The 72,089-nt window shown below is 39.6% G+C and overlaps 2 long non-coding RNA genes across 2 annotated transcripts; one reads left to right on the plus strand and one right to left on the minus strand.

Annotated features, from left to right (window-relative positions):
- The first annotated feature begins 3,356 nt into the window (after positions 1-3,356).
- LOC116048926 lies at positions 3,357-24,002 on the plus strand. The gene is made up of 3 exons (XR_004104778.2): positions 3,357-3,418; positions 18,251-18,257; positions 23,991-24,002. It is a non-coding gene; the product is annotated as an uncharacterized LOC116048926 (long non-coding RNA).
- Positions 24,003-41,642: 17,640 nt separating this feature from the next.
- Positions 41,643-52,478, minus strand: LOC116048924. Its single transcript, XR_004104776.1, has 3 exons — positions 52,469-52,478; positions 50,158-50,164; positions 41,643-41,844 (listed from the first exon to the last, which is right to left on the minus strand). It is a non-coding gene; the product is annotated as an uncharacterized LOC116048924 (long non-coding RNA).
- Between the last annotated feature and the right edge of the window lie 19,611 nt (positions 52,479-72,089).

Below are 72,089 nucleotides of genomic sequence, written 5' to 3' on the forward strand. Positions count from 1 at the left end.
TAATTAGTACATGAAATAGTGGTATCATCTCACTGCTTTCTTCTTCCAAAAAAGGACTAATGCAACAATTTATTTCTTTTGTGTTGCATAATATTAAAATCCACCAGGTAATGAGGGAAAATATGACTAACAATCACTAAGAGCTAACATGCCCCTGTAGCATATTAACCATTTAATGGACTGAATGATGGTTGATGCAGCAGTAAATTAAATTGTCTGAATATAAATGTAAACTGAATGACTGTTGCTTGTTTTAAATTCACCATTGTCTTTTTCTTGGTAAGAACAGACACACATGCACAAATACACACACACACACACACACACACACACACACACACACACACACACACACACACACACACACACGTCCATTTCGTATTCAGATCCATTACAGCATTTCATCACTGGTACAGAGGAGAAAGACATAAAAAAAATATGTCTTCTGCTCAGCAGCATAAAGTTATACTGTTTTAGTGCTAAAGGCTTAAAACTTCTCAACTTTACCGCCCCTAGTCTCAGTTAGACTTGTTGTATAGCCACAGTATTATGATAATTGTAGCATCTGAATATTGTAACTCACAGCGTGGCTGCTGGCAGAAAGAAAGAAGCTCCAGTCATTAAGTTTTACATTAACAGAAGGTTAAAACGTCAATTTACTGATCTCAGTCTACTGTGCACATTTTACCTGAAGTGCTTCACGATCTTCAGACTATTTCCCAGCTCATTTTCTTTGGTAAGTATCATTATAGGAAAACCCAATGCCCAGTGTGGACGGGGACTGAATTGAGATTGTTGGCTGCCATTGTAACACACATTTTAATATTTATTGTAGCATTTTTTGCCAAGTTGGCTGCAGACCTCTTGCACTGCTGAGGTTAAAACTCAAAAGATCTACCATTGCATACTGCCATGTAGTATCACTGAGGAGTTTTGTGAATGTTTTTGTGTGGCTAAGAGGCATGCAATTTGAACGTGGAGACAGTGTTTGATAAATGTCAATATGCGTAATGGATAATGCAGGATAATATCAAAACAACTCTTATCTCTTTGCTTTTGTCTTTTATATTATTGTGTGTTTAAGCTAATCATGAATACATGAAAACACGTGGAATATGAATTCAGCCTCTGAATAGGGATGATTAAACAACTTGTCCTAGTAAAGTTAAATAGGCACAAAGATACCTTATTGTATGTGCTCTGAACTTTAATAATGGGCGCATGATTAAGGTGGAAAGTTACTACTATCAAAATACATTCCCATCACCTCCATAAATACAGAAAAGACACTCTCTAGGCTCTCATACTGTAGTGTTTGTATCACCAATCCCTAACTATTTACTCTGTGCAAGGAAAAACATACGGTACGCAAAAGCAATATATATCATTACATTACCATAGGTAAGACTCAACATGGCATGGCATCTCTATATATTACTTTAAATCCCCTAATTATGTTGGAAATCATGTTTGACCAATCAGATCATTTGGCAGAGTGACTCAAAAATTGGCATCTGTCTACATTCCCGTCCATATGCTCTCCATTTTATAAAAACAGAACAGAACAAACTTTAGTAAACCCTATTTGGCCTGCCAGTGTGCATGAGCTGTACTGTAAATTATGTTTTCAATAACATTATTAAGTTTGGAGGACTTGTCAATATCACTCTGGAGAGTAAAATCAATGACGGTAATGGATGAGTTGTAATTAATCAATGTTACACTGTGTATGTGCGTGTGTCACTGCCCCCAATGCATCTCCTACCACTTCCACATCTCTCTCTTCTTCCTCCACTCAAAGTTTGTCTCGCCCAATTCTTCTGTCACAGACTCACAGACTTTGATGTACAGTTTAAGTAAGTCCACAGCACCTTGGGGCTGCCCCACCATAAAATCTATAGTGAAGCGCATTAGGGCTCTCCCACAGGCTTTGTCAAGCCTTTATTCACACTTTCTGTGAGTAGGCTTTGCTTGAGAACATGATGCATAATTCATATGGTTGTGTCTTTTAAAATGGGGATGGCAGAAGAAGCCCAGAAGTGTCCAAAAACAAATAAACACAAAGAAAACAGATAGTCGGTTCAGGTCATTCAACAGTGCTTATGTTGTTTGTCAAGACTGTCCTCCCCCCAAAAACTGTCCTTCCCCAAAAAACTGTCCTCTCCAGAAAAACGACCCCATAGGTCGTTTGTACAAGCAGCAATTACAACCCATATTTACGTATTATTGTTAGGCGGCGCCCTCTAGTGGCCGTAGTAGTTATGATGGGAGCAAAGCAGGAAGTCATTTTACATGGTTTAAAGGCCCAGAAAGTCTATTAAGGGTGGACGGGAGCGGTGATGGATGGGTCAAACAAACACAGGACTTTTACTCAGGAGATGGGTGTTCGTGTCCCGTTGAAAATAAAATAAACCAGTCAATTTGACTTCAAGTAGTAAATGGAACTCCCTCACATCCGTCGTCATGTATGTACACACTGAAGTGAAGTAACGTGACAATGTACTGATTTTAAGCCAAACCACAATCTTTTTCTAAACTTATCCAAGTAGTTTTTGTGCCTAAACCTAAGCAAACTGAAACTGTTTCACAACGTTAACGAAAACATTAACGAAAGCGTTAAAGAAAACGCTTCTGTGGGTTGTATTTCCTTCCACTGCTAGGGGCGCTAATTTGTAAAGTGCTCCTATGGGTCGTATTAGAAAGTTGGAACAATCAACCTCTGTGAGTATGGTTTGGAAGACTTATATTTGTCCTATGTGATGACATTTTTAGCCACTTGGGATGGCAATGTTCGGTCAGTCTGTCAGTCCAACACTTTGGTCCAGACTGAAATATCTCAACAACTATTAGATGGATTGTAGAAGTGATTGTGGCGACTGTGCTTACAGTGACATCATGTGTATACCCTCTAAACTGATCCCTGCTCAACAGCACTTCACTATAAGTTACACCAGCAGCTGTGGAAGGCGCTCCTTTTTAAGGGGGAGGGTATAAATAGGCAACCTGTGGGACATTCTTGCCTTGGTAAAGCTTTTGCCTCCATGGAAAAAACACACCATGCAAGTTCATGTGCATGGCCAAAATGATAGCTGACAAGTTGTTGACATTTATATGATGTTTCCCCTTTCTCCTGCATGTCATCTTTAATTTCGTAAGTCAAGACCAATACACTCTCAATGTCTGAGGGTTTAATGCTAATAATAATAATAATAATAATACTAATAATAATATATTTTATTTGTAGAGCACTTTTCATTGAAAAAGCAATCCCAAAGTGCTACAGGAGTTTAAGAACAGGGTAAAAACAGAAGTTTTTTAGACAAATTAAGGATTAATGCAAAAGCTTCCTTAAAATAAAGGTTTTTAGGCCCTTCTTGAATGAGTCAGTGGTTTGTGGAGCCCTCAGGTGGTCTGGGAGGTTTAATAGCTTTCTTCCAATCTCTACTGGTTGCCATGAGGCCCATGAGGCTTTTTCATGCTTTTGAGTATCTGTATCTCAGTAGTGAAGCAAATTTACTGAAGTAAAGTTTTGATGTATACTGCTATTTAGCTAGAATATGTTTTTTGTGACAATTTATATTTTTTACCACACCTACTAATTTATAACTCATAACTCATTTTAAGTCCCCTTTCTCCAGTCAAAGTAATTAAAAATATCAGTTTTGGCTGTGACCATGTGTTCACTGTCATCTGTCACTTGCTATGAGATCAGCCAGGATGTCAAAGGAAGTTGACACAACAATGGGACACAACAAAGCTCAGTATGATATCACTTTAGTCTTTCTTAACCACCATCTTTCCTCCTTTGTATACACTTACTGCATCTCTATAATTTATTTATTAATTGAATAAAAAAAAAAAAACAACATAATGAAATAAATAATCATAAGAATATATTGTGTACAAAATAACAATGAAGTTTATATTGGACACTTTAGGCTTCCATACATTTGCAATCTTCCTGTTTGAGAATAGCAGTTATTTTTCTACTGGGAGGATTGTTTTCAAAAAAGATTTGAGAATGACAGTAGATTTGACTATATTCAAAAGTAGATTTAAATGCTAAGTGATACTTTAACAGTCATGTCATTTCATTCTAATCTAATTTTGACTGTGTTGTTAATAAAACATATTTGATAAAACAATGTTAATAAGCCATACTTCACTGTTGAAATGGAAGTTAAAGCTGATTCTGAGGACTTTGTATCCTGTTGGACAGTTCTGTTCTGCTCAGGGATTTGATAGGATGAATAATGAGGTGTGGCAGAGTAAAGGCAGGGGAAGAAAAGCTGGGCCTGGACAGTTTCTATCACTTGGTGTGCTCACTCTGGTTATGAGAAAGATAGTTTGGCTTTGCCAAAGCGCGCTGAAGGAGGGTCTGGCTACTCCACATAGCATTCGGTGATGGGAGGAAAACGTGCTGTGGTTTATTTGTCATTTCTTTAAACCAATCAGAATCGTCATGGGTGGCGCTAAGCTCCGCACAGAGCCGCTGTAAAATAGTCGTGAGTGAGAAAACTCAGATTGGACAGATAGTCTAGCTAGCTGTCTCAATTTACCATGCAGAGATCTGAGGAGCAGTCAACCATAGTCCTCATAAATCCACTGAATTTAAAATTCCAACACAAAGAAAGCGGATGGAAGGAAACGGAAAATACATGCATCCGGCGGAATTTCCTGCGGCACTGGAGCATTTGTCGTGAGAGTGAGGAATGGTGGACCCAAACGCAGACAGAGGGAGGCAGGCAGGAGCAGCGTTGAAACTCAAAGATTTATTGGACAACAAAGAGGGGAGCAAACAACAAAGGAAGTCCTGAAGGCAACAGGCAAAAAGGTCCAAAGTACAAAAAAAACAAGAACAGGGAATCCAGGGAGCCGAGACAGACACAGGAACACACAAACTGACCGGGAGGAGATACAAACAGACGGCACCAGGACACAAAACGATCTGACAAAAGACAAAGGGAACACAGAGGTTAAATACAAGAGGTAATGAACAAATGAGGGACAGGTGACACGACAGGTGAAACACATCAGGGCGGGGCAGGACAATCAACAAAGGCAAAAAGTAAAACTAGACATGACAGGACAGAAAACAGACTATCAAAATAAAACAGGAAACAGGAACACTAACAAAAACCTGAAATCACAACTAAACACAGAAACTTGACAACACAGAACACAGGAATAATACACAATAAAACAAATAAAGGCAACAGAAATGAACAAACAGGTAACAGAAATAACCTAAAACCATAACAGCATTCCCGGAAGTGTAACGTCAAGGATATAGACTATTAGCCTGACAAGCCAGACCCACATCAAGATGTTGGGTCTGAGAACTCACCATTGACAGGGCTCAATCCGAGGGGCGGGATAAATGGTTGTCTTTCAAATTCCCTCTGCACGCAATAGGATAGTGCTACAACCAAGCAGAGCAACGAAGAAGGTAGCAGAGCTAGTTGATAGATTAAACTTTTGCCATATCGTAAAACTCCGAACACATCTTCCTTTTTTAAGAATGACTTCACTGCCGTTCTTTTCTCAAAGAAAAGCTTAACTCCAAGTCTTACAGAGTCGTGTCCAAAGCCGATTCGAAAGACTGCTGTTCCCAGCAGCAGCAGCCATAAGCCCGCCCACCGACTCTATACACAATGTGATTGGCCCGGCCAGAGTTTGGTTCTTCCAGCTCGCAAGCCAACGGAGAGTTGCTAGACCCCCTGGCTGCAAATTACATTTGCTGCCGTTAGGGTGCGTCTAGATTTCTAGGCTAATAGACGATGAGAAAGATAACAACAAGGGTCTGGAGGTATCATTCATTAAACAAAATTCACATTCTCTTCAATTTCACTAAGATGTGCTCAAAACCTGTTATGTAACTCTTGTTGTCAGCAGTCATAAAATTCAGACATTAAAAAGCAGACAATACATAAAAACGATTTATCTATCTGTCTGTCTGTATTTGTGTCATATGTGGGGAAACGTGTAGACAGTAACACTAATTTCCCATCACCCCCCACCCACCGCCACCACCGTCTCTTTTCCACATTTAAAGCTAAACTCATCAATCATACGTTAGCCAGATATCATTGTGTGTTGGACCCTGTGAGATCTTCAACTCCAAATGTGTTGATATGGATTTATGAGTGACCTAAAAATCATGTGGTATAGCTCGACAAAACAGAAGTTTACAATAACGAGCGGGTTGTTCCCTCAATCATCCTTCCTTTAATTAATGACCAAATTAATCCAATTAGGGCTCCAAAGTGGATTTATAGCGTCATCATGAATAATTTATTACAGGTTACATTTGATGTGAAAGAACAGAGGAGGTTTCAGTTGTACAACTGTGATAGTCATGATTAATTTATGGTTCCCTCTGCTTGATTTCATACAAGATGCAAGACACTGCTCAGTGTTTGCTGCTGAGATGTTCTGCATATGTGAAACGCATATTGATCTCGGCAGGTTCGGCATTTGTGATTAGTGACAATAGTGTGATTAGACTCTTGATTAAATCTGGAAAAGCCCAGCTGCAGCACAGCATAATGAAATCTGATACCCTGGCTGAGAAAGGGCTGCATGCAGACAAGCAACATTACTGCTGTTACAAAAGATGAATGTCCGGAGAATCCTAGATATTGGATAGTGAAATGAGAGAGGCCAAGAGGTTGTCCACGCAATAGATATGCACCTTTCTTTGGTCCTTGTTAATCAGACTGGAGAGTAATCCCGATGGTTCTTCCTGCCCAGAGGCTCTGTGAGAGTTGTGTCCTAGATTGGAAGTGGTTCTCTGAAACTGTGCCTGGGGCTCCCATACCCAGAGGTAATCTTTTTCTCCTCAGCCTCCATGTCCTTCCAGCTGCACACAATGGCAGTAAACACTAGTTGATATATTTCTACAAGTGGATATTCGTGTTTTGGGTCATGACATGGCTCTGATTTGTAATTTTTTTAATATAAACGAAGTGCTACTCTTTACTACCAATGCATACGTTTAGCATTGCTTTCCTCTCTGCCTATAAAGTATGTGTGGGCGTATAGGGTGGTATAATTGGCTTCATTTCTCCAATGTTAATAAGTATCAACACAGGAAGGGCTAGTTAATATCGCCTGCTCTCCTGCAGTTCAATGGTGCTGTGACCCTGACAGATAATAAAGAGCTGCACCATAGGGGATGTAGCCAAGTAATGCATCATGAAAGCAATGTTATAGTCATTCTGCTGCCCTCTGTTGTTCTGTGTCCTGCTGAAACAGGGTATTCACCATTATAGGTTTGTTTTGAAATGAGCACAGCTCAGAAAAATGTACAAGTGGGAAGATAAGGTGCTGATTATGCACCAGACTCTCTTCAGTAATTAATAAAAACTGGTTGTGTTGCCAATGTTATTTTCAAAATGTGATTTTCAGTGTGATTTTTGTATTATCCATTTTTGTTTCAATTAGTTGTTAATATGCAAAATCACGCATTATTAATTTCCAGATTTGATAAATGAAACCACAATTTAATGAGCCCAGATATAAGCTAGTCTATAAAAGGCAGTCGTTGAAAATACAGAGCTGTTAATGCTGCTAAACATGCAAAGAATATTGCAGCCTCACGGACTGCAACTGTTTAATTTATTTCATGTGAATGAGGAATTTGTCGTTAACTTAAAAACATGCACATCTCGTATCGAAAGACTTTTTTTCTAAGTACAGTTTCATTAAGTAGAAAGCATCTTTCGCATGAAAACTAAAGCATTGTAATTGTAGATAATTATTATTACATAGAGATTTTTAAACAGGCCTAGCTGTTCTTGAAAAACACTTCTAATTGTTAATCATGGTAGTTTGATGTATGGGTTATTTACACCAAAGTCACAGACAGAATAAGACCATGGAGGCATGTAAACGAGGTTTGATAGAACCAAGTAAATGGAAAAAAACTTTATGATCATCCAACTATCAAAATTACAGCTTCCTGTGAGCCCTTTGAAACAGTCAGAGCCCCGGGTGTGCAGTGGCGTATTGATCTGCCAAGTAATGACATAATCTTTCACAATATGTTTCCTTCCTGAACTATTTCATCAATCCCTTAACGGAGTGTAACATGTAAAGCAATATTCAACAACTATGGAAACACATCTTTTTAATTTAACATCTCAGCCATGTTTTGACCTTTCATTTAAAAATGTTAAGGTTTGAGGTCTCCTTTAATAGCATTAGCATTCTGGCCCCGGTATGAGAAAGCAAGCACCGACTTTTAAGAAGCAATCTCTCTCTCAGTATCTCTCTTTCTTTCTGTATGGAAGGTTGTTGTTTTTATGTACATTTGTGTGGCTGTATTTGTCTTTTGTGCCCATACATCAAATTGAATGTGAATTAAAAAGCGTATTCAAAAGAGCAAACCCATCACATTGTTCTGCTCTGAGAAACATGTATTTTCAACATCGCAGAGTGACCTTCATATTAAGAAAAACTACAATAACATCGCAGCAAAAGATCTGGAAACTTAGTGAGATGCTTATAGTCTACGGAAGACCATCCTTATTCAGAAGACTAGCCTTTCTGACTTGGAATTTCATATCAGGGAGACATGAATGCAAAGACCTCAGTTCTCAAAATAACTTTCAGCTATTTCTCTAGAACCAAACACAACAGACTTTGTGTTCCCCAAAACATCTGCTGCCAGTAAGCCGCTCTCTGATGATACAGAGCTTACTCACAAGGTTTGCCTTTAGACATTTCAGGTCCCTCTGCACAACATTAATTGCTGACTAAAAACAGCTTATGCGCACAGTTCTTAAATCAGTGATATAAAGCAAAGGAGAAAAAAAGCGCTAACACATCATCATGAGATGCTCCACAACTAAAGGTCATAGTGAACCATTAATCTTCTTTGATCTGACAAAACAGCATATGGGCCGATTACATGCTGTAAGATTCATCCATGTTTCATTCCGAAAGGCCTGAATTTGAGGAGCAGTAACAATATTGCATTATGCATTTTGACTATAGCTCATGAACAGGAGATACCTGCTAATTAGGCCCCTTGGCCATAATGTTTTATGGTTGTTACTTTATGTAAAGCACTTTGGATACCTGCTGGTTAGTGTAAAGTGTTATATTAATACATGTTGATTGATTCCGTCAGTCAATCAAGGATGAGCTTGCTGAAAATGCACAGACAAGTGAACTAGTGGAGAGGATTGTTAGAGGCCCCACCTGAACTCTACGGAGGGAGGGTAACAGAGAGGACTTTTTCTATTTCATTCCTGCCTTCGTCTTTAATGAAGCTGTTTAGGATTAGCAGATGAAGCCTAACTCACCCATACAATGACATTATCAGAAAATCCACACTCTTAAAAATCACTGGGTTAACTTTACCCAGATTGATTTGACCCAGTGTTTGTGTTATTTTAATATAACTAAAAGATTTACGGAAACTAAAATATGGTTATTTTGACCCAGTGTTAGATACAACAAGCTCAATTGTTTATTGTATAACATGATGTGCTTATGCTATTCAAAACTGCAAAGAATAGACATATTAACAATCCATAACAAATAGTGACATGGAGACACTGTGACAAAGAGTTAGTCTGGATCAACGGAAGTGCATATCCAGGATAAAGCCTGACATCTGACTGTGTTGTCGTTCTCAAAATCCCTTCACAATGGGAAACAACCACAGACTTCGAGCTAGGAAGTTACACGCCAAGGAAGTTAAAAAGAGAATTAAAATGACAACGCGACAGGCAAAGCAACAAAGTTAATACTGGAGTGGCTTTTCCAAGATGGAAAGAGCTCATAAGGAGCAACGATTTTAAAAAGGGACACCGAAGCTGCCTGCTTTCTTCTCAAAAGGTAATTCTGCCTATTTGTGTAAATTCTAAGTTTTATAGTTGCTTGGCTAACTATAGCATGGTTGTGCATAACGCTAGAACGACATCTAGCATACTTTTCCTTGCGTCAATCGGTTTCGGTTTCATTGACATGATTGTTCATACTGCCCAGAGAAATATATTAAAAACAAACCTCCGTTGGTTCTCTCCTACGCTGTAAATATTGCCTTACACTATTAATCTCGTACAATATACAGAATAATGATAGCACTGATACTTTACTAACCTGATAGCTGATGTTAGCAATGAAATGGTACCAAAATAACGTAAAACTATTATTACACTGGAAGGAACACTCACGGACAAAGTCGTACTTCTTGGAATAATACGGCCACCGTAGGAGTTAAAATGCGCTCGGAATGGGGGGGGGGCTGGAAAGTAATATTCAGTTGGTTGTCATATACAATTTCACCGCTAGATGGGAGAAATTCTTACACAATGTAGCTTTAATATTGTATGTGGCGTTTTCTTTTGCGGGATGCAAACGTTCCACCAAAACAAGTTCCTTCCCAAGACTATTTTGCAGAGCCACCGTTGCTGCGTCCAGAACTTAGCGCCGCCCAAGACGATGGTGATTGGTTTAAAGAAATGCAAACAACCCAGAGTGTTTTTTTCTCCTAATTCTAGAATGTATCTGTGGTGTAGCCAGACCTTATTCCACAGCGCTGTGGAGACAGGTCTAGCAATGTAAGACTAAAAAGGGTTGAAAGGAGCCATACAATATATTTAGTTTGGGTAAACAAGCCAAGAGTAATGTAAAAAAATATATAGTGAGTTTTGGTGAGTAAGTGTTAGATGCTTGAAGTTGAGGACCCAATGGCAGAGAGCAGGCAGGCAGGCAGGAGATGGCTTGAGTTCAGGAATTTATTGCAACCCAAAAAACACAGCACAGAGGCTGGAAAAACCACAGGAACAAAACACAGAAAAACTCACAAAAAGACGCAGGGAAGGACATGAACACACGCAGGGTGGCAGGGCACGGACACAAACAGACTCAAACACTAACAAACACATACAATGATCTGACACTGGACAGAGGAAAGACAAAGACTAAATACACAGGGTAACGAGGAAACAAGAGGCAGGTGACACAAGGGCTGGGAAACAGGTGGAAAACATCAGGCAATCACAAGAGCGGGAAAACACAAGACATGAAGTAAAACCAGACAAGACAAGACAGAAAACCAGACTATCAAAATAAAACAGGAAACAGAACATAAAACAAGACAAGACCGAAAATCACAAGGAGACAAGACAGAAAAACCTACCAAAACAAGACAAAATACACCAAACCCATAACAGTAAGAGCCATTGTATGACTCTGTACGGTCATGTCAATGTAATTATCATTGTCTGGTCTGTTTTTAAAGGACAATTCCAGCGCAAAACGAACCTAGGGGTTATTAACAGATGTGTACCCACTCTGTTGTTCTCTGGGACATGATTTCATGCTAATCGAATGTGTTTGTAGCTTGAAAGACGCTAGCGCGGACCGCTGGTTAGCTTACAACGCTAGTATTCGGGGCACAGGGAAAGTAAAAACAAATCGCTATTTATCCCACTAAAAAGGCTCAAAATATCACCACACTTCAACGGTAACATAATGAGGGTCCCTAAATGTTAACCGAAGCATTGAGAACTTTGTAAGTGTATTATGAATTGGAGCTGTATGCATGTGCTACAAATGAAAGGCAACTAGTGACTCATATGGCAATTATATGATAGTTTCAGTTGGCTCTGCAGATAACAAGAATAGAAGAAGAAGAATACATGCCTACACATTGAGAGTCCACATTCAACTGCAGGCGTCAAGTTGAGATGTTAATTGGGTGTAAACGTCAGGAAGAGAGATGACATTAAATGATTATCGCAGATAAAGCTTCTGGAAAAATGTACTAGTTCTAATTACATATTCTAATTGTGTTATTTTTACACTTTAAAGTTCATTATGCTATGTGGTGTATTACCAAAGGTGGCATATACACGAGCAAGTTCACTCTCCTAAAGGTCTTAAAACACACTCCAGACTCTTTATATCATTTCACAAGTGTATCTTGAAATGATATTATGGTCATTTACAGCTGTGAAGATACAGATAGAACATTTCAATGAGTAGCTTTGAGTTCAGCCTGTACTGAACGGATCTCATTTGATATCTCTGAATGAAAAAATCTCAGAGTTTTAGATCTGACCTACAAGATTCATAAGAACTTAAAGATGCCATATTTCTTCTTGCATAATGATATAAAGTACACATTTCTGACAATGGGTTTGATTTGCTCAGCTGTGCTCTCATCTGCACATTAAAGCAAGTAGAATAAGAGATTCATCTAATGCCTTTATTAATAACCAGCCCTTTCTCCTGATTATGTATTCATAGGACACAGTTCAGATGAATATGCTCTGCTTTGAGCTTTCAAAAATTCCCATTTCCCCCTGTGATATGTCTGTTAAATTAACATTAATGCAATCATCAGAGTGCAAGTAAATAAACTTCACAGCATTTCCCTGCTGCTCGAGAGGACATGGTGCAGTTTTCGGTTCTTCTCCTGTTTACCCGTCAAGAGTCCAGATTGTTGTCAAATGACATTATTTGGAAGATTATTATTTATTTATTTTTTAGACTGACCTGCCATCAACTCTCATTGAATTTGGTTAAAGAAAGATAATGTTTGTTAGACTGTGTGTGTTTTGTGAACAAAAAAAATATATCAATATGAGATTTCAGTCAATCACAGCAGGAGACTATTTTCCCTGGAGTAAAGAATTCTGCAACAAAACCACTATATCGATACCATTCGTTTCAGAATTGTTGTTGTTATTGCTAACATATACATTATGTGTTTTGATCTGCACAGAACCTAATTTGAAATTCCAAGCAGTGACAATATTGGCAGCAATATATTTCCAACAAATACACAACAGATCTTGTGTGTAATTACTTATTGCACCACGATTTCACCCTTATGTTATACATCATATATAAATGGTTGGTTTAACACCATCTCAAAACGCCCTGCACAGGGTTAACACTTCCAAAAGTGTCTTGCAAGAAGAGCAGCAACAAATGAGGATGGATTTACTCCTCTGGGGGTTGTTCACTGTATTGGTCGTTTTGTCATTACATTAAAGCTATAGTGCATAGTTTCTGTCGCCCCCATGAGGAATTCTAAGTAATGACAACAACACTGTCGGTGCATTCACATGACACATGCCTTCGGTGATCGCGCACCACCCCCACCCCTCACAGCACAGTTGCTAGTAGCTCAAGGAGGACACGGAGGATTAAAAACATGATGGAGTCTTTAGAAGAGGTAATTATTTTGTAATTTTATGTCCTCTTGGTCTCCAAATCTGAGCATTGCTGTTGTCCTTTCTCAGCAGTGATGTAAAACGCATCACTTGAGCTGCTGCTCGCAAAAGTCACCGGGCGGTACCATTTTGTAAATATAGATGTAATGAGAAATACAGAGACAGTTTTGTGGAGCTGATAGGCTTAATTAGCTTTGTATAAAGTCATTTGGCAATGGCTTGAATGTAACGGACGTTCACTGATATGATACAGTTGCGCACTATAGTTTTAAGACATCCAATCTTTAGAGAGACTCCGCAAATGAATGTGTATTGGATCTGGAATTTCCTAATTCAAAGCAATTGAGTTGATAGAAACAACTTTAAAATGGCAAAAAAACTTCTGTTAACTCAGCTCTAAAAGCTACAAGCAACTTGTCAAGTTGCAAGTACAAGTGTCTTTCAACCTCTCCGTACGCAAAGTTTGTTGTTACAGCTGACTGCCCTCTCTATACCTCAGTGATTGAGTTTAACTCAAAACATTACCGTACTTGGGGTTCAGATTTCAACAATACGGCAACTGAAAGGGGATTCGTTTTTTTGGCACTCAAGTACAGCCAGCCTAGCAAGCACTTCTTTAAATAAGGTGGTTTTTGGTTTGAGAGGCTATCATCCCACCCATTGATCCTACAGCCAGCAGAGGTAAAATATTGCCCTTCTTTCTGTGGCACCAGCAGATGTCCTCATGATCAGGTTTGTGGCTAGACTTTGTCCATGTTGTCTGCCTCTGTGTTTGATCTATTACTTGCAAATCCAATTCTGTATTTCAGTCCTCTATTGCTCCCAAGACCATGTTGGAAGCCAGTAGTTTTGATTAAAAGCCACAAGTTTCCTTCAGACAAAGCTTCTGTGTCTGTCTTTAGAGATGGTGAGAAAACTCCACAGTTTTCACCTCCAACCTAACTGTGAGTCTATCCATTTTAGCAACAAGTCTTCCAAAACACCATATAGGTAATTTGTTCCTATATCTAATACAACCTATAGCAAAAAAAAACGTAGATTCAACTTTATTGTCATTGTGCAGAGTACAAGTACAAAGACAGTGAAATGCAGTTTGCGTCCAACCAGAAGTGCAAAAAAAAAGCAGAAAAGTGCAATGTGATATAGAAAATACAGACAGGTGGAGCATAGGCAGGACAAGAAATATATTGAAGTGTTATAAGAGAACAATAAATATAATTTTGATATTTTAATATTTTTTGGATAAATAAATGAGAAATATATTGCAGTGTTATAAGAGCACAATAAATATAATTTTGTTAAATTAGCGCCCCTAGCGGGGGAAGGAAATGTGACACACAGGGGCGTTTTCTGTCCTCATATCTAAAGGTAATGGTCATGATTTTAAACACATCGTTAATGTTGTAAAACTGCTTATTTAAGTTTAGAAAAGAGTTGTGGTTTGGGTAGTCTATATCTTTGAGGTTCCACTTCCAGGATTGCTCCCGTGCTGCAGGAAATTCCGACGGATGCGTGGATTTTTGCCGATGTCCGTTTCCTTCCGCTTTCTTTGTGTTGGAATTTTAAACTCTGGTGGATTTATGAGGACTATGGTTGACTGCTCCTCAGATCTCTGCATGGTAAATTGAGACCGCTAGCTAGACTATCTGTCCAATCTGAGTTTTCTCTCGCATGACTATTTTACAGCAGATCCGTGCGGTGCTTAGCGCCGCCCATGACGATTGTGATTGGTTTAAAGAAATGCCAATAAACCAGAGCACGTTTTTCACCCAACCCCGGAATGCTGCGTGGACTAGCCAGACCCTCCTCCACTCCGCAGTGTGTGGATGGTCTGGCAAAGCGAGACTATGGTTTGGGTTAAAATCAGTACATTTGTTACGTTACCTCACTTCCGATTACGCACGTTTGTTCTGTAAAGTTAAAAAAAAAAGAATCACAATTTACTTTTATTTTCAAATGGGACACAAACACCAGTCTCCAGGGGGAGAATCATGTGTTTGTTTAACAGGATTTTCTTAATTCTTTCTTGGATTCTGTATCATTCATTTTCCCAGTACTTTGGGTCTCTGAAATATAGCCATATTTGTTTCTGTTCTTTGAGCATCCCTTTTGTTGGAAATGTCACAGTCATTTAAAATATACCTGGCAGAAATCAGACCAGCACCCATTATTCTGCTGTGGTTGTTCACCTCTTGTTTACAGTCCCTATTGTTAATTTAATTTCTAACCATAATTCAATTTTTATTAGTCAGTCCTTGCAAAGCATTCATTATCAATAATTAGAGCGGCTTCAATGATCGAAACCTCTGGCACACAGTCGTGTTGCTGTGCCACAAACTGTTCATGTGCTGGCTCCCTCTTTTTTTTTTATTACATATTTAAATGATGTCACTGAACTGTGGTTGATTCAATCTGTTATAAACATCAACCTTAAACCTATCTATCAAACACTGTAAAGACAGACTGTGTGTGTCTTGATGCTGATGAAGGAGGGAAGTAAAAGAAGTTGTCTATGCAGGTGCATTTGGCATAGAAAATTGTACATAACACATTTCGTAGGAAATTCTGTAGGGACGTTTCACACAAGGTGCACACATTTGAAATGGCATTTTGCTGGATGCTATTAACTGCACAACATAGTTATTTATGTATTATGGAAACCTCATCAGGAATTGGTGAATTAAATTTGGAAATATCATGGTTGACTAACATGAAAGGTGGAGATTGGGACAGGGAACGTGCACTCTGAGGATTGATACACAGAAGGTCAGTTGTTTGGGTCATTGCATGGTTGTCTCAGGTCTAGACAGAAAGCTACGTTAACTTATTGACCAGGGGGAGTGGCTGGCAGACCTTTTCAACCTTTTGCAAATCAGACTCTGTGCTTGAGGATGCTGTCACGGGTACAAAGAGAAATATATATTTAATTGCAGCCTATAAAGGACTGTGTCAGTGAGTTTGGCCCATCAGTAAGTTCTGTGCAGCTTATAAATAGCATTTGAAGCTCTAAATATTCAGCCTTTTTATCTGTTGGGTGTTTTTTAAAGAGTTACATATTTTCTGTAACGATTTACTTGCATAGATAAAGCCCTTTTCAATATTTTGTGTATGTAACTACAATGTTAGTCTCTTTTTATTGGTTTTTGAAGCCACCTCTACTTTGCATTCCCACACAATAGTTTACAAAAAAATATTCCCTCAGATTCAGGTTTCAGTCAGTTACATTTGCTAGCTGCACCCAGCAATAAAAACGAATAGAAAATACATAATTTAAAACAAAACAACTTTTTGAATTTACTCATGACTTTGAAGTTGGCCAAAACTATACTAACATAATTGAAAATGTACAAAGAAAACGTCAAATGAGAAAACAGAATCGTTTTGGGAAGCAACACTGAAAGTGCAAAGTACAAAGAGAATTTTCATGAAGTTTAAACATTTTTAAATTTACTGTAGAAAAAGATCTAGCCACATTGTCCTTTCAGGGGCTTCATAATTTACAGTACAGTGCGACATGTTTAAAACATTTTCCTCTGCATTACTTCCTCTATAGCCTGTCAGAAATGTAGAAATGGGCTTGTGTTCACTTCCTTGATTTTATGCTGTATATAGGGTATTATTGTATTACAGTATACATTTACAAAACCAGTTTTAGTTGGAGAGCTACTTAAAAGGAAGATGGATTAGAATTTGGGTTTGGTAGACATTGTAAATGTGAACGAGAATAAGGTGCTTCTGGGCATTGCAGTTAATATCGTGCATGGGTGTGTGACGGTGTGTGAATGTAGCCAATGTACTGCCTGTGCATCTTTGTGTCCAAACATTTGTGTTAGTGCATGTGTGTGCATTTACTCGTAATTGTTACAAAAGAAATAATTAGTTCCAGCAGATTTCTGTATGTCATTCTCTATGAGTTAACCACAGATATTATCTTAAATAATTGCCTAGGGCCATTTTTTTCACAATGTTATTATATTGTGTTATTGTCTATGTTGTATAGTATGACAAATGTATAAAATCCCTCTCAACACAAGGCAATTGTTTCACAATTTATAACAGACTGAATGAGGTCCCATTTGACCATTACTTTCCAAGAAAAGTGTTAAAGGGGAACTATGCCATTTTTTTTAGCTTGATTTACCTCAACAGGTAACAGCTTCAGTCATTGGAATGGTTATATGACTTTTTTCGAGTTGAATGGTGGTCGTCTCGCTTCCCCCTAGTGCCTGTGAGCGGAAAAACCATCCTTACAACTTTCGGCCGGCGAGCTGCCGGCCTCAGGAAGTATTGCGTGATATCAGGTCTCGCGATGTAACGAATTGCTTCACGGCACTGCACATATACGCCCATTCGGGAACCGGCTAACAAGGTAGCCATGGAGTTTTTCACACTATCGTCATGGCTGAGCCGGCAAAAAAGAAGCAGAAAGCTAGGAAAGCATTGTCGGAGGAACAGAGGAAGAGGAAACGGCAGACTGACCGAGCGAGGAGTCAGACACAAGTAAACATAGGAGCTGCCAAATATCTATTCCGAACCTGCCAGCAAAAAGCGAGAAAACAGTGAAGAAATGGCCAAAACTGCATAGCGCCTCTTTAAAACTCTCAATCCTTAGCGAATGCCTAATTTGCCAATATTTAAGGGAAGGCTGTTTTCCTTCTCATTTTGTCACTCACTTAGGCAGGACTCCTTGACTATGACAGATGTCCCCTTACTCCAGTGGGTCTTGTTACATTGGCATAAATCTTTTGAAAGATCAATTGCAATTTTGGGAGAATGCCTTTTATTCAATTGCTCAGTTGGACCGGCGGGAATGGGAGATTCGTATAATTACATAAAGTAAAATAAGTGAGCAAGTTATGTTTACTAGAGTGTTAACTGATTTAATATGGATTCCCCTTGAGATTAGCTTCGAGTAGTTTAGTTGAAGTAATGAGCAAACATCATGAAGATGCTGAGCCGACTGAGTGTGCGGCTGATGTTGCAGTGACGCCAGCTGACATTCTCTCATGGTTAGCTAATAGCAGAATGATGTGGAGCTTCCGGGAGAGGAGGGAGTTTGTTTCTGTTTGCTGATGTGGTGGAAATGCTGATTGAGATGCACAATATATTCATGCAAGCTGGAGGATGTTTGCTAGGATGCTACTCAACACAAAACAACAAATCACTGACTGCTGTCAATTAAACAGAGTGCCTTTATTTAGCGAGAGTGTTTGCGCTGCACTATTTAGAGTAGCACTGTGCATGCTTGTTTGTAAATGTGTCCTCATTCACAGAATCGTCACATGGGTTCTGCCAACTGTGCGAATGCACAGGGCCACGCGCCTGCCTGGTTTGTAATAATGTATTTATTTTTGTCTTTCAATATTCATGCATTCAATATTTTGTTATGCCTGTTCTTGACTCGATGTGCTCTAAAATGAAATTCCGGTTTGTCAAAAAAAAAAAGGAAGGAAGGAAGGAAGGAGACTGGAGAAACAATGTCAGCTACATGAGAGCGCGACCTATTTCGCAAACACTGGACTACAAAGACTTTATTGCTTTATCCAGCATGGTAAGTCGGATGCTATATAAAGCTATAGAAAGAATATGAATTGACATGCTGAGCTGCCATGCCATAGGTCAGACGGCCTATTATTCTGACAGCTAAATAGTCTGTTATCTCGCTTAACACCAAAATACAAATACAACTATCTCTGTGGCAATGCCCTTCATCCTATGTATTTTGGCACGTATTTCAGCAACATGGACAGAGGGCGTACGTCCACATTTAACACATGCACAGCACACACAGCAAGGCACAGGAGAACACACACACACACACACACACACACACACACACACACACACACACGCAGGATATGACTATATAGCTGTCTGAATAACAGCAGCCCCTGTGCGGGTTCACAGTGATTCTTATGCGTGCATCACGATTTATGTCAATGAGCAGGGCCTCGCACGTTAAGTTCGCACAGGGCCTCACACCCCTCCTGCGACGACTCATTCAAATATACATACGAAGCCTCTGCCATAGTAATTTCCTAATTGAAAAAAGTGCTGAGAATGGGAGAAAAAACTTGCTAAACGTTCTCATTTAATTTATTGAGCAAAACACTGTTTTTCAAAATGAAATAAATCAGCAAATATAAAAATTTAAAATGACTTCTTGGCGTTGTCTTGCTGAAATTAGCAGGTACGGCCCTGAAAAAGAATTGCTTGGATGGCAGCATATGTTGCTCCAAACCCTGTATGTATCTTTCAGCATTAATGGTGCCTTCACAGATGTGCAAGTTACCCCTGCCATGGGCACTAACACACCCCCATACCATCACAGATGCTGGCTTTTGACTTTTGCGCTGATAACAATCTGGATGGTCCTTTTTCCTCTTTGGCCCGGAGGACATGACGTCCATGATTTCCAAAAACAATTAGAAATGTGGACTTGTGAGACCACAGCACACTTTTCCACTTTGTGTCAGTCCATCTCAGTCCAATATTACTTAAGCAATAGCTCGAGACAAGCCGTGGTGTTGTGATTATATCACAGCTAAGGGGCCAATGCCCTCTTATAAAACGACCATCAAGTACGGTAATATAAAAGTTAATGTCACATTCTAATTTAAATAGATTTTTATTAATAAAGAATCATGTTCATCATGTTGCTATGCAGCTAGCATAGGCTATTTCCCTTGCTTGATGCTAAATGGTTAGTTCGGATTCCCCAAAGTCACACAATAACACAAACTAACTAACCGATTGAGGCAGCGATAGACCAGTAACTGCTGTGGTTTGTGAGGTAAAATGACTGTTTTTGTCAATAGATTCTGGTACCTCTGAAGACAGCATACAGTAGATAACAGCTTCAGTTCCTTATCGGAAAGGGCTGTCTGACGGCAGGTAAAGGGTTGAAAATATTCTAAATAAAGCATCAACTTAAAAGGACACTTTGCCGATTTTAAACCAGCTCTGTGCCATGGCAGTGTGTGCAGATGAACGGCTTCCCTCCTTTGTTAGGGTTGTTAGGGTTTCTCAAAGTGATACTTATTGAGCAAAGGCATTAGATGTCGTAGCCATGGTATATGGTTATCATATCATGGCTAACAATTGATTTGATCTACCCAATAATCTACCCATTTTATAAAATGTAATTATACTGTGAGCTGGCCAACAATCAGGATTTTCTTAACCATTTGGGGGGCAGTACACCATACTGTAAAAACAACATTGATATATCATCACCTTTTAAAGTTAATATGGCAAACAGGTGTTTATTTACACATACATCATACAGTGGGCTTATAATAGTTCATTAGCTGGAACGTGCTGCTTGCTGCAGCAAAGACTATGCTGACGAGAGAAGGAGTTAACCAAAACAGTTAAACAGCTGGCCGTAAAAACAATGAGCCGAAAGATAATAAAATTGTCCATATAACTGAGTGGAAGTGCAGAATTGGGCAATAATTCTTTCTGGATTTGTCACTACAAGTTATTATTCATAATTTCATCCATTGTTAATTGTAAAATATTTATCAGAGAAGCTTTAAGTTTTCAATTTTTATATCTCTTACCAAAGAAGAATCAATGAAAACCTACACACAGCTACTAAAACAGATGGACACCACCCTAGTCATATATCTACTTAACCATACAGCCTTTGGCATCTTTACACTGCAGTTTGTAAGCAGGTGAAGTTGCTTTGAAGTTGCTGTTCAACAGTGGGTGAAGGGACGTGATCAGAGCTCAGTTATCAGAGTAACAGGAAGCAGGGTGAGTCAGAGTATTGCCAGCAGAACCAAAGCCAGAGAGGAGGATAAAGGCAGCTAAATTCCCCATAGCCTGTGGGCAAAAAGAGTATATAGTAATGTAGGACACTTCATTCCAAGAGGAAAACACAGATCTAAAGATGGTCCATATGTCATGACTTGAAAAAAGGAATGGCATGAAGCGTGTGTGATACATGTCACTTAAACTATAGTGTATGTAACCATTACATCTTAGAGGACTAGATGTTCTGTGTTTTTATGGGTGCACACACTGTATATGCATGCAACTGTATGCGGCAGCATCTCTTGCCTGCACTTTCATCCCATGTAGATTCAACTGATTGCTGCTATCTGACTTCCATGAATGCACTGTAGGGTCAATTCTGAGTTTGCTCATGTTGTCCTCCACTGGATCATTGTACCCTCATGTGAGCATGAAGCAGTCATCAACCAACCATCTCCTCATGCTAGATGGAGATAAAGACCAAAAGCCCTCCTCTGCATTGAGGCCAGCAGTGAAGCAAAATGGCCAACTGATGCTGAATAATCTAAAAAGAGATGAGACAGAGGTATGGATAGATGTCGGACAGTATTTGAAACACTGGCAATCAGCAATAAGCATCTGAATAAAAGTCGGAGTAGCTTTTTGTGCAACAATGTTCTAGCCCATGTGGTTAGATCTTTTTTTCTCACAATTCATACAGACTAAACACAGCACTCTATTAGCTTGCGGTAGATTCATTTCAGACATCATATTCACCCAATAGATGAATTCCAAGTCAGGTAGTTACTAAGATAAAATACATTTATATCTCCGATACAATCTCAAGGACCACCCAAGACAAAGGAAGAATAACATATTCACTGCAGCATCTATTGAAAGGTGATGACTCTTTTTCTATTTTCTCTCCAGCGGATTCAATGTGAGTACTGACAAAACCTACGAGATGATGAGTGGTGGAAGCACCGGCCCATCACATCTATTATTCAGAAGAGCATGTGTGAGCAGCTGTTTCCAGGTTCATTAGACAGAGATCACACCGAGACTCATGATACAATGATTGATGTGCTCTCACCCTTACATGTTTTCTGTGAGGATCTAGCAGTAGCTTGGTAAGGGATAACAGAGACAGAGAATCAGTGATTATGATTGGTTTACGATGCAGCCAGTTAAATGTCATGCTACATGAAGTAGACTACTACTACATGTCTGGAAAATTGCCGTTTCGTAGGATTTATAGCAAATAAAAGTTAAGCATTACAATGTTGGATACAGTTTATTTCCTACAAAAATAACAAAAATACAGGCTGTAGGCAGGCTGTACTTCCTACCGAAGGACAGATGCGGAGAAGATATAAACGGTGGGGACATTTTCTGGAAGCTGTCTTTGTGAATCCTAAGTGAGGAAAGACATCTGAGCTTCCCTGTGCCATTCCCCTTTGTGTCGTCCCCTGATGCAAGTGTTAGCAGATGAGCTAAAGCCCCCCCTACCACTCAATCCCATAATGCCCCGCCCTGCCACTTGCTTGGATCTAGTTGCTAATTAAGGGAGTGCTATGGCAGGGTTAACAAGTTCATCCACAGGACACATAAATCAAATTAGTTTTGTTTTTAGCTGCAGAATCATCACAGCAACTGTAAAGCGATCAAGTAAATGCTTTCAGATCAGTGCAAGGTTGCTTGCATATGTGCGTGGGCCTTATAGTGTGTTGGTGCATTATGCTCAGTTGTGCTTTATTGTGTTTCTTCTAAGTGTGTCCTGTGTGGGACATGGGTATTGTGCTTTAGTGTGTTTCTGTTGGTGCACATTTGGGCATCTTAGTGGTCCTCGTTCTGCTCAGTTGCACAAGGGCTTGGCCCATTAAGTTGATTATTTTGGGAGAACGGAGGAAGATGGGAGGATGGGTGATGGTTGAAGGGGCAGCGTGGAGTAGAAGACGTATGATAAACAGAGAAAGTAAGAAAAGAGTGGATAGGGACTAGAAATAAATGGGAGAGAGCAGACAAAGATGGGACTTCACAGGAGTGCGTGGGGAAGAGTAATAGCTCCCCTCTCGTCTATTGCTAACTTAAGGCCTCAGAGGTGTCTGTGGGGAAATGTGTATCAGAGTCTGTGCAGCTTAGGCAATGTCATGGAGCTGAAGAAGATGATGGTAATCCACTTAAATTGAAAAATGGGAATGCCTATGTATCCTCGTTCATACTCTTATTAATCTGTTGTTACATTCATGCAGCCAGATAGTTTATATGATTAGCAGAGTGGGACCACTATAACTTGCTCAGTGCTGCAATGCTAAAATACCCTATTCTGCCATGGAGATGTAGGTATGTTCATGATGTGGTTTGGGGAAAAACATTGCTCATAGCAGGTGTTTAACTGTGCCTTAGTCATGTCGGTTATAAATAAATCAACAGATTTTGCAGGCCCACTTGTGTTTAATGGAACAGTTAAATGGAGTGTCATCGGGAGAGGACAGAAGATGAACTCTAGTTATATATTAGGTGTTCATGTTTTTCTTTTTGTCCTGCATCTGCACATGTCTGTGTGGACTCTGATTGGCCATCCTGCACAGGAAATACATATTATAGCTGTAGCAACTATGAGTTATGAATGCCTCAAATGGACATTTGAAGAAAACGTAGCGCCGTAAAACATCTAAAAGGCACAACTGTAAATGTTCCTGCCCACGCAGCTGTCACAAAAAGTCCCTTCTTTCTTGTTCTCCAGGTTCAGTTCAGGGTTAATGAAAATGGAGGTACTTTATGGCTGCTGAAGGCACTGAATCTGTGTCCAATCGTTAGGCTGTAGAGGTAGTAATGGTTGGTTTGTTTCTATTTGAGCTTCTAGCAGCCGTGTGTGTATATATATGTGTGTGTGTGTGTGTGTGTGTGTGTGTGTGTGTGTGTGTGTGTGCAAGGCTGTAATAAATCATCACTCTTGCAAATGTTTTTACACAGCTCGGTCCTAAAGAATAATTACGATTTAGAAGTGTGTCTGATCAGTAGTGACATGTTTATATCACTCACTAGAACAGGCAAGGATATGTTGTTCTCTCACCACCCTTGCTGTAGGACTGGATTCTGATGAATGTGTAGGATTCTGTCTATCTCAGTACATTGATACACAACAGGTCCCTAAGTAGGCTACAGAGAAATGGGAAAGGAAAACAATATGGACAAAAAGTCCTTATTGGCATTATAACATTAAAAAGATGGAAAAACGCCTTATCGACATCATTTCTCTGTGCCTTTCAAAAGTGTTACAAACGACTGTAGAATAAAATACATCTGTTTTATGATGTGATCACATTATGGTTACGTTTGGTTAGGTTTAGGCAGAGACATGACTTGGTTAAGTTTAGGGGAAAACTATGGTTTGTGTTAAAATAAGTACTTTGTTAGGAAATATGGTTATGAAACATGGAACAATCATGATCATGGTTAAAAGAAACCCACACTGATTGATGGAACGGTGGTCTCTAGTGAACAGACAGCTCAAACTAAGACAAAACTCAATCCCTGAAAAACTAAAAAAAAAAAAAGTTCAATTTATTCAGAGGTACTGAGGTGTTGTGCACAAATCATCAGTCTTTGACATGGTCATCTCTGTCTTTTCACAACCATGAGACCAATTACTCACTCAAATGCGGGAAAGGTATTTTAGCTTGCCCCACTCTGTTTCACTGACTCAATAATTCATCCTTAGAACAGATTTACCTGCAATGGGGTGTATTTATACAAGAATTATATAAATATAGCACAGCGGTCAAGAGGTCAATACAACTGTCAAAACAAAAAAGCACACTACTTAGCCCTCTAGAAGACACAGAGGGGTCAGTGTCATGTCTCTGTTATTGCTTTGCTAGCTTTTGTCACTTATGTGCCTTATTTGGGTAAGAAATTGTGTATTCCCAGCCCTGCTTCGTCAAAACCAGATTAAATGCAGACTTCTCCTGCCAAGGGAAACCCAGCAGGGCCATCATGCCTGCCAATCAGAATGAAGCTCAGACAGGTTGCGACCTCACTCTTTGTTGAGTGTGGAGAGGCTGGTGTGTAATATCACTACAAGCAGGAGACCTCTGCTGCTCTGCTGTGGCTGGCAGAGAAAGAAGGGTGATCATGCAGAGGAGGAAATTCACGGCAAAGAAAAAGGCAGTGTAATCACAACGCATTATCGTACGAAAAACATATGCACAACAATTTGTATGATATCTTATGAAATTACGTGACAGTTAAGTTCAGCCAACCGGTCACGTGACAGTTAAGGCCCTGACACACCAACCCGATTATCGGCCGTTGGACAGTCTGGCGAGGTCAGTGACTCGAGTCTGTTCGGTTCGGTTGTCGATCTGAAATGAAGACAGATTCAGCAACTGCATGGCCTATTTCTTGCTTAAAATGTTTTCAGAATCACGTTTCGGTGAACTATCTTTTTAAAATATGAGATTGTATTCCGAACGAGCCGCCATTATGCTCCGTTGTAAAATCCGGGAGAAACCAGACTCACGTGACGCGTTCGTCCAATCAGCTGCCGGTTTTCATTTTTTGGGCGACAATACAGATTAGCGCCACCTGCTGTTATGGAGACGTATTACGTCTCGTACACACGCAGAAGGTACGCTCAAGTCACTTCGGTGTGTTCCGAGGCACTTTTTTGACCAACTCGGAAATGGGCTTGAATGGGCTCTTGGCCGGACTGACTTGCAGAGCAAATCTCAAATTTGCCGGAAGTTCGTCAGGGTTTTCCCAGGCTACTTAATTTCCTCCAGGACACGAACTCCGCTCCCCTGCTTGAAAGCTCTGTGCTTTGGGACCCACCCATCCACCCCGACCTCTTCCATATGCCATTTCTGTGGTCTTAAACAGCGGCAGGCAATGTGGAGCTTAGGTGGATTACATACAAATTGTGCATTACTTTTCGTAGCTATTTGTACAAATGGTTCATGAGAACAGCTTGACTTACAGTATTTAAGATGCAGGTCACAGGAACACAGAGTAAAAATGCCACCAATTAAGAGCTATTTGACTCCTGCCAGTCCAACAAGTATAAACAGATTTGGACCTACTGTGGAGGGAAACCCCTTTCTGTCTGTCTTTGATGCTGATTTTCTTGTAACCATTGCTCGGCAGAAGGCACTTATATCTTTTGTAACTCCTAAAAGTTCTTTTAAAAAAAAGGTCCTTTTTGTGATGTCCCACTTGTATGAATGTTCTAATGCATTTTAATTGTTTTTAATGTGCGAATGTTTCTTTTTTCTTTACCTATAGCCTACTGCAAATACTGTAGTTCCCCTTAGGTAATAATAAAGTTAATCAAACTCACTTTTAATGTGCTCTAACCCATTGTAGCATGGTGAGGTTGTACAGCAAAATTATATGGATGGTGCATGGAAGTGTAGTTTCCATGCAGTGCTAAATGTATCCCATCCAAACCCTTCTAAGAAAAATACTAAACAAAATCTGCAGGCTTCAGGCTTGGTGGCCCATGATCAGCCATTCAGCCTCACTCATTAGATGTATTATCCAATTACAGTGGAGCTGTCTACATTTCTAATGGAACACTTATTCAGGAGCCATTGTTTGGAGAGCTATGGCCACGTTCCAGAGTTTGGAGCCTGAGATGATGAATGTAAAGTGTTTTATGTTTTAGGGGAACATTGGCTGCTTTAGTCTGCATGGGGTCCAGAGAAGCAGGACTGTGTCTCTATGAGAACAGACAAAGACTGTAGCAGACACCAGGAGAGAAAAGACAGGATAGACAGGAGTAAAAGAGGAACACCACCACCACCAACACCACCGTGGCTGCTATCCACTGACTCAGGCAAAAGCTCCAGTGCCCCCCTGTCACAGTCCAATTGGCCTATCAGAATTCCTCCATGCACCGTGGAACATCCAGCTGAGACCTAGAGGAAAAAAATCTCTTCTAAACAAACACTACAGCCATCCAGTGCACATACAGTGCAATAGCCAGTTAGACCGAAATGATTATTCTCTCTCTGTGTATGACTAAGCCCCTGCGTACACTGTGATTTTCTTATTTTTCTCTGTCTGTCTCCCTTCTTTCACTACTCTCTATCTTTCCCAATCTATTTTTCCTTTCTAAAGGGAAATACTCATTATGACAAACAACCAAAAATGGGGGGGAAAAATAAATACAGGGGAACAATTTGAGACAGAAATAGATAGATGGGAAGACAAAGAGAGAGATGGAAGGCAAACACCGAGGACAAGATAAGAATGTGATTGTGATTAAGACAAATACTCAATATGAGAGCTGTGGCAACGTCACATGAATGCGATGATATGAATGGCTAAGTTATACACTTTGTGTGTACAGAGTGCCCAAGTTGGTAAGTGGTTTTAAAAGCACCAGGGATGATGTGTCCCCACTGTGTGGCTCCACTAAGAGGAGTGAAACAATTGAAGCATGGACTTGAAGGCACTCAGATATTTTTCAACTGCAGAACACTTCAGAGAATGACCAGGAACACAAATACATGTTAAAAAGGTCATTAGTGAACACTATTCTGTACTTTTGCATGTGTGTGTGTGTGTGTGTGTGTGTGTGTGTGTGTGTGTGTGTTCATTATCCTCAGATTGTAACAATGATTAACCTTTGCCTCTTTTACATCTGTTTTCTACCTACCTTTAGGATTTACAGTTTAGGCACTTATCCAGAGCGAATTGCAAAAAATGGCAACAATAAAATAAGTGAACATCATAACAACTCCGGAGTGACTGGAGGGAGAAGATTTTCCACCTCACTCCTTTGCATTAATATTTCTGCTGGCTGAATTACCCACAATCTTTTGGGAACTAAGGCACACCAGAAAGGAATCAAACCAGAACATCAAGGCCTGACCGTAAATCAAATGGCCACCCAATTACCATTTATGACCCCTTAGATTTATTTGTAATTTTCCTCCTGGTCATAAATTCATCATTCATCAAAAGCAATTAAAGAGAGATACAACAGTGTGTACAGTTAGTGTGCAGCAACTATAAGTACTGTAATCATGGGTGACATCAGTCTGATTAAAAAAAAGCAGAATACAGTTGTGGCAGAGGTGTTCAATCCACAGACAGCTAGGATAGGTTTGGGTCCTTGAGGTGCCTTTGAGCAAGGCACTTAACTCAACTGCTACAGTAGTGTTGCCCAGTAAGATAGTTGTTGAATTAGACAGTTTTCAGGTGTGAATATGGAGAATTACCAAATTTTAGATACAATTGGTAGGCAGATTTTTCAAGCTTTCGACAGAGCCAGGCTACCAGCTTCTATCAGCTTTCAGTCCTACTGCTAAACTAAGCTAACCATGTGTTGGCTCCAGCCTCATACTTAACGCACACATATGAAGTGTTTTGGATCTTCTCATCTCATGTTCCCCATCTCTGCAATAATAATTAATAAAGGCTGGTTCATAGTACTTCTTCCTGGTGATATCTAAAGGTTAAAATTTTTACCCTATTCACGTGAGAAAAAGAATGAATAGGCGTATGAATAGGCTATATTTGGGTCTTTTTCGAAACTTTCCCCTAATGGGATTCTTCGGGGCTTTTTTTTTCCTTACTCAGGACATATTGAGGATACAAAATCAGTTGAGTTTGCTTCTGTTGCAATTTGTTCAAGGTTGACCCCAATTTTGGCTTAAAATGACTGGACTAATTGTGTGAGCAGGTCCCCACAATATCGCGCGCGTACACACACACACACACACACACACACACACACACACACACACACACACACACACACACACACAGCTAATGAAACACCAGACAGCATGTATATATAACATTGATTTAAAGCATGGTTGTACATATAATTATGCCTTGGAAACCACTCAAAAGTGAAATGTTATCTAATATGTTTGCCATACTAAAACTACTATGAGGTCAGTAAAAATCCCTTATCACTTATTTCATTAGTTATTAAATGATAAATGATAACCTCTCTAACCTTCTTTAGAGGCTAGACTGTCCATTTAAAAAGAAATGTGGACAGAAATGCTTGCTGATACTATTAAAAAGTGCACAAGAAAGAAGCTCCCCACATAGTTCGGCTGTATGGTCATGGACAGCCAACTCTGTCATCAGACCTTATTAAAACCAGGCGAAAGGCTGTGGAGAGGAAGCTGGTGCTGAAAGGAAATGTGGTAAAGGGCTAGACAAATAAATCTTGACTTTACAGCTATATTCTGGGTTTTAACTTATGTCAAATTCTAGGTGGCATTTAAAGGTTTGCCAGCTGGTGAAGATATCCTGGAGTACTTAACGTAACACTGGCCTTTCCACCTTCTCCTTTTCACATCTGGAATAGTGGCCAAAAGAGCTAAAAAGTCACACAATCTTCACATATGCTTAGAAGGGGCTCACTGTGCTTCCTCACTCCATTCGATTTGAATCAAAGTAATCTTTTCCTCAGTGGCAGGGGACAATTACGCATTGAAAAAGCCTTACTACACTGCTTTATCAAAGGCAGCACAGTTGTAGAGGCAGAGACAATGCAATAATAATCAAATAAAACTCTTTTCACACACACACACACACACATACACAGGAATGACCAGGGAAATGGCAGAATGTTTGACCCATGTGTCATATTGTATCAAGGCAAGATATTCACAGATGGAAGTAAGAAGTGCCAAAAAATTAAGCTATTTGTGATTTCATAAACTGTGGGATTATTGGAGGATTTCACGCCAAGATAGATAGACATCCTTTATCAAGCAAGCTTTGATTTTCACAGTGAATGATGTGGAGAAATCTCTCCCCCTTTGTTGTTGTGCCGCTGTAAATTACCCATTAGGAACTGTACATGGACAAAGAATATGAGCTGGCAAATGAAGCAGTTATCTGGATTTAAACATTATCTTGCCTTGAGCTTTTTCCACACAGTGTTAAGCTTCCATTTACTCATTCACACACAGAAATAACTAAGGAATTCTCAAGACAATTAGCAGAGGAAAAGGTACTGAGGGTCAATCTTTACCTAAAATAGCACTAGTGTATAGATCAATTATGGTCTGATCTCAGTGTCTCACTGGAGCAGCTGTACAACACACCCAAGTTTCAAGCGCTAAAGGTTATTGTTGGGACATAAACTTTTTGTTCTCCTTTCTAGTATTTCCATAGGAGTCCGTAAGCTGGAGCCCTTGTGTGAAGTGCTTCACAAGCATGCGTGTTTACCCAAATGTATTTACCCAAGTTTACCTACGATATCTCTGAGATTTCAGTCTCCACATCAATATAATGATGGTGAGTGGAATTTTGTTTACTGGTTTGATGCTCTAAACAGTGAAAACAACATTTATAAAAATAAAAATAAAAAAATGAATCCAGACACGTCTATATTGTCAACGATTTTCAGTGGAACTATTTCTATTTCTTCACTGATGCTCCGTGGATTGTTGTCGGAATGATTATCACAGCCTGGCTGAACACACTCACCAGAGGGCAGTTAGCAGCTACTATCGCACTACTGTTTTTTTTAGGGGGAAATAAACTTCATGACCTGTCCTCTGGAGGACATAGCCAGACCACCGCCGGTCCGTGGATTGTTATCGGGATGATCACAGAAGCCTGGCTGAATACACTCACCGGACGGCAGCTAGCAGCTAACGGCTATCAGCTAGCAGGGCAAGCTAGCTACCGGCAGGATCGAGACAGGGACCAGGGTAGGTGAATTTAAACAATGTCTGAGTTGAAAACGCATCTTGTTGTCATGTAAGGGCCCCGTTCATGTTGCACAGACATTTTAATTGCATTTTATGTCTGTTAAGAGGCACAAAGGCACTCTAAAGCTCATACACGTAGCTGCAGCTTCTCCGTGTTGCCTGCACTGATTCGGGTCGGGTTTTTTTCAATCGAAAGTACACGCATGTTTATAGCGATCAAGATTAACGTAAAAATTGGCCGGAATTCTCCTTTAACAGGCACATATCTCAAAACCATCTGCATGGTTAGATACCGAATAAGTGGGAACATTTCTTTTTATTATTATTTTTTAAATCTGTGACAAACAACTCTTGGAATTATTTCATTGCAGAGTGAAAGGCCAAAACATCCTTCTGAAAAAAACTGAAGAAATGGTCTAAAATATCACTTTCATGTTGTCATAAGCAGCAAGGCTTCATGTCCTCCTGTTTACATTCAAGGCCATCCATAACCCCGCCCCCCCAATATTTGTCTGATCTCCACCAACGTCCCACTCCCTCCCACTCCCTCAGATCCTCTTCCTCCATACACCTGTCTGTCCCCTCCGCCCGTCTCACCACCATGGGGAGCAGAGTATTCAGTCGCTCTGCTCCCCGTCTCAGGAATTCATTACCACCCCAACTCAGAAACATCGATTCATTCCCCCATTTCAAATTGCAACTCAAAACACATCTGTTTAAAACTGCCTATTCCACTTGATGTCAATTGCTCTGCTTCTTTCTGTTGTTGTTGTTGTTGTTGTTGTTGTTATATTCTTTATTTTTTGCTGTTTTTAAATGTCTTATGTATCCCTGTACAGTGTCCTTGAGTGCCGAGAAAGGCGCCTTTAAATAAAATGTATTATTATTATTATTATTATTATTATTATTGCATCTTTACACTGAGTGTTGTTATATCTATGGATTATACTCTAACTGTAGGATGTACAGGTGTAGTGCTGCCTATTGTCACCATTCAATTTGACCACTTTAAATCTGCAGGAAGAAATCTAAAAAGTGTACAACTGTGTGGTCACTAGTCACAGGACTTTGTGCTTTTGTAAAACAGATTGGGGCTTAAATGAAACATATTGTTGTGTGTTAGTGGATGTAGAATGTTGTTGAATGTTTTTCTAAGCCAACTACTATCTGTGGTGTACATCATTTCCTTATTTCTTTTCTGTCTTCCCCTACATTTCGTTTAGGGCAATCCTGTATAGTACAGTATCTAGATTGCATTCCCTGCTGAACACACAAAGGGCTCAGTCGAGAGCAGCCACAAGTAGCAATTTCCTTTTGATCATTATCTCCATATTGCAATATCTGCAAGAGCCTGCGAACAATAAATCAGTCATGAACTTAATTAGATGAAATTGATTAAAATGGTTCTTCACCTTATCAAATGCAACCCACGATAAAAAAGCTACTTCTGCCATTTTATCATATTTGAAACTATGGACATTTTCCACAAGGACGTTTATTACAAACCAGAAACACAAAGGGAAGGCAGTGAAACAGCCGCTGAGACACACAGGGAGAAGAATAAAAAAGCTTCATATGTAAAACTGGTGAGGCACTGAAGAGAAAGACAGCTGGGGAGAGGGAATGAGAGGGGAAACAACAGCAGAGAAAAATGAAAGTAACAAAAGAAAACAACCCTTAATAGAGGGATACAATATAGCCCTTTGGCAACGACACAATTACCCAATATGGCGAAGAATGTCATTATCACTTGAGAGAAAATAAGGAATCCTTCTTAAACAGGATGCAAGATTATGTACCGTATGAATTATTTACCCTACTTAAAATTCTCTGCACCAAACATATGTCAGCCTTGCAGCTGATGAGCCGTTTTCTCAGTCAGGTATGAAACCGATATTTCTGCTTAAAGGTGAGCCTCTTGAGTTCTCACTCACAATCAGTGTTGGGCAAGTTACTTTTAAAAAGTAATTAGTTACAGTTACTAGTTACTTCTTCCAAAATGTAACTAAATCAGTTACTCAGTTACAAATTATAAAAGTAACTAGTTACTTCAGAAAGTAGCTATTGCGTTACTTTCAAGTACATTTTTAAATGCTCAAATGTGACCCCACCTCCACCCCTCTTTAACGGAACTTAAAATACATGTGCATGTTCAATTATTTATGATATATCTGAATATTATAATGAAATGGATACTTAATACAATACATTATTAACAGAAACAATGTACACAAATCTAAACTATTTTAATGTTGCTGTGGGACAAAGTGAGACTAGCCTCCAATCAAATGCCATGTATGTAGATATTATGTTTATATAGTGGATCGATACAAATAACACAATCAATGTTTTGGAACTTTTGATATTTATTGCCCCTCAACAGGCCATAACTGGGCAAAATTAAATTATGCCTGTTAAGCACTATACCAAAAATAAATAACAAATATATATACACTCTTTGTGCAAATAAAACAAAAAAAAAAACAACTTAAAACCTTAAACTCAAGCTTCAGTTGCTTAGGTTTTTTTGGCCACTAATTTAGTGGAAGCATGCAACGTTGAAAGATGTTTGAGTAAGTTTGAATTACTTGACACCGACGTGGATAGGCACTTTTGCCCAGGGCATAATGTGCATTTCACGATTACATTCGTTCCTTTAATTTCTTGGAGGGAAAAGTAATGGCTATACTTCAATTTAGAGAAGGCTACTTTTGGATTATTTGGGCTCGCCATACCTGTCTCTCGTTGACTGACTCGCTTGTGTTTTTCGTTGTGTGTCCGACTATGCGTGCTTTCGAACACCCACCCAACTCTACCTCTGATTGGTTTACCATGAAATTTTACTCAACCTCAGCCAATCGTCAGCATTTATGCGCCTGTCTCGTGCACTGCCCACTTACCAAGGAATAACAGTAAAAAAAAGTCTTTGCCTCTCGGCTCAGAGATCTAGTTGGTCTGATGAAAAAAACAGCTTCAATTATAGTAACGTGCCGCATTGTTTGACAGTAACGGTAATGGCGTTATTAAGATGGGAAGAGTAATCAATTAGATTACTCGTTACTGAAAAAAGTAACACCGCTAGAAACGCCGTTATTTATAACGCTGTTATTCCCATCACTGCTCACAATGCTGCCCAAGACATAACAGAGCTGCTGAGGCTTCAGATGAAATTATTTTAAAGGTCCCATGGCATGAAAATTTCACTTTGAGGTTTTTTAACATTAATGAGTTCCCCCAGCCTGCCTATGGTCCCCCATTGGCTAGAAATGGCGATAGGTGTAAACCGAGCCCTGGGTATCCTGTTCTGCCTTTGAGAAAATGAAAGCTCAGATGGGCCAATCTGGAATCTTCCCTTAATAACGTCATAAGGGGAAAGGTTACCTCCCCCTTTCTCTGCTTTGCCCGCCCAGAGAATTTGGCCCGCCCATGAGAAAGAGAGAGACATCATGGCTTGCAAACAAGCGAATCATGGCAGTTGGTCAAGGCCACACCCCCACCCTCCACCTTGCCCCCCCCCCCCTCTCTTCCTCAATAGCATTTAAAGCTACAGACACAGAAATGGCACATACTAAGGAAAGCTCATTGTGGGACTGGCTCTAGTGGCTGTAATTCTGCACCAAGGCTGAATTTCGGGAAAGAGACTTCAGATACAGTATTAGGGGACCACTAAGGTCTATATAAAAGCATCCAAAAAGCAGCATGTCATGGGACCTTTAAGATAAACACAATAGAGGAAACATCTAAGCAAAATGAATAGAAAAGACACATAGGTTATTGTTTTTAGCCATATTACACAGTTTTACCTAGTTTTGTGACATCTAATGATTTGTGATAACTGCAAAGTCTCTGAGTGTGAGTCTCCCACATTCCTAATTTGTACAGTAAAAATAACATTACAAATTAGCTGGCATAACTAGCTGGCTGCTGATAATATTCCAGTGACACTCTTCTGTTTTATTTTTTGTGCATGGCATATTCAACACTTAACAATTCTAAAATATAAAGCTTGTAATGACAGCTGCTCAGGTCATTTTGTTGAAATCCAATTCTTGAGATAGAAAATACTTAAGCACAAGCAAAAATGACAGATTATTGAAAATACAAAAAAAAATACACAAAGAAACAACTTTGAATATAATTTGGTACTTCTTACTAATATGAGACTGTTGTTCACTGAAAATAGACAATTAAGTTAGTACTATAATTGATAAATATGGAAAAGGTTTTAAATCCTGCAAAAACAGGTGGATAATTTCCACCAACATTTCCTCATCTTTTCTGTTTTTCTTTGACATAAACCTCTCTAACTGATCACTCTGATCCCAATAAAGAACTGCTCTGAAAAGCAGAAGAGAAAGAAAAACAGAAAAAAACAGAGCATAATCTTCACTCCAGTGTGAATCAGTCTGTACCTGGCATGCATGCATGTGGTTTCCCAGTCACATACAAACAAACACAGAGACAAGCTTCTCTAACCGTGAAATTGGCTGTGTAGGTGGCTGCAGAGGTGATAGTCTGTCACAGGTCCTGGATATGTGGCTTCACAACAGAAAGCATTCAATTAATACAGTTAAAAATACTGAAATACTAGTTAGGCGCTGCTTTCATCCAAAAAAAAAAAAAACATACTTTTTGCCAGAAGTTGGCATGTTGTTACCAATCAGCTACTCTGAGGACAAACCCTTCACTTTGGCAGCATCAGTGGCATACTGACAAGTTCAAGTTCTTTATTTATCATGCACAACAATTACAGAGAATCAGTGGTTGGCAATGAAAATCTTAAGTCTCAGGCTCCATCCAACAATGCTAATTAAATATGTATAAAAAAAGAAAAAGAAGATCATGCAAGTAAAAACTAAGTGAGATCATAAACATAAAATAGTGCAAGTTAAAATAAGGGATAAAATATGACATACATAAATCAAAGTAATGTAAATGAGACAGTAATTGCAAGTGCTACTGCCATACCAGGTGGTGATGCAGCTGGTCGGGATACTCTCAATGTTGCACTTGTAGATGTTGCAGAGTACCCTGGAGTCCATGTCGAACCTCCTCAGCCTGCAGAGGAAGAGCCGCTGGCTCACAGTCTTGGTGCTGATGTCTGTGTGGTGAGTCCAGGTCAGGTCAGGTCACTTATGTTAACCCTGAGGAACCTGAAGCAGCTGTATCCTTAGTTCTGCTGACGTTGAGATAAAGGTTGTTGTCATGTAAGGACTCTGACCTCCTCTCTGTAGGCCATCTGGTCGCTGTCTGGGACCATGACAGTTGTGTTGTCAGCAAGCTTGAGATGATGTTGGAGCAGTGGGTGGCCACGTCGTCGTGCGTGAAAAGGTAGTACAGGAGAGGACTGAGCATGCAGCCCTGTGGCGCGCTGTTGTTGGGGGTCAGGGTGGAGGATGTGGTGGAGCCAATCCGCACTGCCTGGGGTCTGCCCATCAGGAAGCTCAGCATCCCATCATGGAGTCTGGTGTTGAGTCCCAGTTCTCTGAGCTTGGTGACACGCTAAGAGTTCACAATGATGTTGAATGCTAAACTAGAGTCTATGAACAGCATTCTCATGTATGTTCCTCTGCTCCAGGTGGGAGAGGGCAGTGTGGAGGGCGAGGGAGAGAGCATCTTCCGTGGGTCACAAATTTGAGTTTTAGCACTCTAGTTTTTTGGAGAGAGTTGTTTGTGTTTACTAATATTTTTTGACTGTCTTAGACCATAGAAATAACATGGATGAATTTTGAAAATGGGCATAGTTCCCGTTTAATAAACTTATAAAGAGGGAGTACAACCCCAGGAAGAAAAACAAAAGAGGACTGCACAGATAGGGATGATTGGTGTTATTCTGAGCTACAGGAAATGGAAAGCTACCTGTATGCGGACACTGGCAATATAATCAGAGCTGAGTGAAAGCCTTGAGGGCAGCAGCGAGTTAAACGAGTGGAAAGGTGCAAACACACAAGTGTGTGTGTATGCGTGCACACGCTCTCAACCACATACAGTATATACACTCATGCTGTGGCCCATAGCCAGAAGAGAATAAGCTCCAAATTCCATCTGGTACAGTGAAAGCTGATCCTGTTTTCACTGAGCGGGTGGTGCTGCAGGCCTGCTGGGGCCAAACGCAGACTCTCTATTCACACTCTGTTGACCTCCATCAGCTGGAGCACTAGCGCTTTTCTGACTCTGACCTGCGCCACAGGCTTTCTGCATTCAGAGCTGCACTACCTTTTTAGATCAGATGCACTTTTCGCTGTGTTGAATGTGTTATTCGTCAAAGGAATTTCACTCAGTATTCTGCTGTAAATGCAGTTCTTACATACTCGACCTGCACCAGGTAAGTTTGCCTCACTGTAGTCAAGCATTGCATCACACATTTTTTAGCTATAAAGTGTAAAAGTAATAAGCTTAGTCAGGCAGCATGCCATTTCATTTACAAGCCTTGGGCAGACAGTGTATTGTTCGTGATGTTGAAGAGTAAGGGCTTCACCAGCACCTAAACTGACCTAAGTGACATTTGCAGGTAGGTTTACATGCTGTTTAATGTGCTGCAGCTGAGCAGCTAATTAGCTTTCTAGCCTGTAAATTGAAATTAGCAGTGCACTTTTCCTTGGGGAACGTTTGGTTCTTCCTTCATCAAGCTAAGGTGCAGGATAAGACATGTTCGTGTTTGTAAGTTAGATAAGAAGGAGACTTAAGCAGGAAAGCTAATGTGGGTTGTTCAAAGTTTGTGGCTCTGACAGCTGTCTGGCTTTTAGTCATTGTGACCATCTGCCTATGATAATATGCTGATGGTACTGCTTTATTTAAGATTTGATTGGCTGTATGGAAATACTTTCTCCATCTACATAGGCAGTGAACTAACAGTATTCCATCAAATAAATGCAAATATAGGGGGCGCCATTATGGTATGAAAGACAAATGTCTTCCTTTTGGTTTATGATTTTTTTTCTCAAAACACAGGACGTGATTTACATAATTTAACAAAAAAAAAACTTGCCAGTATTTCTGATCTAACTCCCCAATATCATCCTTGCTAAGCCTGCTGCCATTGTGACCTGCATCTGGATAATTAAAAATGAATGGACAGATTGATGGAAGGGTGTAATAATTCATCAACTCTAAATGTTACCATTTTATAGATTTTTCTTGCCCCAAATAAGATACATGGAGGGACAATATGAACACCTTCCATCCTAATTATTTGCAATAACAAACTAGCCGGAAACATTAAATGTACAGAAAGACCATTCTGTGACAGTCTCAACAAAATGGACATTATAAGCACCAGTAATATGATATTAATGGCAGAGCTGATGTATAAATCATAAATCCATTATTATTTTCTGGATCCTATTTCTATTTCCTGCTGCAATGGTCCTTGTAGAGCCCATTAGTATTAGGGCCCAAGCAAAGTGATATATGGTAATGGTTGATTTCTGGCTCCATCACAGCCAGCAGGGTTGTACTACTGTAGCCCATCCAAAATGCCACAAACAAATATGAGTTTGGGGTCATTAATTTATTGTGGCCTGCCTTGCTCCAGCTCTAGTCAGTAGAAAACACTCCCACCTGTCACACTGACCAACCACACACATACAGTACAGCGAGGGTGCTTTAAATTGACACCACTTTCTGTCTCCCTACAACAATATTTCACACAGAGCCTAGTAACAGAAAGGCCGCTAGCCAAAACAACCTAATTAATGCCAGAAAATATACACAAAATTGTGAATGTTTGTCCCTTATTCCAAGGTTATAGGCCTCCTCAGCCAAAATGGAATGGACACATTTATGCAGTGAGTGTCATGAAAATCGTTGAGTTTCATGCCAAGCTGGGGTAAAGCCATCACCCACTTTATAGATGAAAGGACGAGTTCTCTTTTCTCATCATTGCTCTGAACGTGAATTTCTCTTATGTAAAGTAGACTCCATGCTAGTATTTCATGTATGTTTTTTGTCAAAAAAAGTTCTGTATGCTTTAGCTATTTCTTAAATTGTTCAAACTATCAAAACCACATAGTAAGATGTGATTTTCTTGAGGGTGAGCCTAAGCAATTTGACTCATTTTAGTATGTCGCAATCAAATCATTCATTTCCAAAGAAAACTGGATGAATGCAACAAAAGGACACTCTCAATGTGGAAAGTTGCAAGGCATTCAACAGCTTGGAGCCTCAGAAATTAATTTTCAAACTTGACAGGGAGCACATGCCAGAAGATGTAAGATTCAGCTGATTTACAATGCTACAGCCAGATTCAGTCCAATTCAAGCCAAGATTCAATCTGTTGGGGCAGATGAATTTTCACAATTTATTCCAGACAAAATGCTACGGTTCAGCTTGTAGGCAAATAGAGAGCATTAGCACCAATATATCTGAAGAAGAAGTCTGTGATGGAGATCAACAGATCATCCGAATTATCTTACCTGACAAACACCCACTACAACTGGGAATGAGATATCACAAAGTTAATTTTTATTTCTTAATGAAGAAGACCAGTGAAGAGAGCGGAGGAGCGGTGTAGTGTGAAAGAACTTAGGGAGGTTGAAGACAAGTCCAGCTGCTGTGTTCTGAATGAGCTGCAGGGGCCAGATGGCACATGCAGGCCAGCCAGGAGGGAGTTGCAGTAGTCTAGACATGAGATGACTAGGGCCTGAACCAGAACCTGAGCCACCTTCTGCGTTAGAAGGGGAGGTATCCTTCTGATGTTATGCAGCATGTATCTACACGATCGGGTAATTGCAGCAATGTTGGCAGTGAAGGAGAGTTGGCCATCAAGTGTCACACCCAGGTTTCTAGCAGTCTGGGTGGGTACTACCACAGAGTTGTCAATTGTTATAGTCAGGTTTTATTTCTTTCAATACCTCTTACAAGCAAGTGGTCAATAACAGGCATACTAAACAGAAATCTTACATATGTCCTAACTGTATGTGTAAGTTGTATACAGATAATTGATAAATGGATGGATATTAATTCACTTTTCAAATTTGCTTAAATTGAGCAGGGAGACATTCATGTCCTCCCTCTGGGGATTAATTTTCAGGATAAAATACTCAGGTTTAGAAAAAGAAAGCATCCCTCAACAAAAGGGAAGGCCTTCTGAGTTGATGTCCATCTCACTCAGCACAAAGCTGTCTGGTTGATAGCTTTCACTTTAGCTTGACAAATAAATGGCATACACAACGCAGCCAAAGCTCTTACCATAACAATAACCCATTTTTATTCCTCACTTTTTCCTTCTTTAAATCAACATGGTGGCTGTATTGCTTCCACAATCCATTCAGTCTTCTTGTAATTTGATTCGATTTTCAATTCAATGACAAAATGCCAAAACATAACTGCGTGTACATTCATAGGAATGCTACTGCAAAACCAAGCAACCAAAGATGAAAATAGGCCTTTTTTTTTTTACAAAAAAGACAGACATGTCAATGTAGGAAAAAGCACAGGTGTAAATAATAAAAATTAACATATGAATTCCATTTAACTGCCACATCTTCATAGTTAATGTTATTAGTATATTAGTAGCACCTGTGCTTTTCCTATTATGCCAAGTCAAATTGTCTGCTGTGAAAAAGGTCTATTGTTTGAATAATGCGGGACGCCTTGCTCCCATTGGCCTATGTAATGTTATTCATTATACTTTCTACTTTGTTTGTGACATGAATTGGCCTAGCTCACGCATTGTCTTTCTGTGCTGAAAAGTGATGTCATAAAATATCAAGTTTGCAACCAGAAAAGTACAGAGTTAGACAGACTTTCTCAGAGTGTCAGCAGCTAAAGAACTGACAGAGGGACGCACAGGTGCTAACAACTAATTAGACACAGCTGCTGCTGGAGTGAGCAGGAAGACACTGACATGTGGAAAGACATCTGCTGGGCAGGTAGGGAAACAAATGGCCTGAGAATGAACAAAGAAAAAGACAAGTTTTAAAAAGAACATAAGAAAATACAAGAGCCTGAACCAAACACCTTTTATGATGAATTTTGCTTAAACTTGTCAACATGGGTTTCCAAGTTGCATTAGTTGCATAAACCAACGGAAGATAAAAAACATATTTTATCGTTTTTAGAATGGAATTTTTCATTTTGGAATGCACTTCAATTCAATTAATTTGTTGTAACTCAACCTTGACAAGACTGAGGTGCTTTTCCTTCCAGAGAAGGGCTCTCCTACCCAGGACCTGACTATAACAATTGACAACTCTGTGGTAGTCCCCACCCAGACTGCTAGAAACCTGGGTGTGACACTTGACGACCAAGACTACGTTAACACGTGGCCGGCTATTTTCATAAACGGACATTTAGAACCTCTATGTTTTCAGAAAAGTGTTCGTTTACATGTCCCCCGTGTATATATGCTGTCAATGTCATTAAGAGCATGCCACACCTGTAGGTGGCAGTGTAACAAGAAGCTCAAGCCCACGTTAGCCAATCAGAATCCCGAAAATAGCAACAACTCACTTCCTCTTTCTCGGCTGCCTAAATCTCCGTTTGTCTCAGTTTACATGCAAACGTGCAAACAAAGTTTTCCAAAATCTCCACTTTGGCCGGAGTTTTTAGAAATAATCGTTTTCTGTGATAAAAACAGGGTTTTAGTGTAAATGAGAGGCCAAACCGCAGGAAAATATCTGCGTCTTCCCTTCGTGTAAACGGGGCTCAACTCTCCTTCACTGCCAACATTGCTGCAACTACCCGATCGTGTAGATACATGCTGTATAACATCAGAAGGATACCTCCCCTTCTAACGCAGAAGGTGGCTCAGGTTCTGGTTCAGGCCCTAGTCATCTCACGTCTAGACTACTGCAACTCCCTCCTGGCTGGCCTGCATGTGCCATTTGGCCCCTGCAGCTCATTCAGAACACAGCAGCTTGACTTGTCTTCAGCCTCCCTAAGTTCTTTCACACTACACTGCTCCTCCGCTCTCTTCACTGGTTACCAATTGCTGCTTCAAGACACTAGTACTTGCATACAGGGCCACTAACGGATCATCCCCAGCTTACATCCAGGACATGGTTAAAACCCTTGTGTTGTCCTCCGGGTCCCGGTGACCCAGAGGACAACACAAGGGTTATGTACTTCCGTTTACTTTGTTGAGAATTGCTCTCTAAACCCGGTCTCTTGTAAAGTAAGTAAGTAAAGTTTATTTCTAGAGCATATTTAAACACAGTTTAAGCTGACCAAAATGCTGTACAAAAAAGCACTAAGGTGCTGTATTGACCCTATACCCCAACCCACCCACTCCGCATCAGCCAACCTGCTTGCTGCCTCCTCACAGCGAGGGACAACTAATCATTCAATGAAATTCTGACTGTTTGCTGTCCTGGCTCCTAAATGGTGGAATGAGCGCCCTATTGACATCAGGACAGCTGAAAGCCTATGCATCTTCTGACTGCACCTTGGATAAAAAGAATATATATATATATATATATATAGTGAGGAAAATAAGTATTTGAACACCCTGCTATTTTGCAAGTTCTCCCACTTAGAAATCATGGCGGGGTCTGAAATTGTCATTGTAGGTGCATGTCCACTGTGAGAGACAATCTAAAAAAAAAAAAAATCCAGAAATCACAATGTATGATTTTTTAACTATTTATTTGTATGATACAGCTGCAAATAAGTATTTGAACACCTGAGAAAATCAATGTTAATATTTGGTACAGTAGCCTTTGTTTGCAATTACAGAGGTCAAACGTTTCCTGTAGTTTTTCACCAGGTTTGCACACACAGCAGGAGGGATTTTGGCCCACTCCTCCACACAGATCTTCTCTAGATCAGTCAGGTTTCTGGGCTGTCGCTGAGAAACACGGAGTTTGAGCTCCCTCCAAAGATTCTCTATTGGGTTTAGGTCTGGAGACTGGCTAGGCCACACCAGAACCTTGATATGCTTCTTACAGAGCCACTCCTTGGTTATCCTGGCTGTGTGCTTCGGGTCATTGTCATGTTAGAAGACCCAGCCTCGACCCATCTTCAATGCTCTAACTGAGGGAAGGAGGTTGTTCCCCAAAATCTCGCAATACATGGCCCCGGTCATCCTCTCCTTAATACAGTGCAGTCGCCCTGTCCCATGTGCAGAAAAACACCTCCAAAGCATGATGCTACCACCCCCATGCTTCACAGTAGGGATGGTGTTCTTGGGATGGTACTCATCATTCTTCTTCCTCCAAACACGGTTAGTGGAATTATGACCAAAAAGTTCTATTTTGGTCTCATCTGACCACATGACTTTCTCCCATGACTCCTCTGGATCATCCAAATGGTCATTGGCAAACTTAAGACGGGCCTTGACATGTGCTGGTTTAAGCAGGGGAACCTTCCGTGCCATGCATGATTTCAAACCATGACGTCGAAGTGTATTACCAACAGTAACCTTGGAAACGGTGGTCCCAGCTCTTTTCAGGTCATTGACCAGCTCCTCCCGTGTAGTTCTGGGCTGATTTCTCACCTTTCTTAGGATCATTGAGACCCCACGAGGTGAGATCTTGCATGGAGCCCCAGTCCGAGGGAGATTGACAGTCATGTTTAGCTTCTTCCATTTTCTAATGATTGCTCCAACAGTGGACCTTTTTTCACCAAGCTGCTTGGCAATTTCCCCATAGCCCTTTCCAACCTTGTGGAGGTGTACAATTTTGTCTCTAGTGTCTTTGGACAGCTCTTTGGTCTTGGCCATGTTAGTAGTTGGATTCTTACTGGTTGTATGGGGTGGACAGGTGTCTTTATGCAGCTAACGACCTCAAACAGGTGCATCGAATTTAGGATAATAAATGGAGTGGAGGTGGACATTTTAAAGGCAGACTAACAGGTCTTTGAGGGTCAGAATTCCAACTGATAGACAGGTGTTCAAATACTTATTTGCAGCTGTATCATAGAAATAGTTTTAAAAATCATATATTGTGATTTCTGGATTTTTTTTTTAGATTATGTCTCTCACAGTGGACATACACCTACGATGACAATTTCAGACCCCTCCATGATTTCTAAGTGGGAGAACTTGCAAAATAGCAGGGTGTTCAAATACTTATTTTCCTCACTGTATATATATATATATATATATATATATATATATATATATATATATATATACAGTGCTGCTCATAAGTATTCATACCCATGCTAAAGTTGACTAAAAAATCTAATCTAATCTTTTGGAAATTGATCTTAATGCCTTAATTAAAAAAATGAGGAAAAATCCAACCTTTTAAGGACAACAATTTGTTTTGTGAATGAATAATGTATTGTAAATAAATAAATGTTCTTCCTTAAAATATAGGGGTCATAATTATACATACCCCTATGTTAAATTCCCATAGAGGAAGGCAGATTTTTATTTTTAAAGGCCAGTTATTTCATAGATCCAGGATACTATGCATCCTGATAAAGTTCCCTTGGCCTTTGGAATTAAAATAGCCCCACATCATCACATACCCTTCACCATACCTAGAGATTGGCATGGTTTTATTTCAGTTAGCCTAATAGCTAACTGAGATAAGATCCATATCAATGCAAATCAAACCAGCTATTAGGCTAACTGAAATAAAACCATGCCAATCTCTAGGTATGGTGAAGGGTATGTGATCATTTTTTTAATTAAGGCATTAAGATCAATTTCCAAAAGATGATTTTTTTTATTCCTCTTTTTAGTCAACTTGACCATGAGTATGAATACTTATGAGCAGCACTGTATATATATTTCAATTCAATGCTTCAATGCAAAGAATATATATATATATTATACTGAGCTGATATTAAAATATTTTTAAATCTGCCCAGCAGAGTGAAAAAAGGGCCACACTCATTTAACCTTTACTAATAAGGAAGGAGAAGAAATGATCAATGAATAGAGAAGAGTGGAAGAAAGAGAACAGTCAAAAGAAGTCTGAAGGAGGAACGAGCAGGAGACATAAAAAAGACAGCCTCCTCATTCAATCTTCTTAATTCCAGGCTACTTCACATACTTTAAGTGTTTTAAAACCTGGTAGGTAAAATATGCCATGTATAGTATTTACTTAAAGGGTCATCAGCATTGCACCATAAAGTAAGCATAATTAGAGCTACAGTAACTGATAAATTAACACTAAACACTAAGATATGCCTACAAATTATGTAAAAAACACCACAAGCTGTGCAGAAATGCTTTCAAAGATGGATTCAGAGTTACATCAAAGATAATTGATGCTTTCACAGTCTGACTTAGTCAATTCAAATTGGAATTTCCAAAGTCCTATCTAAAAGGAAATGTCCTCTTTATGTTGGCCAGGACTATGTCCATTGCTGTCCTGTTGCAGTATGGTATTTATTGGTAGCCACATGAGTGCATTTTCCAGTTTCTGCTGCAAAGACCACCAAGCACTTGGTGTGGTTTAGGGATTAATAGGCCAACCGTAAACTGCAACATCCCCGGTTTAAGTCCAGCTGGAGATATTTGTTGCATTTCTCTCCACTGACACTTTCTAATTAAGGAATAAAATGCCCCCCAAAAACAACAATTTAAAAAGCCACAAAGCTCACACACAATGTTGCTTGTCTTGATGTTTCAGCCCCACAGAAGTTTGTAAGACTTTGTGTTTCAGGCACCACCAAGAAAAAATACTGGCTACACATTTAAAATTCCCACTTGAAGTGCCTATAACTCAAACTGGTGTAAATAAAGTATTAAGGCAGTACTGCTGGACTACTAAGTGATTTTAATCACGTCTGCCGCTCTCCATTTGTATTACTGTTCTCTGTAAAACCGAGACAATTAGGTCTGACAAAAGATCCCTGAGGATAAATGATCTGCTAAAAGAACATTATATGCCCCATTATATGTCTCTGAGCTAATAACTACCATGAGTCACAAACCAAGGCTCCTATTCATTGTCCTATTAATGCTCCTCCTGCCATCCTATCCTTGTGACTGAGAAAATCTTACGCTTCTCTTGACAAAACTGAAGGTATTTGACAGATTTGTTACTCCTAATTCTATGAACAACTGTGCTCCATCCCACTGTAAGACCTTGTAGACATACTGTAATGTCACAGATGAAACGCCTTTCAGCACATTAGTAAAGCACATTAAAAAAAGGATTGAGCCACTTGGCTCTGACTTACTGGTATTAGGAGCTCACTCTCTGATGGCCATGTTACAAAAAGACAAACCCTAAGACCTCAGTATTACCTCCATGAATTTCTTCAACCTTACCTTTATTGTCCTTTCACAAAATATGACTCCCAAAAAATACATAAATTAGCTACATACTCTAACCTGGGTTCTCCTATGAGAAATTTAAATTTTAAATATCTCAATTACACCAAAAACAATGGAACCAAAATGTGTTCATGCCAAACTGTTCCAACACTGACCACATTTACACTCAAATTGCAAATATTAATTACATTCCTGCTTTGTCAAACCATTTAATTCAATTTGACACTAATAACCTTAAGTAAGTATTGTAGATTCTATTAATGGCCTAAACTCTAGGACAAGAAAATAAAAATCCTGCTCTTTGCAGATAATGTTTTTTCTTTTGCAGCCTTAAGATGGTTTATAGGAAAGTATGATAATCTTTGAAAATATAGCCTTACTCACCGGATTTAGACAGTGGGTATGGCTCGCCATTGGCCAGCTTTTTGGCCAGCATTCTCCTCCCCTTCCGCTGTTTATTTTGCAAGAGGACCGTAGTTGCATCTGGGGCTTAGCGCTGCCCAAGACACAGCCGAAATGATTAGATGATTAAACACTTGACACTTGTTGATTGACCGAACTGGTTTGATTGTTTTTACTTTCTAAAATGTGAGGATTTTTCTGCATTGAGAGCTTTTACTTTTAATACTTTAAGTAAATATTCCTGATGATGCTTACATATTTTTACTTAAGTAATATTTTCAATGCAGGACTTTTACTAACAGAGCATTTTTAGAGTCTATTAGTACTTTTACTTAAGAATCTGAATACTTCTTCCACCACGTTTAGCTTTTGCTAATGAAAAAAGAAATGATGTAGGTTATCCAACACAACTTTAGCGAGACGTATTTTAAGGAATTTAAACCACAAAATACATACCAGTGGATAGAGAGATAGCCTGTAGAATGCTGGCATCATATGAAAAGGGTCCAGCTATATATCAGTAATCTGCAATCTCCATTTTCAAATCAACATTTACAATTTTATTTTAAAGGTTTCCAGGTTTCGTAATCTTTATCTTTTTCTTTTGGCTGCTCCCATTAGGGGTCGCTGCAGCGGAACATCTGTTTTCTATCTAGTTGGTAAGCCAGGCCTCGATGATCCCGTACCGAAATCTGTATAATGATATGTATATGTGGTATGGCAAAGGTTTTACACCGGATGTCCTTCCCAACATAATCCTCCCCATTTAAAGGGAGGAAACCAGAACAGTGGAGGAAACTCACGCAAACACGGGGGAAAACATGCAACACACAGAATGGCCTTACCCTTATTTAACTGTATTTTCTTATGAAGGTTCCCGGACCATTGCATATAGTACTAATTGATAGGGAAGATCGAAACATTTTTCAATTGGGATGCTTTCAGTTAAAGTATTACAATTAATTGCTGGTGTAACCTTTAGAGTTGGTGCAAAGCATGGCAGTTGTAAATCACAGGCAAGCTCTAATGTGAATGCATGTACAGCCCAGCATCCCTTCTCATATCAACAGAGTTTGAGACAAGTTCAGTGACAGAACTCCAGCCTACTGCTGCTGAGCAGGAAATCAAAGATTGGGGATTGATGCATCCTTCACCGATTCTGTTCAGTAACCATACTGCTGTTGCACTGCTGTGGATGAAGCTACTATGAGACACATGCAGCAGTGAAGAAGAACATTGAAAAGAAGACTGGACCTCTCCTTGAACTCATGTAGATAGTGATGAATTCAACGTATAACAACAGAAGTTGCATCATATGAAGAGCATCATCATGCTCGTGAATAGTTATGCCCACATATTCATAGCCAAGTGCATTGAGTAAATAATGGAGCCGGAAGCTATTTTCATTGTGAGTCATTTCAGTCAACATAACTACAACATAACTGAGTCATCACCTACAAATGTTCCTTGAGTAATTATTTAAAAATGTGATCCCTTTGATTCAATTTACTTTGCAGATCCTTATACAAATCAAGTTAAAAAAAATAAATAAGAAATGGACAGAATGAATCAGAACACCCAAAAGAAAATCTGTTCTGAGCTGGCCATTTGAAAATAGGCACATTCACTCCAGAGATGATAGAAATGTGAAGTAGCACATCTCCAACAATCAATCAATCAATCAATCAATCAATCATTTCAACAAACAATTTGTATTTGTCTTCACATATCGTGAAGCAAAATGAGAAAAAAAAGAGTCACCTGGTTGAATGGCACCGGCACTCCAGGATCCAGCCAAGTCTTGGTGAAAGGACATCACAGCTCCCGACATCCCACTGGAAACCGGCGCAGGCACGGGGCCACCCAGTTCACTTTCCAATGCCTGCACCACATGCCTGCAAGACATTTAACATTACTTACAAAGGAGTCATAAATATAAAGAAAGAGATAAAGGTGCCAATAATAAAGTACAAATGATAAAAAAGGACCAAAAAAAAGGACCAAAGATATAAAAGGTGTAAAAAGAAGATAATTGGTCAAATAAAAGGACAAAAGCACAGTCCAGGGGGTAACGGTAATTGCAGTGGGTATGAGGGATAAGGAATTATTGCACATTATTTTAAGGGTAAAGTAGTTGTACTGAGAGAGAGATGCATACACTGTTGGAAATGTATAGCGAGAGAGACCGTAGAGGGTTAGGAGCTTTTTAGAATTGCATTCCATCCACCACTTTGGTCCAGACTGAAATATCTCGACTCTACTACTATTTGATGGATTGCAATAGGATTTTTTTATAATCAGAAGATGAATCCCAATAATCAGTCCCTCCAGGATTTCGCGGCCTTTTTTGAGATTGTTGCGGCCCAAAATGCCTGATTTCGCGGGAGCTTTTGTAAAAAATTGCGATAAAAGTTGCAATGTCTTTTGTATGTTTGTTGCAATGAAGTTGCGGGAGACAGTGAAAGTTGCAAAAAAGTTGTGATTTTTTTATAGTTCTTTAAAAATAAAAAGGAAACTTGTTTTGGGGAGAATAAAACTATTCTGGACTGAGATTTCCTAGTAACCTTACCAAAAAGGCTCAGGATGCTGTAAATGTTGGTATAATATGAAAATGGCTGGTGGATTTAAGACAAAAAATAATAATTTACTGAATGAATCAAATTTGAACATATGTGTCAGTGGCTTGTTGATCTTTACCTTGTTAGTTACACACACATGGGACACACATTCATACGGTTTGATAAAGTACTGACTCCTCAATTTAGGTCATCGTGTCGTCTCATCTCCTTTTTCTCCTGCATCCACCGTGTGTGTTGTTTGTGTGTGTGTGTCTGTGTGTGTGTGGGGGGTACGGAGCAGCAGCCCCACCCGCTGCAGAGAGCCGACAGCCAGGATGGAAAAGGCAGCAACTTCAGCGACTTTTAAATCGTTAAAGTCTACATTGATGTTAAAATGTATCGGACGGTCTGAAATGTTTTGCACGGTCTTTCGCTGTACGTTTTCTTGGTAAATGAGTCACACACACGTCTCGTCTCCATATCAAAAACAAGGAAATTATCAACCCGTTCTCACTCCCAATTGGTCATTGGCTCTCACATGGGACTGCTGTGATTGGTTGAAGTCGTGGGAAACTTCAGGGTATTGGTCAAATGCATAGACATATCTCTATATATGTCTATGGGTCAAATGTGCGAAAAAGTTGCGGTGAGTGGAAACAATTGCGAGTCGCACAAAATTTGCGGTGATTGGTTGAATTTGCGTGAATTGGCGCGATCGCGACATCGCGAAATCCTGGAGGGACTGATGGTAATCCCCTGACTTTTCCTGTAGTGCCACCATGAGGTTGGCATTTTTGGTTTTGAGTGAAATGTCTCAACTATTGATGGATGGATGGTTACTACATGTGTTGCAGACATCCTTACCCCCCTCAGAATGAATTGTAATAACTTGTTGCTGGTGGGGATCCCTTCTTCCATATAGCACCATAATCCGGTCAAATGTATTATTTGACTGGTACTTTGGTTTATAACACAACACTTGCAAAACCAATGCCATTCCCATGAGCTTAACATACTAAACTAAAAAGAAAATCTGAACATTACAAACATTATAGGTGCTTAACCAGCATGTTAAAATTGTAATTATGAGCATTTCAGCATTCTGAAATTGGCATTCAGCTCAAAGCACAACTGTGCCTAGATGCAGATTCACAGTAGCCACTAGGGTTAGGCATGTAACTGTTAGGGTTAAGGTTAGATTTTAGATTAAACCTCCATGAAATAAATGTAAATCAACGCAATGTGCTCACACGTGACAAAAATGTGTATCTGAGATTTAATGAGGATACATTTTCACTGTCCCAGTTCATCTCGGAGAAGGGGAGATTTTCTCTATATTTATCTCCTCGCTCTCCATCCTCTATTCTCATCATCATCGTCATCACCCTGTTTCTGCAAAGACGTAGGATCAAGCTAGGTAAGAGCAATAAAAGACAAGAGACAGAGAGTGGAATACGGAAAATATAGAAGATATATGAGGAAAAGAGACACATTGAAGAGGAAATAAGCAGAATAGGCATAGGCAAGGGAAGAAAAAAAGAGTAGAGACATATAAACAAAGCTACACAGCACACGATTAAGTGTCCAGAAAAAACCTGCAGGAGAGATAAGGGGATGATACTGCTTTTTCTGTTTGGGTACTATTTAGGTTGAGGGAGAAATAATGAAAAAATAGGCAGGGAGAGTCAAGGTGGAGTGACATCTTGAAAGTTTGTCCCAAAAGCAGATGGAGAAGTATTCTGGCTGTCAAGATAAGGAGGTTAAGAAGTCTTGGAGATGTAAGAGGATGGGAAGAGAGGACAAAAGACAAAATCTAAACAAGAGCAAAAATATTAGGGAAGGAGCAGAGATCAGAGGAGATGATAATAATACAAGACAAGAGGCTCTGTGAGAAAGACACAAGATAGAGAAAGGTGCATCGTTCATAGCAGGATAAATGAAACAGAAAGCAATAGAGGGCGTGGGGGTAGATCATCAGCCAGTCAGGGTGTTGGGCAGCGAGTGTGATAAGGACGCATGGCAGCAAAAAGTTGGTCATGATAGATAAAAAAAAAGAGACAAAGAGGCAAAGCTGCCAGAATCCACAGCTCATTGTCATGGTAAATAATCTGCTTGGGGTCACCTTATTCAGCATGGCCATGGCTGTGTCCCTTAGTGACTCTGGATTCTGCTCTCTTCTGCTTCAAACATTGCACATTGTCTGTGGCCAAAAAAGATAGAAATAATTATCCTAAACTAGGGCTGTGTATTGGCAAGACTCTGGCGATACGATACGTATCACGATACATGGGTCACGATTCAATATATTGCAATATATTACTGTGCGTAAGGCGATATATTGGGATTTTTTTTAGAAAAACTAATATTTAAAAAAGACATGATGTGCATAAAAGTCAAAGAAGTTTACTTTAGGTAAACAATTCAGTACACAGAAACTCAAACTGCCAGTTTGGGATTGTGTTTCACAGGTTCTTAGTGAGCTAATTTTTATATGCTAAAGTAGGCCAAAGTTCAGCCATAGCTACATTGTTAGCTTCTAGCAAAAAGTCAGGCACTGCTAGGCGCTGTTAGGCAAGGACACTAGTGGTGCGTCTCGGCATAGCCATCTAGCAGTAGGGGGTTTAAACACAACATAAACGGGAACCACTGTCTTACATGAATATTTTTGCATGTAAAAAAATTAAAAATTAAAAAAAGAAATTAAAAAAAAATCTATATTGTGTTTTTGAAAATCAATATAGTATTGTTAAAAAAAATATCGCGATACTCAAGTGTATCGATTTTTTCTTACACCCCTATCCTAAACACACACACATTTGTGCGTTGAAACCCAAAACATGATGAGGAGAGTCACTTAATATAACCTGAGTGGACTTTTTTTTTTTAACAGCATGGTGTACGCTTTGATTCCTCTGTGAGCCTCTGTGACCTATAGTTATCCATAACACCCTTCTCTGCATAGGTTAGGTCCTATTAAAGTCCATCTGAAATCACAGTCACCCCTTAATGTGATAGAAAAAATAATCTGATTTGATATATATACCACTGGCATTTGCATTGGCTGAATTTAAGTTGCTACAACTGTCCACTCTCCTTACAAAGTTACGTTAGTCTCCAGCGGCTAAATTAAGGCAGAGGGACAGCGAGGTGTGCTAGCTCACTAATTATCGTCTCATTTGTGGTCTGATAAACAGTGAATTCATCAATTTCAGTGCGCATATCGCTATTTTCCAAGCTACTGTAGCTGTCATATATGGCGGTGACAGACCTTGCTTTCTACCACTGTGATTTAGGATTATACCAATAAACTACCGAAACATAGGCTTGTTATAGGGAGTTCTGCAAAAATCGGTTCTGGCGTGTGTGTGTGTGTGTGTGTGCTTCAACTAGTAACTAGCATGCACAAGGGCCCGTCATAATAGCAGGCACTGGAGCCCATCATAACTACCTTATGCCACTGGTTGTGTAGCAGGCTGCTGTCTGACTTTGACTGTCTGCTTGACAGAACACTGCTTTATGCAAAATGCAGTGCCATTATAAAACGGTGCAATTGTAAAGATGTATTAAGTTATCATATATACTATATAGTCATGAACATAAATGAACACAGACAGATTCTGTCTCCATTAGGTTATTAAGTATGCTGTTTTTCTCTCTCATGCACACACAATATCTGCCAGGAGCAGAACAATCCACAGAGAGCAAAATTGGTGATGTCTTGCCAAGCACTGTCATCTCCATTTTAATACTGCTTAATTAGCTGGGTTTGCCCTGTTAATATGTAGCTGGTAAATGACTTGCATCTAAGGAGTATCCACTGACCCTATAATCAATCAAGGTGGCATAATGGTAGCCAACTCTGAACGCTTATATTTTTTATCAAAAGAATGAGCTGAAGCAATAATAATTTCTATGTTGGATTTCACCACATGGGGTGCGGCGTTTTTAAAGTATCTTTCAAATACAGAACAAAAATGATATGTTCAATCTTTAATGTTTGAATTCAGTATTCACAGTCTACTAACAACATCAATGGTTGCTATCTTCCATTTAGTTTTAAATAATTGACGAAATAAAAATAACCTGCACCAATGTCTAGTGGAAGACCATTGACTTTATAGAAATAGTTTGACATTTGGGAAAGACAGAATAATTTAACAAAGGTTTCGTTGTTCTGTTTATGCACTTAGGTGTAATGTAATGTTTGATACATCCATACATTTCTGATTTCTGTGTGTGTAAACACCTTCTTTGCAATCTGTCAAGCAACTTATGAAACGACCCACTGAAAGTGTATTTTTAGAGGTGAAAATTTTTTATGGTCCACAGGAGCTGACATACATTGCTTTGTATCTATTTGGCTACATTCATCATATTTGTCCCATACTACTACAAGGAAAGAGATTTAGATGGCTGTAAACAAGTGTCAGCAGCATCAGTGTGGGGTAGTGTTTAGTACTTGGCTGTAAACAAGCATCAGCAGCATCAGTGTGGGGTAGTGTTTAGTACTTGCCTGGTATTAATGGTGACATTCAGCCATTTACAAGTTATGTCTCAGAAGTAACTGGTTTCAAAAAAGCACCATTCCACTCTCAGGCAATGACCTATCATTGAATTAAAAAGGCTGTCAAAGCTATGTAGCAAAAGAAAATCCCATATTTAACTCTGCAGTTTATATACGTATGGAGTCCTGTGACAACTTGTACAGAACCTTTGAGAAAGTAGCTCAATGAACTCCACAGACACAGAGCGGTGATGAATGGCCATCTAGCCTTTGGAAAAGACCTTTACCAGAAGAGGTGGTGAAAAGGTGGCACAGGGAAGTGATTGAACGAGTGTTTATCTCCCTGTGAACATAGTAATGTAGTACATTACAGTACAGCAAATGCATCTGTCATTTAGGACTCAACCTCTTCTCAGCTCCACATAACAGGCTGATCGGGATCACTGGATAAGAGGTTTATGGCCGTGTCCACCTGAGCAAGTGATAAACCTGACCACCCGTGTATATAGTTGACTGATAGCCAAAGTGACCATGGTGGAATCCTAATGGGAAAATGAGGGAGCGAAGGAGAAGAGACAGGGAGAGATAAACACGTAGAACAGGGATACTTCAATAAAACAGAGCTTAAATCACTGCAATTTTTGTTGGAGAAGGAAAATAATCTGATTGTCTTTGTCTGTTTAATGAATCCAGAAGAACAACTCCTCTTGCGTAGCATTTAGTTATCTATCAGACAATTAATGTAGCCCCAGTTCTTTCATACTTTAATTTAATTTAAACTCGGACAAAAAGAAAAAGTGTAATGAAAAAGCACAATCCGAATCAGAGCAAAGATAGCCTCGCATTGCCAGACCTTCCTCTTGGGCTGTGGAGGAGGGGCTGGCTAGTCCACACAGCAATCCTGGATGGGAAAAAAACATGCTCTTTTTTACTGGCATTTCTTTCAACCAATCACAATCATCTTGGGCGGTGCTAAGCGCTGAGCGGAGCCCTGGTTCCGCTGCAAAATAGCCTCGGAAAGGAACTTGTTTTGGTGGAACAAGTGTACGTTCAAAGGCTGGTTTAGTTGTGCAACAGAACTCAGATTGGACAGATAGTCTAGCTAGCTGTCTGGATTTATCCTGCAGAGATCTGAGGAGCAGTTAACCATAGTCCTCATAAATCGACCAGAGTTTAAAATTACAACACAAAGAAAGCGGAAGGTAACGGGACATTAGAAAACGGACATCCTAAAAGATTGACATCCGGCGGAATTTCCGGCAGAACGAGAGCAATCCTGGAAGTGGAACGTCGTGGATATAGACTAGAACGAGGTAAACAACGTTATTCACAAACAGCTTCCACTGGAATTGTGTAAGATGTAAAGAGGAGAGAAAGTTTTCTTTGGTGCCTATGTGTGTGTTTGTCCATGAGTTTTTATGTGCTGACCCATGGGTCTCTAATGCTGTTCATTAGCTGGCTGAGTTGTGTCAAGATGTTAAATCAGGCTGCCAATGCTTTGAGCCTTTGGTGAAACACTGCCTGTGCAAAGATGACATTCCTCCCAAAGGACGAGGCCTCGCTGTCTGTAACAGAGCACGGCACACACAGAACCCAGTCAATTAAACAGCAACACTGTTCACATCAGAGCTAAACCCCAGGAAATACTAGGACACAAGGCGCCACATGCCCCCTGTACAGTACGAGCAGGCCACAAGGATCTCTGGAGTAGGTACACCTAGAGCCAAACAATGCACACACAGATTTGTAGAATTACACTAGTACAAACAGGACTAATGTAAGCTGCATGACAACACGTTAACCCCCAGTAATTACATTCTTTATCAAATATATACTGAATAAGATCTGATAAGATTGAATGTGTTTACTTTCAGGATTTGACTCTTTACTCTATCCCTGATCCAGGTCCATTATACCATATTGCTGTTCATCACCCAGAACTCAAAAATATTGGCACATCACACAATGTAAGCCAATCTTCTTTTGCAAATTCTTAGACGAAAAAAGAAAAAAAACATGTAAAGTCAAATATGTCACATGGTTTTTCTCTCCAAAGGTGCGCTAGGTGCTGCCACAGCTGGCCAGAAGGTATATAGAGATCAGAGTTATGACTTCAAGTAAACACTGCAATCTCTCATTGAGTATTTCTTTGATCAGTCTTTGGGGAAAAGAGTGAGTGAAGCACACAACATTTTGCTGCTGAGTATGGTCCATAGCTTTATTTTTAGTTGTTAGCGTTGTTACAAATGGGTTTCAGTTCAGCTCTACTGTTTTATTCAGTAGTATTGCTATTAAATATCTTTCATCGGTGGCAGCACTGGGTGCACTACTACCGTACAACACTCTACTCGCAGGTGAGGAAAATAGCCTGCATTGTTTTGCATTGATTTTCATATTGTCTACCATCTGGTTAGTATTCTGCTAAGTATTTTCAAAACTCTTTGAGTAACAAGTTTTACTAACCACTGAGGCCATGTCCACACATACCAAAACAATCTTTTTTTTCCCCATTTTCCCTGGAACCGTGTAAAAAAAAATGTGCGTCCAAACGGATCCATTTGTAAAAAACTCAACACGCTACATATTCGGGGTGGTGATGGCGCAGTGGATATGACACATGCCTTTGGTGTGGGAGGTGTGGGAGACCCAGATTCGATTCCCACTGCAATACATCAACCAATGTGCCCCTGAGTAAGGCACTTAACCCCTAGTTGCTCCAGAGGCGTGTGACCTCTGACTTATATATCAATTGTAAGTCGCTTTGGATAAAAGCGTCAGCTAAATGACATGTAATGTAATATTCCAGGCCTATAGGTGCCGCTGTTTCTGCTACAGAAATTCACCAAAAACGGAGAAAAAGAGCATAGTCTTCAGTCACTCCTGATCATAACATGCTAGACTATAATAACTTTCACCACTGCTCATTTTATAAAGGCCGCTGCATTGTATAATGTGCTGTTGGATTGCTTTTTATTTTGCAATTCTGTCTGCCATCGGACATGATTGCAGCGCGCTAACGTATGCGGCTTCCCTGTCCAAACAAAGCCAAAAGGGAGCCGTTTTCGATTTTTTTCACCCTGGGACCAGGTTTCAAAAAAGTGCGTTTTCAGGCAGTGTGTTTACAGGATTCGTTTGGACGATCGGCCCAAACGATGCAAAACGTGTGTTTGCATCAAAAAGCGTCTCTGTGTGGATGCCCCTGAGTAGCTGAAAAATTATTCTTGGAGATCTGCATCATTCATTTAAACATACAACACAATAATGCCAAAAATACATTTCCATTCTGGTCTTTTGTGAGAGCTAGGTAAATGCAGCACTTATTACAGGTGTGCTAGCAATGTCCAATTACAATACAACACAAGGCAACAACCATATTACATCATCTCAATCAAATCAACCGTATTCAGTGCACTGTGTCTGCATACAAAAAGTATTTAAACAAAGGAAACAAACACATATGCACATAAACAACCTATTCTTTTTTAAATGTCTCCTTTCATCCAGTTCTTTCCACAGGGCACCTACATGTATTTGCATTTCATTTGCATTTGAATTACATCCCCATCTCTTTGGTGAAAACCATTTAGGAAAGTAAAATGTACACTATTGCTTTGAGGTTTACTTCTTATAAAACATGAGAACATACATATACAGTACCTGGACTCTAATCCCTATTTTTTCATTACACCTGTTTCAGCACCATAGCAACAGTGGTCTAGTCTATCTCATCTGCTGGTATGCTTCTCAGTGCATTGTAGACAAAAATAAACCGGTGGACTTGCCTTGTATTTAAAATAAGGTTTATTTACAATAATGAAGGCACAGAGATAAAAATGAAAATCCTGTGATAATGGTCAAGTCAAGTCAACCTATGTCCTGAAAATGATAGTAATCTGGGGTTATTCAGAACAAATGAAGGTTTCAATCCGTGGATGGCTCATTTCCCTTAGGCTTTTTATATCTTGGCTTCCACGATGTCCTGTGGGAGGAATCATTTCTCACCAATCACACACTGAGTGTTGTGCCGAGAACTAATCCCAGTCCAATTTATTCCATTTAGGTCAGAGAAGCAAGTAAAGAGAGAGAGAAATCTTCTGTCTGCATTTAGAAACGAATAAACTAATTAAAGGGCTGCAAAGGGCTGTGGCCGGGAATTAGTGCACCAAACAGCCTCCCATAACCTCGTTTCTTGCAGGCCATGTCCATTGCTCATGTCATTTATAAGTTTTGTTCAATTTCATTACCACAGAAAAGCCCAAACACAAGAGAAAGAATGAATGAGTGAGTAAAAAGAAGGTCATAAAACTGTAATGTAAAAAAGGCATGGACATTTTTTAAAGGTTTTTTTTCTCCTCTCTGGCGGGCTTTTATTAGCTTGTGATACACTCATAAAAAACTAATTCTTAATGCTGTGGACAGTAAAGCATCCAGATACAGAAAACAGATGAGGAAAAAGAAGGAAAGAGAAACTTGTGATTTTTAAACATATCCCCATATTGTTGGGTTACGATGCATTTGATTTTTCCCTTCTCATGCAAGCTATATTTTACACATTTTATTTAACAATTTGGGTTTTTTAACACTCCCACTTGGCTAGAGATGTTTGCATGGCTGTAAGTGTGGTAAGAGGAAAATAAACCACAGGGTCTGATATAGCTGTTGTAAGAGGTTCTGCTTTTTAACATTAATCTGCAAGTGTCTGTACTGCAACAGTCTTCCCAACCCATTTCTAATCTTGGAGTAGAATTGGGGCTTTGGCCTTGATGCAATTCATTATGGAGGTATATGTATGTGTGCATGGTTGTGGGAAAACTTGTGCTGCTATTCCTGTTGGAAAAATAGAGGAGACTGGGCACGTAATAGAGATGGAAGAGGCACATACAGAAAGCAAAAAGTATATAATAAGATTGTAAAGTCAGAGGAAAGGATGATAAAGTAAAACTAGGTCACAAAGGAAGGGAGGGAATACATGTTAGATGACAAGAGGACAGCTGTTTCTTAGGACATTCCTTTTTTTTTATTTCCTGCTCTCTGCAACATTAAGCAATCTCCAAAGACATCATTCAGAGACATCAGATAATAAACAAATAGAAATAAAGCTCTCTCGTGAATATTAGTCCAACTTTAATCTGTTTCCTAGCCAGTTGGGAATATGACTAACATATCGTTCATGGAATCTCTTGACAGATTTTACAAAATTTCTAAAACTAACTGCCCTTTAGAATGACCCATTTTCTGATCTGATGCCTCTACAGTTTAGTTTTGGTTAGTTTTAGGGACAAAACTAACAGTCGTCTCCCGAGTTGGACATTCTGTTGACCCATCTAACCACTATGAGCTCCTCACGTTATGGGCTTTGTGGCTCTATAACAACATTCCACTTTTTCCTCTTTTCCTCCAGATGAACAAGACTTATAAATCCTATGGGAGAGCTTTGTCAATTGAACGTAAATATATGTTTTCTTGGGAGGACAGTCTTTCCTAGTCTGACATCCCTACTACTGACTGCATCTTTTTATTGTTTCTAAACTGTTGATGCAGTTGTTGGTCAAATGGTTCTCAATCTATGCTTGTCTTCTATGATATCAACTTTATAATCAGTCAGAACAAAAACAAGATTTAGAGAAAATGAAAAAGCCAAGAACATATGTTTGAAGACTTAGAATTCATTAGGGAGTACAGTTAATGAAACATTTAAAATGGAACAAAGTCACGACAAAGTGTCACAGAAATTTTTTGCTCAAGTTAAAAGGTTTCATTCCGCACAGAGGCATATTTGTGTAATTTTGCAACTTCGCACTGACTTCGTATGCAATCATGCCACGCGAAAAACCTGCTTCACATTTGGTCTGAACACATCTTAAAGGAACACGCCACCGTTTTTTGAAGTAGGGTTATTCACCGTCTCCCTTAGATGTAGATAGGTGGACAAACGCATTTTTGTCTCAGTGCATGCATTGTCTTAGTCCAGTAGCGCCACCGCTAGTTTAGCTTAGCGTAGTGAATGGAATCCTTTGTTACTGGTTAGCATGTCGTGAGTAAAAGTGAGCCAACAACAAAAAAAACCAACCTAATTACTTCTTGTGGCCTGCGTATTCACGAGTACAAATAGCAATGCAGATTAAGACTAGACGATTTCCTAGGCAGATAGTGACTTAGGACTATATTGTGGTGAAGCACAGCCAAAGCACTGCTACTTGGGTGCAGAGATATCACGCAGCACCTGAAACCCTCCAACTTCCGTCAACATACCAGCATGAATATTAGCTGGCTATTACTATTACCTACAGTAGACAGTGAATGGCGATGAACATGGCGGATTTTGTGAGAGACGAAGAAGATGACTTCTCAGACAGTCAAGATCCAGAACCATACCTCTACGAACCAGAGTTTTCAGAAGAGGAGCTGCATGCTTTGGAAATAGAACGACAGGAGGAGGAGGTTGCGATCGCTCAACAGCCCGACGACGTGAGGATGAGAGCCAACACGAATTGGTGGTGTGAGTGTGGGGGAATATGCCAACCTATGCCGACTGAAATAGAGTGTTTGTGCTGTGGCGAGTGGGACAAGGTACTGCCATCGATGACCAGGCTCAACGTGTCAGATCAAGATGAGCGTGCCTGCAGTTGTGTCACAGCTACCGAGGATTTCTCGGCATTAATCCATCCTGCAGTCCTCGACTTTCTTTTCGGTGCGATAAAGTGGAAAAAACACAGAATGGACCCAATAAACAGCTGTCCACAGAGTAAGTGATTATTGTAAACATGACGCATGGTTATTTTATGGGATAGATCAACCCAAATTAGACCTGTACTCACACAGAGGTGCTGCGTGATATCTCTGCGCCCAAGTAGCAGTGCTTCGGCTGTGCTTCACCACAATATAGTTCCATGTCAATATCTGCCTTAGGAAATCGTCTAGTCTTGATCTGCATTGCTATTTGTACTCGTGTAATTACGTTTTTTTGTTGGCTCACTTTTACTCAAGACATGCTAACCGGCAACAAAAAGGCGTTTGCCCACCTATCTAAATCTAGGGGAGACAGTGAATAACCCTATTTCAAAAAACGGTGGCATCTTCATTCCATGTACTGTACATTGCTGACTTTGACTTTATTTTGTTGACCGACACACCTTAGTGACAAGCTGTCCTGCAGTTATGTACAAGGGCTTAAATTATTCTCTACTGTCAGATTTCCCATCTAAGTCCTCTACTTCCATCTTCTGAAGGCTTAATTTCTCTGTGCTTGCACTCTACTGAACACTGCTCATTTAAGTCAGTCTAGTCAATTGCCTTTTTATGTCAGAGCCCCAGGGGAAACCTTCTTATGACAATCATGATCCTAAATAGAAATTCTATGACTCCTTTTCTTTCTCTTTTGTCCTGCATATTGGCTAGTTTAGATTTTCTCTCTTTTCTCTTAAAGATGGTCAGTGATACATTTGTGTTCTCTGTTTAACTCAAATGAAATGGGGAAAAAAAAAATGACTATTAATTCTGAAAATGTAGTAATCTAAGCCTGTGGTCTCATGTGAAACTTGCACTCTACTTCTTCTTGGAACAACAGGACCAGCATCATTATCAGTACCACCTATAAGCAACACTAGAGGTCGTTCGATCATAGCGGCTAGTCAGTGTAATTCCGACTCTCGGTCTGTAACGTGATGCTATGGGGCCCGAAAAGCCTTTTTCCTATAGACTTACATGGGGAAAGAGACATATGTAAATCTTTGTATTCATTCTTCATTTTCATCATTTTTTTCACGATCAGAATTTGATCCATTCGGTCCGATAACATTTGGAAAGTCAAGAAGAGCCACACAATTAATTATTATTTAATCCCCATTCAAGTAAGCGGAGTGCTAAACCAGAAGTTGCCAGCTCAGCCAGTGGAGGTCTCTAGTGCGCCTGCTCTATGGGCCACACAGTGAGGAAGCAGCGCAGGTCATCCGGATAGTTTTATATGCACTTTTGGCTCCATTATAGCTTCATGCGTTACTGAGAAACTCTCATTGGAATGAACAGGGCTTTGTCTTGAACACTGTATCCAGTTCTCATATATCCATATTTAGGGAAGGCTTTGTAGTACATAAACCTTCCCATATAGTGACATGACCCAACACTTCATAATCAGTAACCTGTGTATGAAATTAGCCAAGGGAATTCATTTCCAAAGAAGAATGAGACACAAAAGCAAGTTTTGGGCTACTCGTAAGCTTTGGCATCAGGCTAAGTACACTACACCAGAGGATCAAACTATCTTAACTCCAATCATTTCATTATCAGTTGGCCAATAATCCAAACACTAGTGCATTAGTCCAGACTGAGTGCATACATTATGAAAACTGAGTGACTACAGGGTAAGGTTTTTGGCTCCCAACAATAATCCTCAGAGCAAACCAACAATACTGTCCTTGTTGACAATAACCAGAATATGCAATGTAGAGATTGCCATCATATATCACAAAGGTTCCTTAGACAGACAATGATTTTAGATCATTAATATGGTCATACAGTAACTTTCCCTGCAACCTGATAGTGCTGTGTAAGATGTAGAGATTGGTTGAGTATTTGCAGGAAACTAAATATTTTTAAGATTGAAGGAAATAAACTGACTTGCAGAAAATGAAGTGAGGATGAAAGTTTATTTAAAATATAAATTATTTTAAGATTGGTCTGCAGGACCAAACACAAGCAAAAGAAAAACAGTAAATAGTGATTGGCAATGTCACACATTTCGGTTTCAATCCATTACCAAATAACACCAGGACACTAATTGCTGATACCGATACTTTTCATAACTGGACTTTTGAATGTTATATATAATGTCATGTCAGATTGTCGTGTAATTTAGACATGTACAAAAGGTCTGATGTTTTAACCTGCAAATAATCATAATAGTAATGAATAATAATGAAGCAGCACTGCAAAAGCTGATAGGCAACTGCATTAGTTCTCGCCAAACCCTCTGTTTGCAGCCTGTCTGTACACTCTTTGCCTCTCTGAAGGGCATCTATCAGTAAAATTTGTTTTCACTCCGGGGCTTCTCCTTTCACCTTCCTCTTTTGTTGCTGCTCTGTTTGTCCTGTCTCATGATTTACTCTGAGAACTCAGACTGTATGTTTGCTGTGCCAAAGTGGCCAGCCTTTCTGAAAATATCACAGTCTGGGACATTTTCATTAACAAGCGAGGGAAAAATTACCAAATTATGGCTCAGAAACTCTGTGGGATGATGACTGGGAATTATACCCAGGTGATGGCTTGTTTTTGACAGTCGGTGCAGATAATGCTGCGACACAGTTGCAATTAAGCTGTGACTGGATGTTTGAACCAATGATGATGGAAACTGGCTTTACAAAGAAAAATTATTGAAATGGGTGTGGGGCAGGGCCCAGTGTTTCCAGACTGGGTAGCTTTTCTTTCCCAATGCACGCCTTGTTTTGAATGCAGAGGGCACTGAAATCTCCGCCTTTGTCTACAACTAAATCTGTTCAACATTCAATTGCAACAGGCCCACTTCAAAGCACCAAAATCTGTAAAAACTACCAATAGTGATTTCATCATCCAATTATTTTGAGCGACTAACGTGTGTTTCAGTCTGTACCATGAGTCCATGAATGAATGCAATCATGCAGAAGGATCTATGGAAATGTGGTTCTTATTAAAGACCAAAGTATTTGTTCAAATGACATTGTCAAGAGATGTAATCAAGAAAACATTGGTAACTGAAAACTCATTCTCTCCATCGAAAGATCATTAAAAAATGACAAAGCAGTAAAGAATGTCACAGTCAGCCTGTCAGACTTTAATGGCCAGTTACAATTAAGCAAGAGAGGGTAGCCAAATGTTAAAGTTGTAATGTTGACCTAGTTGGCTTGTTGTAGTTGTGCTTTGAGGCATTTTGCAAAATATTTTCTGTTATTCATAGAAATGTCACTCTTTATGTTCAGCAAGTGGCAAAACTCCAGATAATTTGCAACATGCTGCAAACTGTTTCACTTCCTGCTCTGACCCACTTTCAAATGTCTTCTTATCAAACATACAGCAGTGCATATTTACAAAATGTAGTTAATAATAATGGATAATGACTTTTTATTTTATTGTATTTTATATTGGAGGGATATGCATGAACAATTGCATGTGGAATGAAGTGTGAGAAAGGCAAATGTATGAATGTGACAGATAGTTACTTAAAGTATTGTCTGTCTTTTACAGTATGTGAAATTCTCTTCAGTAGACTCCAGACAATGTGGTTTCAGTCAAGAGAGAAGATCATATGTGGTTCTTAAAGAAGGACTAACAATGTCTTTTAGATCTTAGACACTCTAGACACTTTTTGTCCCTTTCCCCCTACAGTAATTATCTTATCAGTACAGCAACACTCAACATAATTTGTTTGTTTGTTACCTATACTAAAGAACAGCAAGAATCTAAAGGATGTAATGTAAGGTAATCGTGCTTGTAGATACCTGTTCCTGCACTTCCAGCATGTTTTTGTTTTAATTAAGCCGGTGTACTTCTCACTGGGAAGTTGAGAAGGCAAAGTAAGTATTTATTTAAGTGAAATGTGTGGAACCATTCACACACACATTCATACACTGTGGCCGAGGCTGCCGTTCAAGATGCCACCTGCTCATCAGATGAATATTCACACACCAATGGCGCAGCATCAAGAGCAATTTGGGGTTCAGTGTCTTGCGAGGACACTTCGACATGGGACTGCAGGTCCAGGGATTGAACCACCAACAGTCCGATTGGTAGGCGACTGCTCTACCACCTGAGCCACAACTGCCACCCTAGTGTGTGGGTTTATTCTTTATGTTTATGACTGCATTTATTTTTCTAATAGTGAAGCTGTCCTACATGTTGGAGGTTGATCATTTTGGAGTTGTGACAGAAACATAAAGTCTGGTTCAAGTCTGATCAGGACGCCTCCTGGATGCCTCCCTCTGCAGGTCTACTGGGGCTGTCTAACTAGAAGAAGACCCTGGGAAAGGCCTTGAAATGCTAGAGGGATTACATACCTTATCTTACCTGAGACTGCCTCAAGATCTTCCAGAGGGTGGAGGGAGTAGTGGCAAGGGAGAAGGGAATCTGGGTCACTTTGCTCAGCCTGCTGCCAATGTGATCCATGCCTACAGCTACCGAAAATGAATGAAAATGAATGAATGCAAACACATCACAGAATGGTAAATCATTTCCATTTGACATTGGTGGCAACCGGATCACAAGTACTGTAATTTGGCTCAACCCATTATCTCAATGCACTTTGAGGATAATGTTTTCTCTAAAATATCACAATGAAATACATATCTTTTAATGATTCACTGCCAACCATTTGAGATGGATGCAACAGAGATGTAATACCTTTTTGACAAATACATGATTCATTCTTTGTGCATACATAGTACAGAAGTGATTTTTTTGACATTCTATTTTAGTGCAATTAATACACAATTATGTACGAGTATATGTGCATTAGGCTTATCCTGCAGAATATGCTGCACACTTACTTTGCTTATTCACTCACTTGCAACTTGCATGGAGAATTGTCCATGAAATTCACCTCATTTCATCAGCGGTTTCATTGTACTTATTTTGCTTGGTCACCTACAGCTGGCAAACTGCATTGCCAGCAAAAGTTAAGCAAATCCTCTATCACAACACATCATTGAAGTGCCTTCACATAGCCCATATCAGTGGCTTGCTTGCCACTGAAAACATGTCTGCAAAAACCAGATAACTAGAATCCCTCTGTAGGAATACCTGCAGACTGAGTGCTCTTGGCTCCCAACCCAAACATGCACTGCTGAGGGGCTGAGAACGGAAATGTCATGATACGGGCAGAGTCACAGAGTTAAAGAAAGACAAACCTTGAGAAATGGTATGTTAGATTTTGTATCTGAGAAAATTGCAAACCCCCAGGCAATAGTTAATCTGCTTTAGTCAAAACGAGCGAATAATGTCTTGTTTGCATTTCACACAGTGGTTGCTTATATTAAACAGAAAAGACTGTTTCCTGAGGAGTGCTTGCTCGATTAAAATGTCAATAAAGACTGTTTCCTAGCAGAGCTTTAATTTCAGAGAGCGGATACTCGTGTTGCATGAATATTTTATATCCTGCACCTGAGCCACTGAGGTGTTAGCTCATTATCTCACTCTATATAAATTGTGACAAAATGTGTTTGGAATGGTTCAAGGACCACCTTGTTAACAGTGTACATCCAAGTGTAAGGTTACACTTGAATGTGTAGTAAAAGATATATTTATAGTGACATCATTTTTAGTTTAGTGCACAGTAGTGCAGCTACTCCTTTTATATAGCCCATATTGGTAGCTTGCTTGCCACATGAAAAAAAAAATAATAACATAGCAAGAAACCCTCTGTAGAACTACCTACAGAACCAAATATACACTTCTGATAAAAACAATAAAAAACAATAAAAAAGAAATAAAAGCATGGAACACCCTAATGACACTGACTAATGTGACCTGTTCAGAGCTGTTATCTGTCTCATTCTGCATTGATCGATTGCACTGTGCATACATAGCTGCTCTTTAGCACTCAACCTAATATATAACTCATCTCTTGTAGCCGTATTTCTAATTTCCACGAGAGTTCACGGGTTTTCCTTAAAGCTGTGTACATGATTTTGTCTGCCCCTTGAAAGATAAGGTCTATGATCAAGGCACGCTGTGGAGGGGAACTCCCCCGCTACAGAAAGATTAGTGGTGGCTGGCCCAGCGAGGAGATGAATCAGCTCTGCTGTGTGCACTGGTGAGACCAACTGCTGTTTGTTTGAGTGTGTGTGGAGAAGTGCTACACTATTATACCAACTTCAAAGGCAGCCGAAAGACTTGCACTTTATCAGTGCAACTGGCAAAGGTAAAGGTGTTGCTCTGAATGTGAATTTTACGCAAAGGGTGGAGTGAAATTAAGCACTGTGTTAGATCATACAGGACACGGAAGTCATATATATATTTTGGCGACCTGGCCAAAAAAAGCATTAGTGTGCAGGACAACATACAGTTTCACATTCAATACAATACAGGAATACATAATACAACAGGCTACATAAAGTGCAGATTAAGTAAGCATTACAAAGCCGGTGCAAAGTGAGGTGTAAGTAAGACAATGGATATGCAAAAGTGATATGGTAATAACACAATATACATGAATAAGCAGTCTATAACAGTGCTGAGATGTAGTGAAGAGTCAAAAAAAACAAACAAAAAAAAAACAGTTAATTAGTATCTAGTTAGTGATGTTGATCAGTTATAACACAATATATGAATGGACAGTCTATATAAATGCTGAATGTAGTGAAGAGTCAATATACAGTTAGTGCAAATAGTGGTCTAGGTAGTGATGTAGATCAGAAATAACACGATATTCATGAATAGACAGTCTATATAAATGCTGAGATGTAGTAAAGAGTCAATGTACAGTTGGTGCAAAGTGTGGCCTAGATAGTGATGAAGATCAGTAATAACACAGTATACATGAATAGACAGACTATATAAATGCTGAAATGTAGTAAAGAGTCAATATACAGTTAGTGCGGATTGTAGTGTACAAAAATTGTGTGACAACAAAGGTGGGAAGAATAACAGTTGAGCATACCAGGGCGAGTGAATAGTGCAAAAGAACGTAAACAGAATGTGATAGCAATGCAGGTGAAGATGTGCATCTGTGCAAATATGCAATGGGGCATGACAGAGATAATGGAATGCAATAAGGGGGTGCAAAAACAGAGCATGAATGATGGAGAACAGTTAGCACGTACAGTGATCGGACAGGAGCTCATGCTGATTGAATTATCATTTCTATCAGTCACACACCAATCACAGCCATTCTCACACCAAAGCGGTCCATTTACTCCCTCCTCCATGCTCCCTGCTACACCAATGTTGCTTCACTCACTGCTGCTCCTGGCAAAGCACATTTTGCTATAAATACACCAATTGTGCATAATTTTACCACAAATGTGAAGGACCAAGCATGCTTTCAGACAGTGCTCTAACAATGGGAGGAGTTAGCCAAACTAACCATCATAGCTAATGCTAAATTAGCATGTGAAACTTCAGAGCATCCATGTTTGATTTGCTTTTTAACAGGAAAGTGTTGAACTGTTAACTGCATATATTGGACTAAAGTCAGGTTAGCAAAGAGCAAACCAGAGATAGATCCTACATGTGCTAGGTGCAGGCAGTCTCCAGCTTCTTTGCTTCACATGTTTTGGCTTTGTCCAAGTTTGTTTGGTTTCTGGAAATTGATTTTTAATTCTATCTCAGTAGCACTGGGCTCTGTAATTAATACGTGCCCACTTGTTGCACTTTTTGGTCTCACCCCAAAAACTGCAAATTTGTCAATCCTTCATAAAAGTGCTCTTGCCTTCTGTACTAATAGCTAGACGGTTGATTCTACTCAATTGGAAATCAAGCCAACCACCTACTCATATAAACTGGGTACGTGACTTAATAAGCTGCATCCATCTTGAAAAATATATAAGATATCTGACAGATGGTAAGCAGGAGAAATTTAAGACGATTTGGAAACCAATTAATTTCCTACTTCTATCAATGCTACTGGGATCACTCCCATTCTGCCATCACTGTCTTAATATGTTCCCAGCTGACACTCTGGAGACAGTAACATCATAATCAGTGTTTGGAATAACGCCGTTTAAAAGAACGGCGTTAGGTAATTTTTTCAGTAACGGGGTAATCTAACTAATTACTTTTCCCGTCGTTACAACGCCGTTAACGTTACTGGACGTTAAATGCGGTGCGTTACTATGCATTGATTGAATAAACTGTGTAATCCGAACGCACCCCTGGCTCACAGCTAGTGAGGAGGTGGGTTAATAACGAGGTAAGCGATTATGATTGGCTAAGGCAGAGTCATGTTTCATGGTAGCCAATCAGAGCCAGTGTTATTACACACATGCGCCACACACACACACACACACACACACACACACAACAGCTAAACAGAGATTCAAAGAAGCAGTAGAGATGGCGAGTCAGGAGTAATCCGATAAAAAGTTGGCATTTTCAAGGTGGAGATATAAGCACTACTTCAAATTCTTTGTGGTCAAAGGCAAGAACGTGCATGTAATGTGTACATTATGTCCAGGAGCGAAGACTTTGTCGACATCTGTTGTAAGCAACTCTAATTTAATGAAGCATCTCACAACGACACACGCATCTACAAAGCTAGTGGCCAAAAACAGCGATACCTCCACCACAGATGATAGCTCGCCATCCACTAGCAAAGAAGGACTCGGAGCAAAGTCCTCCAAGCAGCAAAAGCTAGATCTTTCTGCCTCACAACAAAAAAACTACTCAAAAAAAATCCAAATTCTTTGACATATAGCAACTTTTTTTTTAACAGTAAATAGCAAATAGTTACTTTCCCTGGTAACGAGTTAATTTTATCATAGAGTAATTCAGTTACTAACTCAGTTACTTTTTGGAACAAGTAGTGAGTAACTATAACTAATTACTTTTTTAAAGTAACGTTCCCAACACTGATCATAATTAGTTTTATTTTCCATCGAAGAACTAATTACCATAGAGGATATTATTGTTGATCGTTATGTAGTTTTGTGCTATCTGTATGTTTATCACACATTGTCTACTAACAAAAATTAAAATAAAGTTACAAAAAATGTAACGTAATGCAAAAATGTCTGGGAGCATGTTCAGGTATTCTCTCGTTAATAATTTGAACTCTCAACTTTTGATATGATAACAACACCATACATGCCATGCATCATTATTTTCATGGTAACAGTTCCATCTTTATATAAACTTGCATTTGTTTGTGCCTGTTAGGTTTAACCATAGACTGTAAAAATAATGGACAAAGCTCCGGGCCTGAAAAGTAAAGCCAATGGGGAAGTGCCTTAAACCTACAATTTATCTAACTTCCAGCAGGGGGAGACTCCACTGGTTGCAAAAATAAGGCTAATTGTGAAGAAGTCTATGAGAAAATGACTCTACTTCTCACTTGATTTATTACCTCAATAAACATTTTATGGTCTTAATCATTACTTTCAAGTTTTCTTCAATACAGCATATGTTCCTTTTAGCAAATTATGGTTCGAAAGTCAACAACTTTCCCTCTATAGCGTTTAGCTTAGCTCAGTGCCATTGCAACAATAAACAACACTGGCTTGGCCTGGGGTCCGTTTCAGGAAGGAGGTTTAACAAACTCTGAGTCTAACCCTGATCTCTGAGTTGATTTACCCTGAGATGGGAAACTCTGAGTTTTCGGTTCCAGAACAGCTGATATGAGTTGTTTCAATCAACTCCGAGTATGTTCACGCGCATGCACCACCACAATAAAAAGGCAGTATGAATGGAGCCATGATACTACGATTCACCATGGTAACAACCACAAACAAACGGGTCAGCGGAAATACTCATGCGCACAAACAACGAGTTTGAACCAATACATCCATGGTTTGAACATATATTTCGTTAAAAAAACAAGACAGCGGTTGCTGCTGCAACAGAGAGAGAATTGTTGTGGGAGAAAATTGCTGCTCGAGTCAATGCGTAACCATTAACAGTGTATTAATTTCATATTTAATCACAGTTAACTTATAATATTACTGGTGAAAACTGGAATTGTATTACACCTAACAGAACTATAATGTATAATAATTTATTTCTTTTTAATGGCTCTCACTGGTTTGTGCCCAGGCAACAACTACAAAAAACGTTTAAAAAACGTTTCAGAGTGAGTCACACTTTTCTGACGGCTACAGTGGCTTTACTATTACAGTATGATCCGCATCACCAATAAAGAAAACTGCCGTTTGCAAAAAACGTAATGCGACACAAATAATCTGCTGGGATGTTAAAGCATGTCCACGGTGGTGGATGTTAGTGATATGAGGACGGATAAGGTAGCCTATCTACATATCTGTAGGTCTGTGAAAAAATGTGGAAATGAAAATACATTTAGTCGGGACTCAATATCATCTCCCGACGTAAACTCTCTGTACTGTGAAGTACAGCTTTTTCATCAATGGGATCGTCGACAAAAGGACATGATATGTTTGAGAAAAAAACGTTTCATAATCTGCCTAACAATAAGTTTTATTTATTAAGTTTTTATTCATGCAGATAACAAACTGCATTAAAATGCGCCTGATACAGACTGAATGAATGAATGAATGAGGTTAATAAGTTAGTTACCATAGTAACTGACTCTGAGGTTAAGTTACCTCTCTTTCTGAAACGGAAAACCCAGAGTTTCCCTCATCTCAGGGTTAACAAACTTAGAGTTTTCACTAAACCTGCTTTCTGAAACGGACCCCAGGTCATCCTCCCTAACTCCACCCTCTCGTAAAAAATCGTTACATCCGGTTGCAAAAAACCAAGATGGTGCACCCATATCGCCAAACTTAAGACTTCAAAACAGCAGTCTACAAACCAATGGGTGACATCACGGATGCTACGTCCACTACTTTTACAGTCTGAGTCTAACATGTCCCGTCATTCCCTATTAGCCATACTAAACTCTTCCTGCTTTTCCCCAATCGCATAATCACTACCTGCCAGCACACCTGCCTCTCATTCCCCTTAATCAGCCACTCAATATATAAGCCTGCCCCCAAACACCAGTCCTCTGCTGGGTCATTAATACTGTGCCACATTAGCTGTAGTGTGCAGCATTCATCCTGTTTAAATGCATGCCTGCTCCCTATTTAGACTTGTTCCCCCCTTTTTTTCCTGAAAAACAACCAATATATCTGTTATGTCTACAGAACACGTACAAGAATTGTCACAATTATGGTAGTCTATATCCTTGACACTTCCGGGATTGCTCCGGTGCCGCAGGAAATTCCGCCGGATGCATGTATTTTCCGTTTCCTTCCGCTTTCTTTGTGTTGGAATTTTAAATTTGGTGGATTTATGAGGACAATTGTTAACTGCTCCTCAGATCTCTGCAAGGTAAATTGAGACAGCTAGCTAGACTATCTGTCTAATCTGAGTTTTCTCTTGCACGACTATTTTCCAGCGGCTCTGTGCGGAGCTTAGCGCCGCCCATGACGATTCTGATTGGTTTAAAGAAATGCCAATAAACCAGAGCACGTTTTGCTCCCATCCCTGAATGCAATGTGGAGTAGCCAGACCCTCCTTCAACACGCTTTGGAGGAGGGTCTGGCAAAGCAAGACTACAATTATGGTGTGACATAAAAGAGCAAAATCTACTGTTTTATCATATATATTCCCAAATTTGTGTCAAAGTAATTTTGTGCTGCTCCTTGTGCTTTTTAAGGACTAAAGGGGGCTAAAGATCGAGGAAACTTTTCAATGTACTCATGTCAGAAGACCATACTTTCTCATAATATCAGAGATTGTACAAAAAAAGGGTTTTAGCACAGCTGCGGAATGGTGGCCCAGTGATTCTGTGGTTAAACCATCAAACATATCAAAGCAAAGCTTCACTCAAACCAGTCAAATAGAAATAAAAAAAATAACACATTACACATTTCAAATAAACATGGCAACATGAATGCTGCTGCAAAGTTAAAGTTAAAAACCAAGATCCTTGTTCATAAGAAGGAAGGAATATCTTAAAGTTGTTCTATTCACATTTAGAAGGGGATCAGTTTTGATCAAAATCATGGTAGATTTTAGTATTTGAGCAAATTGCAAGCTGAGAGGCAATAGTTCATCTGCTTTAGTAATAGTGAGAATGTCTTATTTACATTTCACACAGCGGTTCCCTATATAAAACTGTTTCCTAAGGGGTGCATGCTTGGTTAAAATGTTGTCAATAAAGACTGTTTC

The sequence above is a fragment of the Sander lucioperca genome, chromosome 1 (genome assembly GCF_008315115.2).
Source record: "Sander lucioperca isolate FBNREF2018 chromosome 1, SLUC_FBN_1.2, whole genome shotgun sequence".
NCBI lineage: Eukaryota > Metazoa > Chordata > Actinopteri > Perciformes > Percidae > Sander > Sander lucioperca.